Source organism: Ochotona curzoniae, unplaced genomic scaffold, assembly GCF_017591425.1.
Source record: "Ochotona curzoniae isolate NIBS_2020 unplaced genomic scaffold, NIBS_Ocur_1.0 contig_1014, whole genome shotgun sequence".
In the NCBI taxonomy this organism is placed as follows: domain Eukaryota; kingdom Metazoa; phylum Chordata; class Mammalia; order Lagomorpha; family Ochotonidae; genus Ochotona; species Ochotona curzoniae.
Window position 1 is genome coordinate 4937766 of NW_024464920.1, and position 67713 is coordinate 5005478.

The window sequence follows — 67713 nt, forward strand, 5'->3', positions numbered from 1 at the left end:
TTGAATTTAATCCGAACTTGACGGTGTGGATTGAGCCTAAGGGAATTTAAATCACTTTAAAAAGGGGGTGGGGGAGGCGCGTCGCAGGGGAGAGGGGACCACTGGAACCTGTCTATCCTCCCGGTGGCTGCTGGCTGGATGGAGGTGATGGAGCCAGAGTTGCCCCTCCCCCCTGGAGTAAGTGGGTGGGGTGGGGGAGCCTTCCTGGGCCTGGTGAACTCTGTTGGGGTTGGGAGAGGAACTCGCAAATCCAGCAGCCAGGCTGTGGCAGAGTTGAAGTTGGAGTGCCCCCCCTCCTAGCAGGGACTCCCAGCCACCTTAGTCCCTTGGGTTCCAACCCCCCATCCCCAGTCTTGCTAGGGAAAATAGGAGGGAGGGGGTGACAGGGAGACTGGAAATACAGCTGGAGAGCCATCAGCCTTAGTAATTGGGTTCCAGCAGAGGAGACCCTCTTTCTCAGTACCCCCCAACACGCGCGCACACACACACACACACACACACACGCCTGGATTGGGGAGAAACCGGAAAGCCTGCCTCATCGCACGGACCTGCCGTGCTGGCCTCCAGATGTACAGAATGGGGACTGCAATCCACATGCACTTGTGCTATCTATGGGAGGGAGGGACCACGGCCTAGTGGCCTCCCAGCCCTTCCAGGGCCTCCTCCCCTAGGCCACCTCTCAGCCGGTTCTAGGGAAACTGGGGCATTGGGCCCAGGCCTGCTTCTGGAACCACCTTAGTGCCTGTGCCAGAGAGGAGAGGGTTGGTCTGGAAGGTGACAGTATCCGTGTTGGCTGCAGGGGGTGGGGGTGAGGGTGGTGAGAGGGGGGTAAGAGATTGGATGGCAACAGGGATGCCGGTTGCCCGCCTGCCACAGCAAGGGCAGGCAGGGTGCAAAGGCAGGGAAAGCAGGCAGTGTTGGGGGAGGGTAGGAGAGAAGGGGGCAGCTCGGCAGCAAAGTCCTCACCCCCCCCCCCCAGCTAAGGAGCCTTAAGGACTCTCAGGTCTAGGAAAGCTAAGGGTGGGGCACACAGATCCTGCAGCTGGCGAAGTCGCAGAGGAGGAGCCCCGGAAGGGATCTATCTCTCCCCTTGTGTTTCTTCGCCCCTGGACTAGATCCCTGTGGCTCAGCCCCCCCAGCCGCCTGCGCCTCGGCTGCTGGGCCCAGCGTGGGGATTCTGGACCCCAAAGGCCTCCTGTGCCCACAGCAGACCGAGCAGGTCTCTCGGCAGGGGCAGGAGAGGAGGCCTCTTCCTCCTTTGTGTCCATACAGAAGTGGCCGCTCTGCTTGCCTGCTTGCCCGCCCGCCCGCCCGGAGGAGCTGGTTCCGCGGTAGAGGCCCGGCAAGCCAGCGGGCTGCACAATGCCACGGCTGCCGGGTCCTGCCTGTGGCTGGCTGGCCTTCCTCCGCCTCGCCTCGCTCTCTGTTCTCGCCTTCATCTTCCTGCTCTCCCATCTCGCCTGTCTTCTTTTCTTCCATTCTCCCACTTTGCTCTTTTCGTATCATTCCGTCTCATTCTTTCATTCCTTCCAGCCTGGCGCCGTGTTCGCTGCCTCTGTCTGGGGCTGTCTCAGGGTAGGCTCTTGTCCCCTGGTGTCCTCTTGGTCGCAGTCTGGCCCCAGGCCCCGCTGAAGGCTAAATGTCCTCGCTCCATCGCTGCCAGCAGCCGCTGAGTCCCCAGCCAGCCGGAGCTGGGGGAGGTGCTGGCCGCTGTACTGGGGGGGGTGGGGGAGTTGGAAAAAAAGGCTTGGCAGAGAGGTAGGAACCTCTTGTCTTTTCCTTGAACTAGTGAAGGAGATTTTTGATTGACAGTTCACCGGACTCCATCAAGGCCAAAGGGATATTCCGTTTCTTGCTACAATTTGCATTTTCCCACATCAGTCCGGGCCAAGGGAGGGAAGAACAGAGCCCTTGGATGAGGGGGATGGAGGCTGAGGTTCGGTATGGTCCCCCTCCCTTTGCCTCCCCCCCTCCAGCCAGACACTTCCCTTGCACCCCCACCCCTACCACGGATGCGCATCCAAATCCCAGCCCCGCTAGACCGAAAAGGGACGAAGCAGAGAGGGGGAGGAGCAGGAATTGGGGAGGGGGCCAGTGGCAGAGCTGGGATCCCCGCTTTAGGCAGCTACTGTACCCTCCCCTCAATTTACCAGCTTCCCCCTCCTCAACCTCTAGCCTAATTTCCAACCTAGAGGAGACAGCTCCACAAAGATGGGGGGGGGGGGTCGGAGAGGGTGGAGGGAGAAACAGCCCCTGGCCCAAGCCCTGGCGTTTGGTCCTCTCCAAGGGATTGGCAGAGGGATGGCAGGGCCCAGGGCTGGGACTGGGAAGCCTCCTTCCCGGCTTCCCCCCGAGGCTGCATCCCCACCCTAGTTCCTGTGTTTCCCTTAGTACCGTTTGACATTAGCCTTCTGACTCCAAAGCTGCACCACCACCACCCCCTTTCAAACTTCTGCCCTGTCTGGGTGCACCAGGTCTGTGGGGGAACAGCACCTGCCCCAGTCCTCTCCCCTTCCCCAGCCAACAACCCTGCACCCACACTGGACATTTCCTGCTTGCCTAAAGCCCATCCCTACCCCACTTCATGAAGCTACCATGGGACAGTGTTTTAGAAAGCAGAAGACTGGGCAAAGAACCCCAAATTCCAGGGGCAAGTGCAGCCACGTAACTTATGGGGGGCACCGGCCAAGTTGTCCGATACACCCCTTCAGTCACACTAGACCTCCAGAATTCTTGCCTGCAATACCCCCCTCCAAGAAAACCTGCTTCCTCCCCATGCCTCCACTGCTTTTTTCCCGTTCCAAAAACAGCCTACAATTTTATTTAATGAAAGACACATTTATGAACAATCAAATGATCCTCATAAAAATTTTATTGAAGGACGTAAAAATAAGCTACTTGCCCACGACCGAGGTCGCTCCCTCGCTCTGCCCGTTCTCACCCTGGCTGTCTGCGGGCAGAACCCCCGGGGAGTGACTTCTCTTTGGGGGGCTCTGAGGGGGTGGCAGAGTGTCTCCGCAGTGCTGGAACTGGGGGCAAAGGAGAGGGAGCAGCAGCAGGCCGGAGTGGGGATGCCCCCAGTGAAGTTCTGTCCATCACACTCTCTCCTCCACTTCTTCAAGCTGGCAAAGAAACATAAATAGATACAGACAATAAATTTAAAATAAAGGCGCTTGTGTTATCTTGTGCCAGAGCCAGGAGAAGACTCCCGAAGCGGATGGGAAGAGCCCGAAGTTCTACCCCTCCCACCGCTGGAGCACCTTTCGCCCCAGCAGCTTGCCCTAGCCCCAGACTTGGGGGGCTTGAGTTGGCCAGTGCCAGGAGGACGGTCCCCTGTCCCTCCTTCCCTCCCCTCCACCCCAGCTTTTCTCCAATCCCCTCCCACCCGCCCTCCCTCACCGCGGCCGCCTCCGCTCCTGGAAGAAATACATACATGCACACTATTTAAAAACGCATTTTTAAAAAGCCACGTTCCGAACTGACAATCGCCCGGCTCGGCTCGCGCAGAGGCTGCGGGCGCGTCCGGGCCGACAGAGACGGATTACGTCAAGAAATAGTTCCTCCACCTACCTCGGGCCGGCTCCCCGCCCCTGCGGGGGGCTCCCCCGCGCCCCGGCCTGGGTCCCCGGGGCTGAGCTGGGGGTGCTGTGCAACCCCGGCCTCCTCCTGCTGCTCCTGCTCCTCCTCCTCGGGCACGGGATCATTTCACCCCATCTCTCCCCGCCCCCTCCCCAAATCCTCACGCTCTCAGGGCCGGGTGTGTGCGTCTTAGGGTGGGGGGGAGTGGGAGGCCATCTGCTTATGCGTGGACAGACGTGGGCAAGGGGGAATCCTGTTGGCGAGCTCGGAGCCGTCCTGCAAAGGGGTGGCCGGTGGCTGGGGTCCAGAGTCCGCGGACCCCCGGGCGGGGGGTGCTGGGGGGTGGGGTGAGAGACGCAGGTCGCGGGGATCAGGGGAGAGGAGGGGGCAGGATGGCGGGGGGGTGGGGGCAGAAAAAGCAAAGGGGAAAAAAAAGCCCCTGCGCATTGATCCGCGCCGTATTTTTGGGTAAATACGATCACGTGGGGGCCGGGGAGCCAATGAGCAGCGGGGAAAAGGCTGGAAAAATAATTACCTGCCTTGATTGTTCTGTGAGCAGATAAAAAGTACATATACAGTTCATACAATAATCTTATGTATGTAAAACCCCGTTACGATGTCGGCGACGGGGCCCATCAGTAACTATTACGTGGACTCGCTCATCTCGCACGACAATGAAGACCTCTTAGCGTCCAGGTTTCCGGCCACGGGGGCTCACCCCGCCGCCGCCAGACCCAGCGGGCTGGTGCCGGACTGTAGCGATTTTCCGTCCTGTAGCTTCGCGCCCAAGCCGGCCGTGTTCAGCACGTCGTGGGCGCCCGTGCCCTCGCAGTCGTCCGTGGTCTATCACCCCTACGGCCCCCAGCCCCACCTCGGCGCCGACACGCGCTACATGCGGACTTGGCTCGAGCCGCTGTCCGGCGCCGTCTCCTTCCCCAGCTTCCCGGCCGGGGGCCGCCACTACGCCCTCAAACCGGACGCCTACCCCGGGCGCCGCGCCGACTGCGGCCCGGGCGACGGCCGCAGCTACCCGGACTACATGTACGGCTCGCCCGGGGAGCTGCGCGACCGCGCCCCGCAGACGCTGCCCTCGCCCGAGGCGGACGCCCTCGGCGGCAGCAAGCACAAAGAAGAGAAGGCCGACCTGGACCCCAGTAAGTTGGGAGCAATTTTCCTTTACAACCCGCGCGGGAGGGGAGGGGAGGACGGGGCGGGCAGGGGTGTGTGTGTGGTGGGGGGAAGCCGGGATTACAGCCCCCCTGGCCGCGGCGGCGGCGGCAGGCGGTGGTGCTGGCGGTGCTGGCGGCGGCAGCCGGGCGCGCGGGGAGCGCGGGAGAGGGGCGAGGGCGAAGGGGGGCGGCGAGGACTCAATAAAAGCGAATTACCTTGGGGAGCTTGGGCAGGGGCAGGAAGGTCTGAGGAGGGGGGCCCCAGGGAGCCAGATTGTTGGGTGGGAGAGGACGGGGGGGGGGGACCTCTTTGCCAGGAACTGACTTGGAGGAGGGGGTCCCCCTGTTCTCCCACCCCACATTCCCCAGGCCAGGCGTTTGGGGCTCAATTCAGCACTTGCAAAGAAATCCAAGACATGCCTGGGGGACAGTAGGGAGGCCAGGGGATTTGGGGTGGGGAGGAAGCAGGAGCAGGCTTTGAGATGGGATGGGGGTGCCAAGGGTGTATGAGCAGAGAGGCAGCACCCCAGGGAGGAAAGCCACCCCCCTACCTGCCTGTCAACGTGGAGGGAGAGTCCCAGAATAGGAAACCACTGTGGGGAGCTTGGGACATTTCCCACGCTGGGAACTTGGGAGAGCGCAGGACTTGGAGAGAAGAGTGGGGTGGTCCTAGCCTGCTTCAACTGGAGAACCCTCTCCTGAGGGTCTCCAGGGTGTGTGTGAGAGGGTCAGGGGTGAGGAGTTTAGGGATGCAAGTCCCAGACTTGGGAAGCAGCACTCAACTCCAGCCAGGGACAGTGGGACTCCTAGAGGGGGGCTTGGATGGGGACTGTGGGAGGCAGGTGGGAACTGCAGGGTCAGAGAAAGACGGAAGGAGGAACAGCAGGGGAGGGTGCAGCCCCTAGGGTGTGAGGAAGTGTCTGGGGCAAGGGGGGGTTCCAGAAACAGGCTTCCTCCAGCCCCTAAAGGGGCCAGGGCCTAATTCTACACCTCCTAGGGCCCCTTGCTTCCCTACTCTCAGCTGCTTCCGTCAACCTGAAATCGGAAGCTTGACTCCAACAGAGCCTGGCCTGGGGTTGGCAGAAAAGGGGCCCCTGGAGGTCAACGGGAGAGCTGAGATCTGGGGGTGCCTGTCCCCATTCCTCTCCCCTCCCCCCGTCCGGGGCCAGCCAGCAGCTCTCTGGGGAAGTGGAGAAAAAGCCTGGGCTGTGGCAAGATCTTCGTGAGAATTCGCCTCAGCAGGGTTGCACACACAGGGAGCTGAGAGCGGAGCTGGAGCTGGTGCAGGAGAGGGGACTGGGGGCTCTCAGGGTCAGGGAGCACAAGTGCTGAAATTTCAGGACTGTGGGCTGTGAGGAGGGGAGGGGGCAGGGGAGGAGGGAGGTGGGGAGGAGGGAGACCTCGCTATAAAAATAAAAAACAAGAGAGAGAAGCGTTTATGGGCCTATGAAATGGTTGGGAATTTGGACTTTTTATGAGGATATTCTCGAATTACTACTCTGGAAGCGGAGGACCAGACTGGAGTAGGGGCTTTGATAGCTTTGGATTTCCTACAGCTTTAGGTGCTGGAAAATGCAGGGGGGCGGGGAGGAAGAGTAGTGGGGTGGTTTGCAGAAAGCAGGAGGACTTGGGGGGGGGCGGTGGATGCCTACAGCAAAACGTGTTCCAAATTCAGGTTCAATTCTTGGGTTTAGGAAGCCTGGCTAAAAGCCGGGGGTGGCGTGGTCGGTCGGGGTGGTGGGTTGCTGAGGGGCTCTGTTGACCCCTGTTGTGTGTGTGTGTTTGGCCCCTTCAGGCAACCCCGTGGCCAACTGGATCCACGCCCGCTCCACGAGAAAGAAGCGCTGCCCCTACACCAAGTATCAGACGCTGGAACTGGAGAAAGAATTTCTCTTCAATATGTATTTAACCAGGGACCGTAGGTACGAGGTGGCCCGAGTTCTCAATCTCACCGAGCGGCAGGTCAAAATCTGGTTTCAGAACCGGAGGATGAAGATGAAAAAGATGAATAAAGAGAAAACCGACAAGGAGCAATCCTAAAACCCTGTCCCCCAGCCTGCTGCCTGGGCACAGCCAAGGAAAAACAAAACAAAACAAACAACAATAACAACAACAACAAAAAAAAGCCAACACAAAAAATTATACCCCAGTCCCGATGGGAGAAAGCACGAGAAAAAGCAAAGAGCAAGCTAGAGAAAAAAAGCAAATCAGCTTAAAAAGGGGAAAAAAAAAAAAAGATGAAGGGGAAAAGGAGCTACTTTGGCGATTGGGGAGGGTTCAGTGTTGAGAAAGTGTTTTAGAGTTAGTTCTGCGCAGTCAGGAGGAGGTGGGGAGAGACCCTTCTTCCCCCCCAGCGCAAGTGAAATAAACAACACACACAAATGTGATTTTTTTTCTCCTTTCTTCAGAAGAAGCCAGTACTTGAATCAGTCTATTTCTATTTTGGCCCCCTGTATTGTATGTGGTCCGGGCCATCCCTTCCCTGGCCTTGGACGCGCTGCGGTGCAGATTTTGTACAAAAAGACAACCCCCCCCCCTCAACACACAGACACACCGACACAGACACACGCTTCGCGGCAGGCCCAGGAGCTGCGGGGCGAGCGGGCGGGCGAGCGAGCGAGCGAGCGAGGAGGAGGGCCCGGGTCGGGCGGCGGCAGTGGTGGCGGCGGCGGTGGCGCGCAGGCCGGCGCCTCGGGCGTGTACATAGCAGCTTCCTCTCCCCGCCAGCGTCCGTCCGTCCCTCCCCAGCGTCCATCCTGTAATGTGCTTCTGTTTGTTATGGTCAGATCGGCTCTGTGTTAATATATCGAAGTCACGTTAAAAAAAAAAAAAAAACAGAAACCCAACCGCATCCAGTTCTCCTTATTTCTCCTCCCTGTGGGCGCTCAGGCCGCTGCTATCATGGAGGAGCGAGGGCTTGGGTCCGCCAGGGGAGGCTTGGAGCTGGAGGAGGACGCGCCCCGGAACCCGTGTTTCTTGGCAGGCAGGGTGCCCGGGGAGGGGATGGCCGGTGGAGGGGAGGGCAAGGGGGCATCGAGGGCTTGCACTTGCAGTGGTCGGGTGTGCCTACTGGTTTCCTGATGGCTGGATGCAGGGGGAGGGGGGAGAGGCTTGGCATGAGTGGCTTTGGTTGGCTGTAATGAATTGCAATAATTTATGAGTACAAGAGATCGGAGGGGAGAGATAGGTGAAGATGCGAGTTGGGTGCTTGGGTGAAGGCCCGGGCAGGAATCTAGCCTGGTTGCTTGAGGTGTAATGCTAACTGCTGCTGCCAGGCGTGACTTGGGGGTGGGGGTCGTTGGTCAGGAGGATGGTCTCCCTGACAGGCCTCAGGGAACAGGCAGTGCTGAGGGCTAAAGGAGAAAAATAGAGAGGAGAAAGGGAAGGAAGAAGGAGCAAAAGCAAGGCAGTTTTAGCTCGACTTGTGAGTGCAGCGTGCATCCGCAGTTCTCCTTTCCTGGCTGTCCTCCCTGTCTTTGGCACTGGTGTTTGAGTGTTGCTCCTTGGGGGACTGGGGAGCTTTGCCTATCAGCTGGCAAGGCCAGAGACTTCAACGCTGAGCTAGGTGCTCCCTGGCACTGTAGGTCCCAGAGAGTAGGTTCCGGGACATGAGTGTGTGTGTGTGTGTGTGTGTAGGGGTGGGGGACAGCTCCACTGAGGCCACTGTGCCCCACCCCTGGACTGCACCCCGGACCCGTTCCTTGGAACCAACAGTTTTCATCTGTTAATCAGAAGCAGACTCGTGCTGATGGGTATGCCTCGGCCGGGCGCCCCCTTTCTCGGAAATCCCCCAATCTGGAAACTATTAAAATCAGACTGCTTGAGATATAGCCCTTTAATATATCTCGGGCTGCCCATTCTGTTGAGGGTGCAGGGTGTCACCCGACAGACTTCGGGGAGCCTGCCCCAGCTTCCCTCCCAACCCTCAGAGCATCACCTTGCACGTTGACAGGGCACTTGTGGGGACAGCCCCTGTCAGTGGTGTGTGGACTTCCTATCCTCTCCTTCCAGAAAGGACTTCAGGCTGGGAGGCTGCAGGAAGATGTGCACAATCGGTCCCCCTTGATATTTGGGGAGGGGACAGCCCAGTCACAGCAAGCACGCAGCAGTGACTGCGGCATGCATGCCTGGGGACACTCAGGTCTTCCCTTCTGGCTTTTCAGAACCATTGTTTGCTTGGCCTGCTGTTTGTTCTTTGCTCACTTGCCCTATGGGCCTGGGGGATTCTGGACCCCTGACCACAGACCCTCCTCACCTCCTCTGGAGGCCGGGACGCTGCCCCCAACTCCCCATTCTCTCCCCCAGCCTTGTCCCTGGATCAGCCCTGTGTTTCCGGGCTTCCACTACATCCCTGCACCAAGGAGGCCCAGTCGCCTCTCCTCGGCAGGCGGCCTGCTTCCTGCAGCCGGCCTCAGCCAGCCTGACTGCGGGCAGGAAGGAGGTGCACGGGGTGCAGGGCCTGGGGCACGCTGGCTCAGAGAAGCCAGGAGCCGGGAAGGAGGTCCTCGGGGTGCAGGGCCTGGGGCACGCTTGCTCGGAGGAGCCAGGCGAGAGCGTGGGATCCCGAGCAGGCCCAAGTCCGCCGGCCGGGTCACCGGCTGCGTCCCAGCACAGCCTCCAAGCTGCCCTGCAGGTCAGGAACGGATTCGGTTTTTATTTTCCATCACTTACGGATGGAAACGGCAGTAACATCACCACTAGGACAGACACACATCTGGGAGAGAGAGATCTTGGAAGCTGGGGGTGGAAGTGGGGGGGGGGGGAGAGGAGCCAACAGATGCCCTCCTCCCCTTACCTTCCCCTCCCATCTCCCCTCTGTTCCTTTGTCAGAATCACAAAACCCTAAAGGTCGTTCCACTTGGGGAGGCAGCGGATAAGTACATTTCCGCAGCCCCGAAATGCCGCTTTTTATGACGCTGTTTGTCTCCCAGCTCCGGGTCCTGAATGGGGCCGAACAAAACATCAGCGCGGAGCTGGCTAGACGTCTGGGCTTAATTGTTTTATGGTTTAAAGAAGGTGGACACTCTCTCCTTTGAAATCGGATTATAGGAATGTTTTGTCTATGGTCCACGGAGAACAGGACCCCTCACTGGCTGGGAGGAGAGGGTGGGGAGAGCGCGCACGAGAGAGGGACGGGCTGCAAACCAGGGGTCCACACCGCTGGGAGCAGCCACTCCCACCCCAAAAGTCCGGTGGGCAGGCGGCAGCGGGATAGGCGGTACGGGGCCGGTGGCGGAGGCGGCGGCAGCGTCAGGGTAAGAGGAGCGAGAGCAGGCTAGGGAGCGGACGCCGGTGGTCGTGGGAGCGCCGCCCGCGCCCGTGCCGCGCTGGGGTGGGGTGGGGCGGTGTTCCTGACAATGAAACGCACCTGTTTGCGAGGGGGAGGGGTGCGTGTGACAAGGAGGGAGGCGCGGGAGATTGCGGCAAGTCCTTTCTGCACTGTGCGTTTATATGCAAGAGCTGGGGATAGAGTAAGTGCAAACATAGAGAGAAAACAGCGTGGGACTTTCACAAGATTTATTTCGAGAACCTGGGAAGCCAGGGAACAGCGGTCTCTCGTGGGGGGGCGGGGAGTGGGGCAGCTCCCTGGTGATGCATCCCGCGTCTTTGCACCGACCCACAGGCTGCGGCGTCCTGCCTTCTCACCTTTGGGCCAGGCCTGGGGACCTCTGCTGGTTTTGTGCGTGTTTTTATTTTCCCCCCTTTCCCGGGCCGAACTGCATGGGGGCGAGTGGACGCGAGGTGGCGCTGTTGCTCAATGTTAGAGGCGGCGGCGGTCCCAGGGCCGGCCAGGCCCCGCTGACATTCGAGGCCGGGACGACCACGACCAGGCCCCGCGCGCGCCTCCGCCCGGCCCCGGCCCCGGCCCCAGCCTCGGTCCCAGCCCCGGCCCCGGCCCGGCGGCGCTGAGCAAATCAATCGTCTCACCTGCGAGATGTAAATAATTCTCGAGTGGCAAGTGGGTGGATGGGCTCTCGCTCTGCTGGAGGGCAAGCGTGGAAAGTCACCCGCTTTGCCGAGGAGATAAGTGCGGCGCGTATTGAACACACAAAAAGGCGGGATGACCCGGACAATCGAGCATAAATCCGCGGTACCTAGGCGGCCGACACAGGCCCTGGCGAGGATGTCTGCTTAGGGTGCCTTGAATTCCAGGCTCGGGGAGCAAAATCAGAGACGTGTAAAAAGACAGAAAACAAAACGAGAGAGAGGCGAGGAGATACTGTCCCCTCCCCCTTACTTGGAGGGGAAACCAAGGAGGGCCAGGGTCTGCGGGGTCTTCCTTGGCAGGCAGGCTGGCAGGCGGGCGGTGGCGGCGATGGCCCGCACACTCCGGACAGTCACATTCCAAGACACAAAGACCCGGAAGAATCCGCTCTGCGGCCGGGTTTTCGGGTTTTCGTTGGACCATAAAATGTCCAGATAGTCACCCTCCCACCACCCTCCCGCCCCCCAAAAAAAAGATAGGCACAAGCCCAGAGCGACTCTAGCCCTCTGGCCCTCTTCTTGCCAGGTGGAGAGGAGAAAGTATTTGTGACAATCCCCGCGGCGACCCAGATGCTGGGAGTAGGCAGTCCACCCTACAGGGACTGGCAGGGGGTGGGGAGGGGGGAGGCAGGACTGGAGGCACCGAGGGGATAACACGCACTGGGGAGAGAGTGCCACCCCCATCACCCGCCCTAGAAAGCCTGCAACCTTGACATTGCATGGGCTTTCCCCCTCCCCACTGCCTAAGAACCCAAAGTCCTGGGAGCAGCCGCCAATTCTCCCTGCAGGTGGTTCTGACCCCCCCACCCCCCATACACACACCTCACACACACACCTCCTCAAGCCAGTGGAGCCTCGAAGGGGTCTTGGTGCAGCACCAGTGGTGGGGGGATCGCCCTTGGGAATGTGGCCTGGAATGGTCATCTCCCCGCCCAGTAATGGCTTAGATAACAGAGGGACACAGGGTGTGCAGGGCAGGGACTGGGCCCTAGCTGGCCACTGCCCCCAGTCCCAGAGCTGGGCTCCAGCCAGGGCAGAGAAAAGATTTGGCTTTCTAACCACCTCCTCCTTCCTCCACTCCTGAAGCCCCAGAAGGTGGAAGGAATGCAGGGAGGGGAGATTTTGTCCTGATGCTAAGACCTAAGGAGGCATCTGTGGTGTTGGTCAGGCGGGGTAGTTGTGTGCATGCGTGCCTGTGTGTATATACGGGTGTGTGTGTGTGTGCACAGTATCTGCCCTTGAAGGCATGCATGTGCCGGTTTGCAGTTGAGTGTGCACTTGGTGTATCTCGGGGTGAGGACTACAGTGTGTACAGTGTGTGTGTGTGTGTGTGTGTGTGTGTGTTTGTGCCCTGTTTGTGGGCACAGCCCAGTCTGCTGAGAGAGAGGACAGGAAAAAATCTTCCTATTCATCTTCATTTATATGCATACAGCGCACATGTGCCCTACAGCCTGCTTGCTCCTGTGCTGCCTTTCGCTCCCCATGCCGGGCACGCTGAGAAGCCGAGGGTCTTTCATCTTTCGCCAGGACGCCAGTGTGCCCAGTGTGCCCAGTGTTTGGGGCTGCAGGGAGCCCTCCCTCCCGCCCACCTACCCCAGAAAGTGTGGGTCAATATTTAAAGAGTGTCTGTTGGCAGTGCCCATCCACATCCTGGCCTGGGCAACCTGCCTGGGGAAGGAGGGGCAGGCTCGGGGGTGGGGATGGGCGGCTGCCCCCCCCTTCAGGCTGAGCTGGCTATGCTTGTGGGATGGCAGGATTTGAGGGGCAAGTTAGAGGTCTGCTCCAGTTCCCCGCAACCCAGACAGAAAGGCTCTCCTACGAGGCCACCTCTGCATCCCAGCCAGGCAAAAGCCGAGGACACACACACAGCTGCCCAGCCCTTCTTACCCTCACAGGCAGCTTCGTTGGCATACCTCATCACCACCACCAAGTTGGCAGCCTTTGCCTGGGTCTCCTGCTCCAGGAGGGGGCTGGTGTCTGAAGGGACAGGGTGTGTGGGATGGTGGGACGTCCGTGCTTTGGCCTCTGGGCCTCCTCTGTACCCCCAGGGTGAGCAGGCAGGCGGCAGCAAATTTAGCATCTAAATGGGACAGGGCCCTGGGGAGGGGTGAGGACACAGGCACTTGGAGGATGAGGGATGTGGTCAGTTTGCTTCTGTTCCCCAACACCACCCCCCCCAGTCACCAGACTTAACTCATCCCTCTTGGGAACTCGCCTTTTGGGTCAGGAGCCTTGCTCTGGCTTGCCCCGGGGTAACCTCTTTCTAGGGTCCTGTACCTGTTGAGGTAACCTGATTTGACCTGCTGGCTCAGGTGTGTCTGGAGAGAGAGAGAGAGGGAGAGAGAGAGAGAGAGAGAGAGAGAGAGAGAGAGAGAGGGAGAGGCAGGCTGGGGGAGAGGCACCTTCCAATCTGAATGCATACCTTGGAAAAGCTGGCCCGGCCATTAGCCAGGGCTGGCTCGCCAACCCCCCACACACGCACACCACACCCCCATCCCTCCCCCTCTCCTCCCTCCCCTTCCTCCAGGTCCCCCCAACTCTGAACCCCTCAACCCCCGCCATCTCTCTCCCTCTCTGTCTCTCTTCTCTCTCTCTCTCTCTCTCTCTCTCTCTCTCTCTCTCTCTCTCTCCTCTCGCCTGTCTTCATGTCGTGGATTGATGAACGCGAATCGCGTGTAAGCGCCGCCACCGCCGGGAGTCTGAGGAATTCGCCTGGGCTGTTAAAGGAAAGAGCTAAGTGAGCCAGCGCGAGCTCTACCTACCCACAGTGAAGACAGCCGCCGCCGCCGCCGCGCCGCCCGCCCGCCCCAGCCCGCAGCTCCGCCGCGCCGCCGGCCGCGCTCGCTCGCTCGCCCCGAGCCGCCCCCACCTGCCCAGCCTCCCCACCCCACCCCCAAAGCCCAGCAGCCCAGTCCCGGGGAGCCGGCCGGCCCGGGGGTTCGGTCCCGGGGGGAGGGGAGTTTCGGGGGTACTACCGGGGCGGGGGAAGAGAGAGTCGCGGCGAGCCAGAGGGGAGGGGTGCGCGGGGTTTTCATGCACCCAGCATGAGTTCCTACTTCGTCAACCCCCTGTTCTCCAAATACAAAGGCGGCGAGACCCTGGAACCGGCCTATTACGACTGCCGGTTCCCGCAGAGCGTGGGCCGGAGCCATGCGCTGGTGTACGGGCCCGGCGGCTCGGCGCCCGGCTTCCAGCACGCCTCGCACCACGTCCAGGAATTCTTCCACCACGGCACCTCCGGCATCTCCAACTCGGGCTACCAGCAGAACCCGTGCTCGCTCAGCTGCCACGGAGACGCCTCCAAATTCTATGGCTACGAAGCGCTCCCCAGACAGTCCCTTTATGGGGCTCAGCAAGAGGCGAGCGTGGTGCAATATCCCGACTGTAAATCCTCCGCCAACACTAACAGTAGCGAAGGACAAGGCCACTTAAATCAAAACTCGTCTCCCAGCCTCATGTTTCCATGGATGAGACCCCACGGTGAGAAGAAGCCTTTTCTCTTTCCCCCTCGCTCTCCCGCGCGCTCCGGGGTCTCCCCACCCCCTTCCTGCCTCCCTCGCCTCCTTTTTGTCTGCCTTCCCAATTTCCCTCCTGGCTTTGGGGGGCTCGCTGCCGCCCCACCCCCGGGGGTGCCTGGGTGGGTTGCTGGAGGCTGGGGAGGCTAGGCTGGGGGTGGGACAGGGGGCGCCTGGGATGTTTTGGGGGGTTGGGTGAGGGTGAGGAGAGGTGGAACGGCATCCGTGGGAGCAGAGGGTTCAAGCTGGCTGCTTCCCTGTCCGCCTGGCGTTCCCAATCCGAGGCCAGCCGAAGTCAAAGTTGGGGAGGGGATTAGGAAGAGCACCCTATGCATAGCAGCCGTGAGAGCTGCTAACTAGTGTCTGGGGTCCAGGACAGTGGCCAGCCAGGCTGTCTTGGAGTGAAGGGGAGACCCCTGTTCCTCTCCTCTAGCCAGAGAGTGTTGCAAACCCCCCCCCAACAAGGACAGGCACTGGCTTCACAGGCTACCCACTGCCCCCTCCCAGAGCACCAGAACATCATCATTGTGCCCCCCAACTTTTCTGTACTTCCCCCTAGACGGTGGAGGAAAAGAGAGGCATGAAGCCCTAGATGGAGGGAAACCGCTGCCAAGGAGAGGGGCCAACAGATTGGGGGATCCCTTAGGTCCTCAGGGGCCCTGGCCAGGCTGTCCCCATCTCCATGGAGCCCTGCTGAGTCCTGCTGCGACCTGCTGAGCAGCTCAGGTCACGAGCCCCTCCAAGGGTGGCCCCTCAAGGCCCAATTTCGAAGTACAGGGGGAAGCGACAAAGCATCGGGACAAGTTCCGGCAGGGATAGCTGGTGATTTATTTGCTGGTCTCCAGTTAGCAATCAGGCGGAGCGGTGAGACATGCCAGCAGATCAATGATTTGGCTGATTGGGAAAACGGCCAGCAGAGAGAGACAAGCAGGGGCCAGTGGTCAGAGCCCCTCTCCCTTTGCCCCCAGCCCCTTTTCCTTTCCTTTACAAACACACTGGCAGCACTGTGCACTTGTAAACAAAGCTGCACTGAGCCTGCGTCCTGGGATTGCAAGGCCTGGGGGCATAGGGCTGGGGTTGAGGAGTGGGCTCTGCAGGGGCTCCTTGGGTCGCTGCAAGTCCCCAGTTTCCAAAGAGACCCCAATTCCTGCCCCAACCCCCCACCTCCCGAGGTGAAACCAAACCAAAACAATCCCCCCCCCAAACTTTCTGGTCTTCTGCTCAGCCCCTTCTACAACTAAGGAGGGGGAAAACTGGGGAGTGGGAGGGGGCTCAGCCAGCCAGGGTCGAGGGGGGGGGCCCTCTTGGCATGGAGGGAGGAAGAGTGGCAGGGACAAGCAGGACAACCCACCCACCCAAACATAACCAAACTGGGGTTCTGTTCTGTCCAGCTCCGGGGCGGCGCAGCGGAAGGCAGACTTACAGCCGATATCAGACCTTGGAACTAGAAAAGGAATTTCTCTTTAATCCTTATTTGACACGGAAGCGCCGGATCGAAGTCTCTCATGCCCTGGGACTGACAGAGAGACAAGTGAAAATCTGGTTCCAGAACCGAAGGATGAAGTGGAAAAAGGAGAACAACAAAGATAAGCTGCCTGGAGCCCGAGATGAGGAGAAGGTGGAAGAAGAAGGAAACGAGGAAGAGGAGAAAGAAGAGGAGGAAAAGGAAGAGAACAAGGACTGAGCAAGAGAGAGAGACGACCCCCCCACACCCCCCTTAGCAACTCCCTTGAAGTTTCGATTTATGGTAGCAGATAAATTGAGAAGTTTACGACTGTCATTTGCTTTTATAGAGAATAGAATGACACTCACAACTCTAACTACCTGTCAGATACTAGCAGCTCTGGTTTTATTACCTTTGGACTCCCCCCCCAACCACCACCAACCCTGCTCTTTATGTGTCTGGGGCTACAGTGGGGGGAAGACCCAGACACAGCAGGGTGGGGGAAAAAAAGTTGGGACTCTCTCGGGTCCACTCCTAGCCCTGGAAGACACACTTGCCCCCCTCTCCCCCACCCCGTCCCCCAAACCCTTTTGGGTCCTTCCTGGATTTCCTCCCTCTTGGCCTTCTCTCTCTGCCCCCTGGTGCCACACTGCCCGCCTCCCTCCACCACCCCCAATTCAGTTTACTAGGGAGCCCCCTTCCAAGAAGAAGATGAGGACTCGTGGCTTTGTTTCAATGCCAGGACGTAGTGGAGTGGGTTGACTTGCTTTAAAAAAAAAAAAAGAAAGAAAGAAAGAAAGAAAAGAAAAATGGGAGGGGGGAAATAGATGAGGAAAGAAATGGAAAACAGCTTTTTGAGAAATAAGGAAAGGATAGCAAAGAATACTCCCTTCCTCCCGGGGCTCCCTGTTTAGAAAAAAAGAAAAAAAAAAGAAAAGAAAAAGAAAAAAAAAAAACAAACAAAACCCCTTGACTTTCTCTAGGCACCTAATGGAATCCTGTGAAGGAGATGTAAGTCTCACCTCACTGCCCCCATTGCGTGGGGGTACCCAGGAGCCTGCAAGAGTCTACCTAGCTCATCCCATGATCACTTGGGCCCATGCCTCAGTCCTCGCCTGCCTTTGCTCTTTCATTTCTGTTCTGCTGGGCCCGACTCTCTCTGAGCTGCATCACTTGAAGCGCTCAGAAATCGCCACAATCATGAAAATGAATACTAATACTCATAATAATACTGATAATAAATCTTTAACATACTACCTAAAGGGAACCTGCAATAATCTTGAAAAAAAAAAAAAAGCAAAAAACCCTTACTCTAAGAGGAGGAAAAAAAAAAAAGAAAAAACAAAAATAAAAAAAAAAAAGAGGAAGAAACCTCCAATGTATTTTATCACTACCTATAGAAAGAAATCCTGCTTTGAGAGTATTCGTACCGCGGTTTTGTTGTCGTTCGTTGCTGCTGCTTCACTAAGGGATCCCAACAACTGAGACTGCCTAGCCCGCCGGTCCCGTGCGCTTTCATTGTGCTTCTAACCCCAGTAGAGTAGAACTAAATTGCACTGAGTGTATAGTTAACTTTGTCTTGAATCCTCTGTTTATGCAACGTGCTCGAAAGGAAAAAAAATGTTAAAATATATCTATAATAATAATTTTGGTCATTTGTCTTTATGTCCAGCTATGAATGTAGATTTTGTGTCCTGACAGCCCTGTCCCTGGTCTAAGTACTTTGTATTGTATACGTGAGTCATAATAAAAAAAAAGGAGCAAAAAATAGTGGAAGATGACATTGACTGGCTTTTTTTCTGCAACTCTGTCACAACTTCTACCCCCTCTCTCCTCCCGCGCCCCCCCATTTTGCCTGCCAAAAGATCTTGCTCCCCAGATCTGACGGGATGGGGTGGGATGGAGAGCAGCAGCCTGAAGTGGTAGGGGCAAGGCTGGCCTGGGAGGGCAGGTGAAAGAGGCTGTGGGGGCAGAGGGAAGCTGAGTGGAGGAAGAGGAACCACCCACTAGCAGGGGGAGTCCTGACTCCAAACCCAGTGGGTCCCTAAATGTTAGGATCCCAATGGGCAGAGGATCTCCTTCCCTGGATCATCCTCTTCCTCCTCAGCTCTGTCTGGGCCCAGACAAAGAATCTGCCCTATTCCCCCTCTCCTGGAGCATGCCTTCTTCCAGGATTGGGGCTGTGGGTGAGGACATGGACTTCCCTATAGAACAGGCCCCTGCTGGTGGCTCACCCTTGGCACCCAGCACCCAGGGTGAGAGCAATGCCTAAGATGTATGGAGTTCATGTGAGGCTCCAGGCTGCTGTCTGGAGGGCTTGGTTAGGAGATGCCTACTGGTGGGGAATGCTGTGTGTGTGTGTGTGTGTGTGTGTGTGTTGGGGGTGTTGAGGAAGCTTGGGTCTGGGGGAGAGGCGAGGCCAAGGGAAGGATGAGTGAGCTGGAAGACCAGCTAGCCTGCAGTCCAGAGCCTGAAATTCAAATCCAGTTGGTTGGGGGCTGGGTCAGCAGCACTGTCTGCCAAGTCCCCTTGTGTCCCCTCTTTCCTGGCTGTTTGCAGCCCACTCCAAGCTTTACCTTGGCAAATGGGCAGCCCACTTGCTCCCACAGAGCAGGCCGTAAGCCTAGGGGATGGGAAGCTGGGCCGGCTGAATGGACAGCACCCCCCACACTTAGGAAACAGAAGGGTAAGGGGAGTCTTCATTCCAATTTTCATTCCCCGAAATATAGTTGAGGGTTCTTGGATTATGGGGTAAAGGGGTTTCGCTTTTCTCACTCCTTGACAGAGCTATCTGTTTATGCCAATAAGATGCTGATCCAATCATCCCAAATTCCAGAGATATAAATCCTCTGACTCAGCCAGGAGAGGGGGAGTGGGGGAAGGGATCTTCTGGTCTTTAAAAACCAGACCCCCAAAGACTGAAATATTTTTGAAGCCAGATCTCTGTGTCTCCCTCTCTATCCTGGTCAATGATTTTCCCAGACCTAAGCCCAGGCCAACAACTCTTGTTTTGTGTTATTTCTTGGGGGATCCAGAACCCGGGCTCTGGCTGCCGCGGGGTCCTGAGCACAGCACAGGGTCAGTTGGCGTTCATAAGGGGGCTGTGCAGCCCCAGGGAAGCCGCGGGTTAGACGCAGAGACCGTGGGCCGCCGCCGCCGAGGACAGCCCTGAGCAAGCGCCCCCCAGGACAAAATGTCCCTGAAACGAAAAACTGGGGTACCTGCTGGGAGCAGAGGCTGCAGCCAGGTAACCCTAGTCTGCTGTCGGAGACCCCCGCAGGGAGAACGCTTGGATCCCACGCCCGCCGGGTGTCCCCCTCCTTGCGCCGCGCCGAGGGATGGCCTAGGGCCGTTTCGTTTTTGAACGTGATATTATGGTGTCTATTCATAAAAATATCTGGCCCTGCTGCCGAGTAGTGGTGGGGCGAACCCTGCAGTAAGAGGTTGGGAGAGGCCTCGCCGCTTTCTCCCCTCACCCTGGACACCAAATGCCCCATCTATCCCCTGCCCTGCTCAGCCGTGCCCGTGGCCCCACAGCCTCGGCGCGTCGGAGGGCGGGGTGCGTCTGGCGCCCGGCTTGGCTGGGGATGTCCGGCACCCGGCGGGCGGGAAGCAGCGAACCCCGGCCGCCCCTTCACGCAGCGCCCGCTCCCCCAGCCCCCCTGCCCACGGCCTCCGCTTTCTCGTTAGTAAAGAAAAGGAGGTAAAAAACCCGTTTTATGGGGGGAACGTAATTGCAAGCGGGATGCGCTCTCTTTAGAAGCGCGTCCTCCCCAAAGCTCCCGCCGCCGTCCCATTACCGGAATGGGGACCATTGGGCTGCAACAGATACGAGTCTCTCCCATTCTCTGCTTTTTTATTAGCCAATCAAAGTGGCTTCCGAAAGCTATTTGCGATTTGTGAAAAATAGTATCTTTCAAAATGCTGAGTCGAAGCATCTCGCTCATTTCACTTTGAATTTATTATTCTAATCTCAACAGCAGAGACAAGATAATGTGGTTGTTAACTTGGGGGGCAAATTCGTTCCTTCGAATTTTTTTTATTATTTTTATTATTTGCATTTCCTCGCCCTTCCACAATCCCTTACGGTGGAGTCCAGAACAACTATGGCCCTGCATGAGAATATGGGCAAAGGCTCCTGGGGGGGGGAGCCTTTCAGGAGTGGCTAACTACCCCCTCCCTCATCTTCCCTAAATGAGATGCCCCCCCCCCCAAGGGCTGCCTGTCCGGCTGGGAAAGTCCACCCTCCTCTCAATGCTCCCATCCCCTGTCCCAATTAGAAAACTGCGGACAGGTTGTGCCACAGTCTATAAGTAAAATTTCCGGTGAGCTGCTTGCAGTGCTGCCCCATTCTCCCCGCTACCCATTGTGAAGAGCTGGGCCAGCGCTTCCTCATCGTAATTTTTAACTACCTGTTATAAAATTTATGGGTGGGTCTGTAAAAGAAACGAGGTCCCTGCATCTGGCTGAGGAAAACTTTGCTTTGCCTGCTGAGGTGGAGGAAGTTTGGGGAGGGAGAGGTGAGCAAGCCGACGCAGCAGCTGTCTGCTATGGTGGTGCCGCCGCAGCAGCCGGGCAAACGAGTCTCCCTTGTGCCAGTTCCAGGTGGGAACAGGGGCAGAGCCACCAGCCCTCAGAGAGCTCAGAGAGGCTCTCCTAAAGCTACCCCCCTCCCCCGTCTGTTGCGAGGATTTATTCTGAGTGCCACTGCACTGTCCAAATTAGGGATCTGTAGAAACAGGTTCTCTAAACTGTCCGGCAGAAGGGGGCGGTTTGGGCAGTAATAAATGGTTCTTTCAAAACCACATATTATTATTGTTATTATTTATCTCCAGATGTCCAGATATTGAGCCAGAGCTATTTTTCTGGAGAAGGGCAGGTGGGCGTGGGTCACCTGGCAAGATGGGAAAGGCTGTACCCAGCTTGCACCCCAACTCAGATTACCCATCTATGCATTACTTTTTTATTTCTGAATGAATTACAAGATGCCATGGGAACATAAACTTGGTGCTAGGCATGGTTGGAGGAGAGAGAGAGAGAAAGAGAGAAAGAGACAGAGAGAGAGAGTCATTGTCCCTAAGTAAGAGATCTGAGGTTGAGGTTCACTCTCAGGGCCCTGGAGGCTGTCCCAAATTCTCAAGCCTCCCGCCCCTGCACGACAGCCCCGGGCAGTCCAGTCTCAGTGCCTTAGACTTACGGCCAGGTTGGCTTCATTGGGAGGTGACCAGCGGCCGGCCTGTTACTGGGTTCCTAGCCTAGAGTGCAGTGGGGGGGGGGGGGTTCACAGTCACACCAGTAGCAGCAGGAATGTTGCTTTTTCTTTGGAGAAGAAAAAAAAAACTATGGGGGTAGGGAGGGCACCCCTTCATCCACCAGCCGACCCTGGCCCAAGGCCACAAATCTTGGCGAAGCCCCCAAGATCCAAGTCCATTTACTAAGGAGAGTATTTAAAATTCGGCACAGCAAGCAGAGGCAGCCCACCCCTCAGCTCTCCAGACTGTCCTGCTTTCCTGTCTGCGCGTGCCCCTCTGGGTTCAGGCTTCTCTCTCTCTCTCTCTCTCACTCACTCTCACTCTCTCACTCTCTCACTCTCCTCCACGCTGCCCTGGAGCAGCCAGCCCCGTGGGGAGCAGAGCAGCGGGTGGGGGTTGGGTGGGGGTCCTGGGGGGGCAATGCTCCCTCTCCGAGAGAATTGGGTAAACATGGCGACCGCGGCGCCCATTTGCACACGCTACACAAATGCATCGCATTCCCGGTTGTTTGCAGAAAATTTACAGCTGAGTAATAAAAGTTTACGATCGACTCACAAGTTGGATTGGCCACAAGAAGTCATGTGGATTCCATCCATGAACGTGAACTTTTTATTGTGGTTTGTCCGTTCGGAGCGCTCCGCAGAACAGTCCTCCCTGGAAGAGCCTAACCATTGCCAGGGAAACCGGCGCGGGGCGCTCCCTTCGTGACTAGTATTTTTTTTTAATTATTATTAATCTGATAAATAATTATTTCCCTCCCCCCTATTTAATTTTTCCCCTCCCAGGTGGAGTTGCTGAAGGAAGCTGGGGGCACCTGGGGAGGCTGGGGTGGGGAGTGGAGAAGCAGGAGTGGAGGGGGCGTCTCTCCCTTCCCGACCCTCGGGCCCCCAAGGGGCAGCAGGAATGCGGGAGCGGCAGAGAGGCCTCGCCCCTCGCCTCCCGCGCTCTCCCTTCTGCCCCCCTCCGCAACAACTCTCTTGGATTTTTTTTTTTGATGAGTAGGACTTTTTTTATTTTTAATTTTTGCATTTCTATAAAGTATATGTATATGTGTGTGTGGAGCTGACACGAGCCCGGCAGCGGCAAAGAATGAGTGTGGGAAAGAGAGGCAGAGAGAGAGAGAGGGAGAGAGGGAGAGTGACAGCAGCGCCCGGTAAGTGTTTCCTTATTGGTTCAACTATGTAACTAATGGTCCGTAGCTGGGTGGCGGTTGCGAGATAAGGACAGCAGCGGCTTGCCTGGTTAGAGAGGAGAGGGGGCTGGCGAGGGAGTGGGCGCGTGGGTAATTATGGGGAGGAAGAATGGTGTGGGGGGGAGGGTTCAACGAGAACCTTGGTAATGGGGTGAGTGTGCTGTCCTGCAGACGCAGGGTGCTGACATGGGGATGGGGGGTCGCGGGGCAGGGCGGCTGAGCTGGCGCTCTGCTGGATGCCCACCGCGGCGATGGTACCTGTTTATTATTATGGAGCTGCGGCCTTAGGCCAAGGGCACTGCGACGCAGTGGTGACTGGAGGCTCCAACTCCAGGGCCACAGGGGGAACCTGTAAGCTGTGCTCGTGACCCCCCTCCCCGAGCAACGTCAGCTCGCAAGCCACCCCCACCCCAGCGCCGCAACTCCACACACCCCCCCCAACAAACTTTCGGGCGCCCCTCCCTGCCCCGCAGCCCCCTCCCGGCGAGCGCGGCTGGCAGAGCTCACACATGCGCAGTGCGCGCCCAGGGCCGAGCCTCCGGAGCAGGAAGCGGGCGCAGCGAGGCGGGCGGCGGGGCCTGTTAATTGGCAATTAAGGGGGAGGCTGGTGGCTGGTGCGCGTCAGCCGCGGGAGAGCGTCTGCCCACCCCCTGCTCCCGCCCCCGCTCGGGCGGACGGAAGGGTGGGAGGTGCCCTGCGCGGCGGGTGGGGGTGGGGGTGCGGGCTGCAGCCCTCCTAAAGCCATGTTGTGTACGCGCAGAAAAGAGGCCTGTTTGCGCCCCTCTTCCTGCCTGGGATCGGTGTCCGCCACCCCCACCACGGCCACCCCGCCTGGGGTGACCCCTGGACGGCGTCACGCGCCGCGCTGGGCCGCTCTAGGCTAGGACCTGCCCGGCCTAGAGCGGAGGTGGGGATGGGGGGCAGCTCCCCAACCAGGCCGAGATGGGGGGTGGGGAAGGTGGATAAGCCGAGGTCTCTCACCCTCAGGGTCTCGTGGGTGAGGGGCGAGGCCCTGAGCACTATAGGGGGTGACTGGCTCTTGGGTGCAGGCGTCAGAATAAGGTGCCCGGGAGGGCCCAAGGCGTCCGGAATCTTCCTCCGTAATTGGTGCTAATGGCGTGTTGTATAGCTTTAACCCGACACATATGGCTTCATAACACAGTGGCTTAATTTCTTCCAAATGTACGTGGCCCCGAGTGTGTTGCAGTTTGATGTACGATCGCGCCCTGCTCCGGGGCCTGGGTCCGTCCGAGGCGGCACCTACCCGTGCGAAAGTGGGAGTCGCTGTTTGCAGAGGGCGCCGCACACGCAAATGCCTTGCACACCCAAGCTGACACTCCCAGAGCGGGGAGGGGGAGGTCTGACTATGGGGGGTTAGCCTCACCTTCCGTGGGAACCAGGACACCCCCTCCCCAGGCGATGGGGATTCCGCTCAGAGCCCAGTGGGAGAGGGGAACGCTCCTGGATTTCCTGTTTAAACCCTGACCCAGTGTCTGACGTGGGGGTGGCGGGCAGGAGGGGGCCAGAAAATCTATTTTGACCAATTTCTGAAAAACATAGTTCGACTGCACTTGGAATGAAACCCCCGTGGGTCGGAGTTAACGGTGAATCTTTCTCCCCTCCCCCCACGACCCCCTTTCGATCCCTTACTGCCCCCCCAAAATCCCCCGCTTTCTCAGCTGACATAAAGGCCTCGGAGGTATTCTCCCAGGGGAAGAAATGACATTTTCTCTTCCCCTTCTCTACCCGCCCCCCCATAGAGACCGTATAGGCATAAGCGTCTGCCGAGGGGCTAATTTCGCGTTCCTTGTTTACGATCGAGAAAAGCGCTCGGCTCTCCCCAAATGGGCCCAGCCCGCTGCCTGCGCCGGCTGCTGCGCGCCTTCCCTGCCGCTCGGGCGCGCGGCCCGGAGGGGAAACCGGGCCTTGGCCGGCGGGGACCTGAGGTGGGCGAGTGGCCTACGGTGGGACGCTGGAGGCCCGCCCCCAGGCCCGAAAAGGGGAGCCTTTCTCCATGAATAAAGTGGGAGCCGCAGACCGGTGAGGCCTCTATTTCTCTTTCGCCTGTATTTGGTCCTTTTCCCATCCTTGCAGATGGATGTTAAAGGGGCACGAGGGATGGATGGGTGTGTGTGTGTGTGTACAAGTCCCCTTTGTTCCTCCCCGGAAAGAAAACCATTGCCAGAGAAGGCTATTCAGGCCGGTGGGGCAGTCACCTGGGACGTTAAAGGGGAGGGGGTGGCTCGGGTATCTCCCTGGGACCACAGGGCATGCCATTGTGTTTTAACGGTGGGATATTCCGGGTGCTAGTGTGCTAGGGTTCCAGGTGGGTGAAGTCACAGTTGTGTCCTGAGGACCCTTCATGGAATATTTTTCTTGCTTTTCTGCTCCTTCCTAGCTGGGGTGCTGTAGGCCCCCCACTTTGCCCAATGGCCTTCACCCCTAAAGCTAGCTGCATCCTGCTTAGCCAGAGAGGGATGCCGACAAAACCCAGTGCTAGTGATCCACTGGCCTTGGTTTTTCCGGTTTTCCAGCTTGGCCAGAAGATAGGCGGATCTCCAAGACCAGCCCTCCCTTTCCAGTTACTTTCACTTTTCTTTTCCTCCTCTTTTTCTCTCTGCCTCTCTCTGTGGTGCTCAAACCGAAAGCACTATGGGGTGGGGGGGCACTGGCGGGACCCCTCTGCCTGCAGGCAGGCCTGATTCCCTGTAGACAAGGTCCCCATGGCTGCCAGGACAGCTCTTGTGTGATTAGCTAATAATAGCCAGGGTAGCTGAGAATAGAATCTGGCTCAAGGACGCTGCACACCCAAGGCTGAGGCTGCTCAGGCACTGGCTTTCTGGCTGCCGCCCTGGCAGCACTCCCTGGAGCCTCCTCCTCCTCCAAGCTCACCCTGACCACCCTCTGGCCTGTCCCTGCCCTGAGAGGGCTCTGTCCCTGTATGGTTTGTCCTGGTTCTCAGCTGGAAGAGGAGAAATGCAGTGTAGATTCTGTCTGCCCCCTCACTCCCCAGTTGTGATCCCCACAATCCCCACGGAGATTGGAGATTGCGACCTTGTTCACAGGAGGCGACCTTGTTGGGTTTGCTGCAGAGTTAGGAAGTTAGGCCCTGGAAGCTTTTATGCATTTATCATCAACAGGCTCAAATATACAGCCTCAGGCCCGCGCGTGAATATATGCGGACTCAGGTTTCCTGGGTGGCTAATTGTGTATTAACCATGCCTGTACTCGCTCCAACACCATGTTATGTGCATGCGAAATCTTGTTAGCCCTTGCTAGAGGAGGGTGACCTCGCCCAGGCTCAGGGTGCAGCCCTGCTGGGGTGAGAGAACTGTGTGCCTGCGCTCAGGAATCGGAGTAACCGGGTTCCGGGAACCAACGGTGCCACAATGGTTCTCTCAGGCCTCACTGCTCTCACTGAGGGAGGGAAATAGTACATCCCTCCTGTGTTCTCTTTAAATTTCCTCTGCCCATGCCCCCTCCACCCCCATATGCAGACTGCTTTACAAGGAGATTCTAGTTGTCTTGAAAGTGAATTCTGGAGGGCCTTATTGTGAGTGGCGATGCTGCGTGGTGTTGTCAGGAGACGCCCTGCTGGTGTGCTGCTGAAGGGATGTGGTGGTCCAAAAGGTGTCCCCAGGAAGCGGTCTGGGGGGTCTGCTAGCCAGGGTGCTTGGAAAGAGACTGGTGGAGAAGAGAGTCGGCCAGGTAGGGATGCAATGGACATTTGTTCCTAACTTCGCTCGCCCTGGCCGCTGCGCCAGGACCCATCCTAGGTGACTTGCTTGCGTTTGTGGGAACAGATTAGCTCTCTGAGGTCCCCTCAGGTCCAGATCGTGTGGCTGGGGACTGGGTTAAATGCCTTGTGCAGCCGGCCGGTATGCCTGGAGAATCCAGCGCAGCCTGGGCCCTGCTGTGAGCTGGAGTCTTCCGGCCTCTCCTCGGCCTTTCTCCCATCCCAGGCTACCAAAAGACAGAGCCAAAGGGAAATATAAAGATCGTAAAACACACACACACACACTCTCTCTCTCTCTCACACACACACACACACACACACACACACACACTCCTAAAAGGACAGGAGCAGGGCCGGGGCGGGGGGGCCTTCCCGCCTCCGCTGCTGCTGCTGCTTCTGCTGCTGCTGCAGCTACTGGCCGATCAGGTTCCTCGGAAGACTCGTGTCCAGACACGCCGCCCGCCGCGGGGCCGGAGCGCGCAGCCGGCCCTGCGCCGTCACCAGGGGCGGCCTCAGGCTTCGGGGCCTCGGCCACCTGGGGCGAAGGGGTGACATTCCCCCCCACAGGCCCACGGCCTCTGCCACGGCGGCGCCGCAGCTGCCCCTGTTTATTGTGTCTGTGTGTTGTTTACTTGTTTTGTCTGCTGCCACCCTGCGTCAGAAACCCGCCAAACCAGCAAACTCGCCCGGGAGAACAAAGTGCGGCGCTCTCCCCAACTCCCTCCCCTCCCCAGTACCCCCTCCCGCGCCGTCTCCTCGCCGCCTGCTTCTCGCTCGGGGAAGGGAGGAAACAGAAATGATCCTAAAACCCGGCAGCTGTTTATAGGGTCGGGGGAATTATGGGGACACCATAAACCTCCAGGTGTCCCGGCGGGTATTGCTGGTGGGAGAAACTTGCCTTCGATTTTGCTTTCTTCTTCCTCCCCTTAGTAGCGGCTTGGTTAAGAAGGGGGGTCACAGTCATTGAGAAAGCCGAGCCCCCCTCCTGTTTGTAGGAGTTTCCCCCAGACACAGATTGTTGGGTTTTAAATCAGGTTAGTGTTGGTGGATTCATAAAGCTTCATAGAAAGCTGTATAAAGCGAATCGCTGTGCCCCCCCTTCCTCTGCCTCAGCCCCTCCCAAAATAGCAGTGAATTTAAGCAAATCCCACAAAATTAAATTGCCCCGTTCGCTAAAGATCCTATAAATCTCCAACTCTGCTAGGTGCAGAGTCGGTGAGGCCGCCGTTTGCCTTTAATTTGGCTCCTGGCTATCAAATCTAAGAGTATCATGGAAGTAAGTAATATTCTCGTTTCTGAAATTAATTTCCCCCTCCCTAGCTCGCTCCCCCTTTTCGTCAGCCTAGATGAAATGGTTCTTTCAGATCTGCAAACAATAAAGGATAAAATTACTTATAGGGAAATGAGGACGATGCTTCATTGTTGGCTTATTGTTGCAGAACATAAGAACATTTTATTTGCAGGCAGAAGGAAGTTAGCCTAGGGGAAGAGGAAAAGACGAAAGAGAGTGAGAGGAGGCCCAGTACCCCCGCGCAACACAACTTCCACCACGGTTAACTTTTATGACATGCACCCAATTTCCGTACAGCAACTCACTGTGACATCATAAACGCCAAGTTCTTGAATTTTACAGTTCTCTTGTAAACCTTCAAAAAGGGTTCAGTCAAGGAGGGGCATAAGACGCAGGTTTCAGTAAATTGGCATCTTTGAGCCAGAGCAGTATGCTCCCCTCATCCCTTCTTTCTTATCTGGGAACTGAAAATATGTTGAATATGCCGAATTTTAATTTCTCCTCCAGGGGCCAAACCGAGTCCCTGGCTCTGCCCCGCTTGGAACATCTAGGCACTTGTGCTCCCTCCCCTGTTTACAGTCTCAGTCCCGCAGGTTCCCCCTGTAGAGCTGCTAGCCAGCTGCCTGGAATTAAAGGTGAGAGGCTAGAGAGCCAGGCCCCAAGGAGCAGAACTGATTTTTGTTCCCAGCTCAAGCCGGAAGGGGGCTCAGGCCTGAGTGTTGCTTGGGAACTGTTTTACTTCTAACCTGCAGGCCAACCAAGAAGCAAATAGAGAAGCCAGACAGCTGTGTGAGGGTTTGTGTCCACCAAGGGTGGCAGTAGTAAGTGAGGTGCCAGGGGGGAATGGCAGGCGGAAACCTGCAGGAAACCTGCAGAGAGAGAGTTAGATGGAGGGCAGGGGAGGGAACAGGACCTGCTGAGTGAGCTGGGCCCCTTCTGGTACCCCCCTCTAATTGCAGGGAGCCTCTCAACCTTTTCTTTGCTCCAAAGAGGAGTGGCCAGGGCAAGCCTCCGAGGTGTTTGGGGCACTTCCCAGGAGCTCAGCATTCTCCATCTGGCCTCTTCTCTCCCTCCTCCCTTCCTGTGGACCCCTCAGCTGGCCCCAGGAGAACTGTGTCCCAGAGTATCTTGCACCCCCTAAATGGGATCCATTTCTAGGATTGGGTATGTCAAATTTTATTTCCCCTCTCTCTCAAGAATGTCAGAAATCTGAAAGCAGGGTGTTCCTTTATGGAATGCAGCAGGCTTCTGGACAGGGAAGGCAGGGGAGGTGTGCACAGACAGCGGTCCCCCCCCCCCACCACACACATACCCCAGATCAGTGAAAGGAGCCCTTGGGCCCAGCCCATGCGTTGGTCCCCAAGCTGACCCGGGTCCCCTTCTTTCACCTTCTCTGGCAGATCACAGGCGCTTAGCAATGCCTTGAGATCAAAGGAACTTCTGCGCCAAACCCCAGGCATGGAGGGTACAATTTATTTTTTAAATTTTCAATAAAAAATTCTAATCTTAAGTCCGTGGGGCCCACAGAGCAGTAGCTGCAGAACAGCAAAGCCTTAACCAAATAATGCGATTGTGAGCGGGACAGCGATTGAAACCCCCAGCTTTCTCTGTAAGAGGGATTTTAGTGGCACAAAAGGAGTGGCTGGGGCGGGGGGGGGGGCGGCAGGCAGCTCTGCTTGGCTCCCAGTCTGTAGGCAGAGTAGGGGTGGGGGGGCCAAGGTTGGACATCTGCGACCGCCTCCCCACGGCAGCTGAGCACCCAGGGTCGAGTTGTTGGGGTCCCTGAGCAGTTGAGACACTGGCGGCCAGGACTGTAGTGTGTACATCTATCTGTGTGTGTGTGTGTGTGTGTGTGTGTGTGTGTGTGTGTACAAGCGTGGATGAGTCACACACACACACACACACACACTTTGCAGAGTTGGAAGTATCCGGGGAACATGAGAAAGGGTGACCTATGGAAAGAAAGTCACCTTCCTTTTTAAATAAAAACTAATTAAAAAAATTATAATCCCAGACTTCATCCCCCCCCCCCCCAACCTCCCGAAAAATCACTATTTTCCAGAACAGAGTGAAAAGCAAAGAGAGGCAAGGTGAGTCCTGTCCAGGACCCCAGCCCCACCTACGGTCTCCCCAGGTCAGACCTGTGGAGGCTGGGGGTGGGAGTGCTTAATTCACCCTGGGAACCCCTCAAAAGGCTGGTCTTGTCTCCAACTTGTAGCCTCGGGGACTCCAGGCCATTGACTGCACCCCACTCAGGCCCTAGGCACAGGCTGTAAATTCTTCTCCTATAATTAGTACTCATGAAAAACATGTGCTTGGGGTCGGAGGGGGGGAAATCTGGAACAGCGAATGGCAATTGTCCCCTTTTACTCCTTCCCCTTGTTTTGCCGAATTTTTGTTTTATATCCACTAATTACAGCTTCTCAAATGGGGGGGGGGGGAGATGTGCTGCGGATGCCCAGTTCCCCCAGAGTGCCCAGTTCCTAGGACCAAGGGTCTGAATCCCGTTGCCGCTATGCAGACGTGCGGGCCTGCCGGGCCCTGCCTGCCGGGAGGTGTTCTGTGGCTTGTCGGAGAGAAACAAAGAACAAGTTCGCTCTCCTCCTTCCTAGACCGGGTGCATAGTTACCGAGCCCAACTGCAGTTTTAATAAAACATCTGTTCTTGCTTCTGCTGATGAGTTTCCATAATTGTTTTCAGACAGATTTAACAGGAGAATATAAATATAGTTAGAAAAAAAATTCAAGTTCTATCTCTCCCCTACACACACTCACACAAACACGTACATGCACACACAGAGCCATCCTTTTCACCAATAATAACAATAATAAAATTAACATGAAACAACTGGGAAAGGAAAATATAGACCAATGGAGGGACAATCGGGTTCATCTGACCTGCTCTTTCCCCCCTTGGAGCGAATCCTTCCAGCAAATTCCAGCTGCATAATTAAAGATCAGTCTGAATGGAGGAAGCTTCTTGCCGCAGGAACGGAAGGTGATGGGGGGAGGAGATCAGCTTTGCTGACAGTCTGTGGCCGTGGGGAAGTGTATTTGTATTTCTGCCCGCCTGTCTGTCCCCCGTCCAGCATTTCTGCCCCCCCCCCCCCCCCAGCAGCTGGTTTCTGTTCAATATGAATCCGCAAGACCCTTCAGTCCCTGCCCTCTGTTTAGGGGACGTCATAAAACACTTAACTTTCCGGGCCTGAGACTTACACTCCGCTCTTCAGGTCGGCCTCCGCCCCCCTCCCACCATCCCACTGCCTTTAGACCCCAAAAGAGAATCTCCCCAATTTGGGGACCACTGCATGTCCAAACTGAATTGAGGGGAGGCCCCAAGAAAACCTCGATATTCTTGTTGGGGGCCTATAGCTTATGCCTCCTCAGGACCCTTTTCTTCCTCTCTTTCAGGTCCCCTCCTCCTCCCTACCCATAAAAGTGATTTTAAAATACATAGAAAATCAACACCCATTGAAAGCAAAACCTCATTAAGAATCCTATCTTCCATCATTCAATTTGTTGTACATTGCAACAATTTAATACCTTGAAGGAAATATCACTGACATGATTTATCCCTCCAGCAATTGCTGTCTCTCTCTCTCTCTCTGAAATGGGGGGGTGGTGGAGGAGGTGTATTCTCCCAGCTTCTTCTCCTTGTTACATAGCTACCCTCAGGGCAAGAAAAGAGGTTGGGTACTCTGGGAGAGGCTACTTGTGGCTAGGGGTGCAACCACTTGCTTTCTAGCCTAGCCTCTAGGGTACTTCTCCCTACCCCACACACACTTGTTCCTTCTCCCCCCCCCCCCCAAATCCCCTGCCCTCCAGGGGCCTGTAGCCCCAGCCAGCTGTTAGCTGTTGCAAACCTCTGCCCAGGCACGCTGTGAATTTGAAGACAGCTGGATGTGGATCAGAGAGCCAAAAGCAGTTCTCCGCGTATAGTGTCTCCTGCTTGCCTACCTGCCTTGTCACCCCAAGATGAGGTCCCTCGTTTATAAAGTTCTCTCTCCCATTTTCAAGACCCAATCTCTCATCCCTTTTCACCTCGGTTTCCTTGGAACTGGGAGAAAGTGTGGTCCCAGAAGGAGAATCTCCCTAGTGGGAGGGGTCTTCTTTCTCTTACCTTTCTAAAGACCAGCCAGCTTCCCTCTTTTCTGAAGGGCTGGGCTGTATTTCTCTCAAAGACAGCATGCACTGACTGGCAAGAAGACCCCACAGCCCTCTCACAAGGTATTAACTAGCACTGTGTCCCCACCAACCCCTACACACTGTTTGCTTCTGGGTCCCAAACTTTATTTCCACATAGCCCCCCCACTCACACACAACCCCCGCCCCAGAGACGCTCCAGGGATACAGAAGATGAATAAACTGAGTTTTTTTCCCCCCTTCCCAGCGTAGTCCCGTTTATGGCTTTATTGCGACCCATTGATTACTCCGCTTTGTTACACAGAAGGAAAAGATCATAAAATCCTGCGACATCCGGGTTCTTGTGATAGCCAGTGCCTCCCACCCCCCCCCCAAAATGATGAGGAGGGAAAATAGGAGGTTTTCATCCGCTGTGCGCGCACCTCATGTCCCCTCTTTGTCACCTCAGCGCGTTTTCTGTCGCGACATCAGATTCAGTTTGAGTTGCGCAGGAAGGAAGGAGGAAGCCCCCCGTGAGCGCACCTTCGGCAGTGGGCTGGCCCACAGCCGCACCAGCTGCGGCTTCTCAAGTGCTCTTCCTCCTCAGCTCCAAGTCGGGGAGCGGGGAGAGTAGAGAATGGGGGGCAAAGGCAGCTGAGAGTTCCAGCGCCAGCAAGAAGGGCTGGCACTTGGGCTTGAGCTCCCCAGGAGCCTTTGCTAGAGTGTTAGAGCCTCAGAACACCCCCAAGGGGGTGGGGGCAGGGGGCTTCTGACCTGGACAGGGGCTTGAGCTGACTGTCCATCAGAGCCCCCCCCCCCAGCCTTCTCTCTCTGGCTGGAACCTCCGTGCAGTACCCCCACCGGCTCTCGCTGGCTCCAAATCATAAATTCTCACCAACATAAACAGCAGTTGATGTCTCCAGAAAGACCCAGAGTTTCTTTCTTCTGCCTTTCGCACCCTCTCCCACCTTTCACTTCATTTTCTTCCTGTTCTATTGTATGTTTGTACATTTTCCCTTTTAGGAAAAAAAATAATAATAAAGACATGCTGCAAGAGTTTCCCAAAAAGAGAGGGAACAGGGAGATCAGAGGCGTGGGTAGCCCCTGGGCCCCCACCAGCTCTGCCACTATACCCTAAAGTCTCACCCTTGCCCCTCGCCCACCCTTCGAGAACTTACTCACCCCCTCCTATGTCTCCCTGCATCCAAGACTCTTGGTCACACCCTCCTTCCTCCTGGTACTGTGTTTCATGAAATTTCTATTTCTGTTTTTTTTTTTTTAATTGTGGGTTTTTTTTTTTTTTTTAGAGGGGCAGAATATATGACTCTGTGATGGAAGCTCACTCCACTGAGGGTCAAAAACCAGGATTTCTTGTAGGGATTCTGGGGGAACCTCCTGAGCTGAGTGGGAGTGCTTCCCACCCAGTCATCAGGATGTAATTTTAGAAGGAGGTCGATGTAAAATCAGATTGTAAGGACAGGGGTTGCTTGGGCCCTGGCTCTGCTCACAGCACAACCACAGCTGGCTAGGGCTAAGCCATTTCCCTCTTCACAGCTGTCCTGGGGAGAGGGGTGAGCAGGAGCCTCTGGGGGACAGGCACCCCTCCTTCACCCCCAAACCCGCGCCCTCCCCTATGCATTTTAAAGAGAAAGCCAAGTCTCACTTTCAAAGCCCACACTTAGTCTCAACTAGGGAATCAACAGAAGCAGAAGCGATTTTTTTCCCCCTTCTTGACATCTGGCTCGCGATTGGCTGGAAGGGGGTCAGCTGACTTTGTCATTTTGTCTGTCCTGGATTGGAGCCGTCCCTATAACCATCTAGTTCCGAGTACAAACTGGAGACAGAAATAAATATTAAAGAAATCATAGCCCGACCAGGTAAAGGCAAAGGGATGAATTCCTACTTCACTAACCCTTCCTTATCCTGCCACCTCGCCGGGGGCCAGGACGTGCTCCCCAACGTCGCCCTCAATTCCTCTGCCTATGATCCAGTGAGGCATTTCTCGACCTATGGAGCGGCCGTTGCCCAGAACCGGATCTACTCGACTCCCTTTTATTCGCCACAGGAGAATGTCGTGTTCAGTTCCAGCCGGGGGCCGTATGACTATGGATCTAATTCCTTTTACCAGGAGAAAGACATGCTCTCAAACTGCAGACAAAACACCTTAGGACACAACACACAGACCTCAATCGCTCAGGATTTTAGTTCTGAGCAAGGCAGGACTGCACCCCAGGACCAGAAAGCCAGTATCCAGATTTACCCCTGGATGCAGCGAATGAATTCGCACAGTGGTGAGTTTTACAGCTCCGAGATATAAATTAAATAAACTGAACTGGCTTTATGACCGGCTTCCCTAGAAGAACGGGCGGAGAGAGTTTTTTATGACCCCATAAAAACAATCACGCTCGTCTCCTCGCCGACGCCGAGACAGGGCCCCCTCTTCTGCCCCCTCTGCTCGCCTGCTTGCTCGCTCACGGGAGCCTGGCCCCCTCGGCCCCTGACAGATTGGAGGGGCTCCAGGGCGAGCTGAGGGGGCAGGAACAGGGCAGCGGGGCTGAGGGGAGGGGGATCCCCCAAAGTCAGGTTGAGAGAGAGCGAGAGAGAGCGGGAGAAAAGAGGGCAGAGAAGTGGGGGAGAAGTTTCTAGGAAGCTAGGGTACTGAGGGAGATGGGGAAACCTAGTCCTTGAAAATTGGGGACCCCATCCCCCGCTCGCTGGGATTTTATATATTTTTTAAAAATTATCTTTTAGACTGGTAGCTTTCTTCTGCCTTTTTTTTTTTTTTTTTTGCTCCACCTCTCCCACCCACGTTTTTCTGGGGACTCACCCCACCCCCAGGGGAGCACCGAATGAGGCTGGGGTCCCCCCACCCGGGTTGTACCCCGTTGTGGGGGTGGGGCAGGGAAAAAGGGAGAAGGCTCCGGCCCGGCGGCGGCAGGGGGCCCCTGGGCTGCCCGGCCAAGTTGGGAGGGTCAGGGAGTTGGTGAGGCGGCGGAAGGGGCTGCGGGGGACGCCTCGCTGATTGTTTTTAGTGTGTTTTGTGCCCGGATCTCCAGGGGTTGGCTACGGAGCGGACCGGAGGCGCGGCCGCCAGATCTACTCGCGGTACCAGACCCTGGAACTGGAGAAAGAATTCCACTTCAACCGCTACCTAACGCGGCGCCGGCGCATCGAGATCGCCAACGCGCTCTGCCTGACCGAGCGGCAGATCAAGATCTGGTTCCAGAACCGCCGCATGAAGTGGAAAAAAGAATCCAACCTCACGTCCACGCTCTCGGGGGGCGGCGGAGGGGCGGCCGCTGACAGCCTGGGCGGCAAAGAAGAGAAGCGAGAAGACACAGAAGAGGAAAAGCAAAAAGAGTGACCAGGACTATGGTCTCTGCCACCCGGCTCTCCTCCTCCCTCGCTAACCTCTCCCCCGGCGCGCACACACACACACACACCACCACCACCACCACAGCCGCCGCCACGGCCACCACCATCCCAGGCGCCCCTAAACCACACACTCTGTATTTATCGCTGGCACAATTGATGCGTTTTGGACGCCCAACGTGGACCTGAAAGTCAGCTCTGCCGTCCCCCAGCCCCCACCACCACTTCACCGCACAACTCTGACCACGCACCTCTCCCCGCCACCCGCCCCCCACCCCTTGCTTCCTGACTAGCTCCTTCTAGACTCCTCTGCAAGCCCCTTTCCCCCGGCCCAGGCCTTGGGGGCTCGGGGCCCCCCTCAACCTAGCTTCAGATTGCCCTGCAAATGAGGACTTGACTTTCCTCCACACACACCACAACCAACCACCACTCCCTGGGCGCCCCCCACTCCTGCCCCCCGTGCAGAAGGCCGGGTTCCCGGGCCGGGGCCTTCGATTTGGGGCCTTGGGCCGGGCCTGGTAGCCGGGACCCGGCAGGAGGCCCGAGGAGGAGGAGGTCGAGCCTCGGCCCCACAGCTACCCCCAGGGCCTCGCCCTGCAACCCCCCCCCCGCTCTCAACCCTTGTGGCCCCCACCCCACAAACCTCCCAGCAACTGCCCAGCCCAGGCAAATTGTATTTAAAGAATCCTGGGGGGAGTCATCATGGCATATTACAAACTGTGACCGTTTCTGTGTGAATATTTTTAGCTGTATTTGTGGTCTCTGTATTTATATTTATGTTTAGCACCGTCCGTGTTCCAATCCCATTTTAAAAGAAGGAAGGGAATTAAGAAAAAAAAGGGGGGGGGGGGAAATGACACAAAAAAAGGTGAATGACGTTTGTTTAGCCAGTAGGAGAAAATAAATAAGTAAATAAAGCCCCCCTCCCCTCGTGTAACCCTCTTGTATAAAATCGACCTCTGGATCCGTTCTCGAATATTTAATAAAACTGATATTATTTTTAAAAGTTGATAGCTGATGGCTTGTGTTCCTTGCTCGCCCGCCGGCTCGGAGCCAGGCCCCAAAGCGTTGCCGTATCTACCGTCCGCTGCCTGCAGTTCCCCCCCGCGCCGCCCCAGCCCCCTGCAAGCGCCTTTTCCCGGGCCCGGGGCGCGCTGGGACCCCCGTTCTCCTGTGCTCGCGCCGCCGTGGGGGCTGGGACTGGGAGGCCTCTGCGGGCTCCCCAAGCGGGGTAACACACACCCCACAAAAAGAAAATAAAACAACTAGAGAGGCCACCTTAGGATTTCGTTGGGGGCGGGGGAGGAAGCCCTGGGGGTTCCAGCCTCACCCAGGCCTTGCTTCTCGCCTGTGGGAGGGAGCCTGGGATTCCTGAACCCCCGAGTCTCTCCATCCTCCGAGTGGCAGGAGGGATGAGGGGACTCCCGAGCCCCCTCGGGAGAATCGGGGGTCCCGGGGCAGCTCGAGCGCCAGGCCGGCAGTTGCGAAACGTGACACGGAGGCGGAGAGCCAGGGGCAGGAAGGAGAAGCCAGCGGGACTTCGGCAGGGACTGCGCGATTCAAGGACATCTCGAAAGAAAAAGCTTGGAAACTAAGCGTGCCCAAGGCCTCCCGGACCCAAAATTCCTTCTTTCGCCCGGGCCCGGGGCACGTCTGCCGGCTCACTTCTTTCTGCTCAGGCCCCAGCGGGTGAGGGGAGCAGCCGGACACCCCCACCCGGCGCCAGCCAGCTTTGTCGTCCCCAAGCCCAGCCAAAGAAACCTGAGTGGGCGGCCTAGGGGAAGAGGTGGCGAACGAAAACGGGGGCTCCCAGGAGAGAAGGAGGGAGGGAGCTAACTAGCAAAAAAAAAAAAAAAAAAGCCACCAGAGTTTCCCAGACTCCACAGCTCCCCGCCAGCGCCCCCCGCCAGCGCCCCCGCCAGCGGGGAGGGGGCCTTCTCCTGGCAAAGGGCGGAGATTTCCTGGGGAGAGAAGCTAGCAGGGAAGAATAAAACCTGGGGCAAGGGGAGGAGGAGAAGGGGGCCCCTCGGAATGGCTGTCTCAGCCCCCAGCCGGCCTCAGCGTGCGCTGTTGCTACCCCCCTTCAGCTGGGTCTCCCCCAGGGGTCCCCTCCTCGCCCCTCCATTAGCCCACAGGAGTCTGTCCAGGTTCCTTTGGCACTCTGGCCCCAGGAAAGCCTTTGCCCTCACCACAGGGCACACAAGAGGCCCCGTGCCTCTGCCTGGCTCTCCTGCTTGGCTCTGTCTCTCCATGCCTTCCAGTCACATGGACTTGCTATCCCCAAGTAGCTGGCAAAGCCCCCCCCCCCCAGGTCACAGCTCATTAGCCCTGCAACCCATTGTGCATCCTTCTGCCCACCTACTCTAAAACTGCCCTGTGCCCACTCTGGGGTGCCTGGCATAGGCCCACTCTGCCTGGCTCCTGCCCTCCGGGCTCACCCGGGAGGGCCCCCTTCCTCCACAGACTGCCTCAGGGGGCCCTCCAGGTGGACATCTTGTCCATCTCTCTGGAGGGTGTGGTCTGTCTCCCACCTCAGCAGTAAAGAAGCAAGGAGGGCCATTGGCCTTTGGCTTGGGGAACCAGAGGCAACCCCCTCCGCCCAACTTTGCTTTGCAGCCTGGGCAGGGACCACCCTACCTAATTACCCTCTCTGCAGGTATTTTTGAAGTTAGGAAGACCCCAGAAGTAAGGACAACGAGACTATTCTTTGAAAACCAAAATAGCCCCTCTGTGCATCCTAAGCAGGGCCTCCTCCTCTTTCCGATGTAAATAGAATTTAAAAGTATGGCTCAACATCAGCCATCAGCTTCTTGGCCCGGTGGAGAGCGCAGCCGGCGCGGCAGGATGCAATTCCTACAAATAGGCACCAGGTGTCGCTGTGGACTCGTTGTGTTGGCTACCCCCCATCCCAAGAACCATTTTTTTTCCCTCCCCCTTCCCCCTCTCCCTTTCTCTCCTCTCTCTCCCTCTCCCCCTTGGTTGGGCTTTGCCAACATATCAAGATGCGTTTCGCCGGCTTCCATCACTAACCTCCCGGAGGTCATCAAGCCAAATTTATGAGTGGCCGCTGGAGTCACGTGACTCTATTTAAGGCTCCCTTATTTGGGAAGAGCGCATAGGATAAAGAAAGAGATATCTCCACCTATAAATTGTGCACTTTGGAGAACAAAAAAGCCCCTCAACTTCAAAGAGTCACAAATCACCCTTAATCAAAAAGGGTGCAGAAATTTTTTTTGGGCCCTCCCCGCCATGAGCTCCTACGTAGCCAATTCATTCTATAAGCAGAGCCCCAATATCCCTTCCTATAACATGCAAACTTGTGGGAACTATGGATCGGCCTCAGAGGTGCAGGCATCCAGGTACTGCTACGGTGGATTGGACTTAAGCATCACTTTCCCACCGCCTGCGCCTTCCAACTCTCTCCACGGGGTAGACATGGCTGCCAGCCCCCGGGCTCACCCCGAACGCCCCGCCTGCAGCGCCACGGCCGCTCCGGGACGCGCTCTGGGCAGAGACGAAGCGGCTTCTCTGAACCCCGGGATGTACAGCCAGAAGGCGGCCCGCCCGGCGCTGGAAGAGCGAGCTGCGAGCGCTGGGCAGATCAAAGAGGAGCAGGCGCAGCCTGGGCAGCCCGCAGCGCGGAGCCAGCCGCCGGCCCCGCCACAGATTTACCCGTGGATGACCAAACTGCACATGAGCCACGGTAAAAAACTTTAGGACTTCATTTTGCGCGCTCGGGTCCGCCTGGGTTTTATAGGCCATGCGGGGCAAATAAAGAAAAAAAAACCTGCGGCCATAAATTTTACGATCCAGGCATCAATGGCTCGTAAAACTGTCCACTAAAAGGCTTAGAGGCTGTGTGCGCCCAAATTTACGACGACATAATTGGATCATAGGAACAAAACGTGTATAAAAGGCAATATTCAATTTTGGGGGGAGAGGGAGGGAGTTAAAAAAATAGAGGGATCTGAAGGGTGAGCGGCGCGGGGGTCTCCGGCGCGGGGATCCCCCCGCGGCTCACCCCGCTCGCTCGTGCGCTCCCCTCCCGCCCTCCCCTGCGGACCGAGCCCGCTCGGCCCCGGCGCGCTCGCCGCCCCGGAGGCTCCCAGCGCCACTCGACTCGGGAGGGGCGGGAGGGGGGTCCCCGGTGCCCGGACCTTGAGGGTGCTGGCCGTTCGGTCCGAGCCTGGGTCTCCCTCTTCCGCCCACCCCCTCCCCCTCCGCCCCTCCGGGCCGGCCGCCGAGTGAAGGCTGCGGTGCAAAGTTTCCTTCCCGGGGCGGGCGGGCGTGCGTGTGGGCGGGCGGTGGAGGCGCCTTGGCCCCGGGGCTCCGGGCCCGCGCTGGGCCTGCCCGGCCGCGCTCCCCTCTCTCCCTCTCCGGTCGTTCGCGTCGGGGGGGAAAAGGGGGCACCCCCGGGGCTGGGCTTTGCGGGGGTGCGTGGCACGCTGTTCATTCCTGCCTGGGGTTTTTTGGGGGGGTTGGGGGTGCGGTTTCTGTTACAGAGACGGACGGCAAGCGGTCGCGAACCAGTTACACGCGCTACCAGACCCTGGAACTCGAGAAAGAATTCCACTTTAACCGCTACCTCACTCGCCGCAGGCGCATCGAGATCGCCAACAACTTGTGTCTCAACGAGAGACAAATCAAGATTTGGTTCCAAAACCGAAGGATGAAGTGGAAGAAAGATTCCAAGATGAAAAGCAAAGAGGCGCTTTAGAGGCAGCGGGACGATCCCCCGCAAGCCGGCGGTGCTCCCCGCGTCTCTCCTGACTTCCCTTCTCCGTTTTCTTCTCTTTCTGTATTTTGGGGCCAGGGGAGGGGTGGGGGGCTCTCAGACAAAAAAAAAAAAATGCTCTTTCCTTCGGCATCCGCATTCCCACCGACCTATCTACCCCGGAGTTTCCGTGGGGGACTGCCCTGTCTCCCCTCATCTGGGTTTAACCAGCACCAGAGGCCTGAAACAGGCTGGCACGGAGCGAATCCGGCTGGGCTTGGGCGGACTCTCATTTGCTCCCAGGTCTTTGGGGCCCACCCCGAAGTGGCTGTGGGCCGGTCTGGTGCCATGGGCCCCTGGCTCAGACCCTGCAAGCTTTGCTCTCTCCCCTTTGTTCCTGGTGAGGCGGGCCAAAGCTGCTGCAAGGATGGCGGGCTGGAGAGTGAGAGAGTGCCTGAGCCGATGGGAAGTGGGTCTCCAGTCTTGGGGTGCTTCCTCCTAGAGATTTAACTGTATCTTCATTTAGTGGTGATCTATATGCGAAAAGGGGAAGTAGTCATTGACTACCCAGGGGTCCCCTCAGTTGCCCTGCACCGGCTTTTGGAAACACCGTTCTGAAACCTTGGGAGAAGCCTCGGGGACTCCCCTCCTCAGCCCAGCCCGCTGCATGCTCTCGGGCCTCAGCCCCAGATTGCTAGTTAGTGCAAATGTTGGGGTGTCCTGCCACGGAACCCAGCAAGCGTTCCTAGAGACCCCTTTGCTGGTCCACAGTCCCTGCCACTCTGTGCCCTCCTGCTCCATCGCTGATGTCCAACTATTTATTGACTGCGGGTCTTTCCTGAAACTATATTTTGTCATATATCAAATAAAAATGAAGAGAGAACGGGGCTCAAAGTGCAGTGGCTCCCGTCTGTTTGGGCCATGTGTTTGGGGTGAAAGTGTCTAAACGGGGTGGTAAGATGTAGGAAGAGGCCTACAGTCTTTAAGACTTTCTTAAAAAAAAAAAAAAAGCTTTAGAAACTTCTAGGAACAAGGAGAAAACAGAGATGAACGTGGCCTTCTTGCTGATTTCTCGCAAAGGCGAGCAGCCAGAGGGATAAGGGGAGGGTTTGCTGCCTCAGCCTTGGCTAGGTGTTCAGGTGGCTGTACCCCATCCTACTCTGACTGCGGGTAACTGAGACCCCTAGCCCAGTATCAGCTTACCCCTGTGCACCAGAGCTCCTTAGTAGGGACAGTAGGGACCCGTGGCTCCGCCGTGTTAGATTCGGTCCTTCCGGGCCTGACAGAGGGATGCAAGCGGGCGGGGTGGGTGAGGTGCACTTCAGCTGTTCCGGGCAAGGAACCTGCTTGGCAAGGAAATCTTCTGACAGTCTTCAGACAGTCATGTCTGTTAGCCATCATTTATCTCCATCTCTGGGATTTTGTGTATGTGGAGTTGGGGTGGGGGCACAGTGCTGAATGGCAGCTAATTCAGGTGGTACCCGAGGCGGGCCTGGACCTGGGCTGTTACTCGGCTGGGATGAGCTGGGGAAGGAAGCTCTTTACAGGAGCAACAAATGTGGGGAGGGTCCATAAAACTTTTACTGCATTTCCTCTCCCACCTCCCACAACGGGGTGATTTCCTGGAGCCAACCTAGGCCCCCCACACTGCTGGGGTGGGGACCCTCTGCGGTGGGTGTGGGTGGCGAGTGGGAATTGCTACAATTATTAATGCTGAGGTGCCTTGAATTATTATTTTTTTTTTGTAAGGACTGACTTCACCACATCCCACTGCCTTCACCACTGGATTATCATAGGGAAAAAAAAGGCACCCCCTCCTCGCCACACCATGCCACCATCGTTCCCCCACCACCAGCCAGGCCAGGGCACTGCCCAATGTTTTTGTTTCTTCTCAACTTGCACGTAGCAGTCAGCCCAGCCCAGCTCTCTCCTCCTCTCTCTCTCTCTCTCTCTCTCTCTCTCTCTCAAATAAAATGTGTAATTTTCTTCAGGGAGTTATTTTAATTTTTTCTCCATGCTGAGTAAAACTATTGGGTGAGCAGTGAAGTGTGGAGAAACGCTGGCTTCTCCGAAGGGTAACAGTTAACTAAGAACGAGACGCTAGCGCCCCTCACGCACCCGCGCACGCCTCCCTGGCTGCCCAGGCGCCGCTTCCTCCCCAGGGGGACAGATGGGGGACTTTTTGCCTGCGTCAATGAGGGCAATGTACATCCCAGCCTCTAGGCCAGGCAAAGGGGCACCTGCCAGGGATGCCTCCTCCCTTCCAGCAAGCAGGCTGGCAGGCTGTGGGCATCTCCTCCTTATACAAGCTGAAGGACTCGGGGTGGTCAGGCTGGGGTGATTGCTGCCAGCCCAGTCGCCTGCCTACTTCTCCCCCCCCCCCCCCCCCCCCCGTTCCTGTCACAGCCTAGCAGGACCCAGACTGGGCTTCAACAGTGGTGTCCTTCAGCAGCAGTGACCAAGCCAGAAGCCTGGGACCTTCACCCCAGTGCAGGGGGATGGGTAAGGCCCTGGCTGGCTTTCTTCTTTGAGGAGCAGCCTATGCTTGCAGGCTCTTGGCAATTCCCTGGCCAGCCAGCCACCCCGCTTGGAAAAGTCCAGGGTTTGGCTCTAAGCTTGGAAGCATGGCGTGGTGGGAAATGAGTAGAAGGGCTGCTGGGTCCCAAACAGGGACCGAAGATGCCTGCCTCTCCCTTCTGCCCTGGCACCCACCCCCTCTGACAGCGGGAAAGAATGGGGGAAAAAGCGTGACTTACCTTCCCCGGGGGAGTGGGAAGAGAGGGGACACGGCCCACTCTGAGCAATTAGAGGAGAGGAGGAAAAAAGTAGGAGGAAAAAAAATATCAACATGACCTGGAAGGCGACAGGTCTTTATGGAAATAAGTAAGTGAATAAATAAATAAATGAGGGCCCACCCTCTCCCCCCTCCCCACCCTGCAAGAGGGGAGGGGAGGCAGAGGGAAGGAGCAGCAAGCAGGCTTTTGAGTGTAACTAAGCATTGGAGAAATAGGCACAGCTTCCACGTGAATTTGGGAGTTTGAAACTTTTGGAGGTTATTTATGTGAATGGCCTGAAGGCAAGCCCGTGAGTGGCTCTTGGGGGACCACGTGATGTCATTAAACCAAGTTTTATGGTGTAGGGAGAGCTGACAAACCCACAATATATTTACATCATATATAATCTTAACTGTCCAGCCACGCAGCTGCTGGTGAGGTTTAATGCTAGGACACAGGGCCTGGCAGTTAGAGGGGATTACGGCGCTGGGATGGTGGTGAGAGAGGTTACATCTTCGCAAATGAATCCCAGGGAACACTGTAAGTTAATTCTCTCCCTTGCTAAGATCTTTTCTCCCATTTACCTAACTCCTCTCCCCTTGATGGAAGCAATTTCTACTCATGGGAGGGGGGCGGCGAGAGGAAGGAGGGCAGTCCAGGCCTCCCTAGGCTGGGCTGGGAAGTCAGAAAATGGGCACAGGGCTAGGGGCTAGCTTGTCTCCTCCGACCTCCCCTCCCCTCCCAGACCATCCAAATAGGCTGGGTTCTACAATCTCTGCCCGCCCCCGCCTCCACCAAGTTCTCTTGGAGCTTCTCTCAGTTGGAAAGTCAGCCGCTGAGCCCGTGTGCAAACTAGACACACAAGCGCAAGTGCCTTGGAGGGGGCTTGTGCGGGGGATGGGGGTGTGTTCAGCCCTCAGGCGGCGGCCCAGAATCTAAGCAGGGTGGGAATTTGGGAACAAGGGCCTGGCCAGAGGGCTTGGTGGCTTTTGAGCCCACAGGCTCTGCTGCCTGGGCTGACAGGAGAACCCCGGCGGTGTGGGGGGGGGGCACGGGATGCCCTACTCCCCCCCCCCCACGACCCGGCCTGCAAGGGTGGCCCTCCTAGCCTCAGTCGCCTAAGGTCTCTGTTGTCCCAGGCTAATATAGCTTCATGCTTCCCTCTCCCTCAGCTTTCTGAGGTCTTCCCAGCATCCCTAGCCTTTGCCTCAGGAAAAGCCAGGTCCCCAAGGCTTAAAAACTTCCTCTGGCGAGTGTCCGGTTTGGGCAGGGTGGGTAGTGGAGTGGACATGATATGCTGGCTAGCCTGTGATATTTCCCCAGCCCTGGGGAGCAGAGAGGGAACCAGCAGGGATCCAGGCATCAGATTTCTAGAAAGGAGCAGCTCAGGCTTTGGATGTGGGAGGCACATGTCCACCACACCTGCCAGTGTGTGCTATACCCCCTCCCCGTGTGTCACCAGGAGTTAAGCCAGGATCTGACAACCTGTGAGCTCATGCTCCTCTGTTTGCTGTGTACAGGGTTCCAAGCAGGGCTGGGAGGTTTGGGAAGTCCAGCAGCCGGCCAGGCAGAGCAAGGGGGAATCAGCTAAGGCCAAATCGGTACCGTCCTCCAAAGGGTGTGTGTGTGGGTGGTGGTGGTGGTGGTGGGGAGGTCTGCTCCTACTTTGTGCAGGATATCAGAGATGCAGCAGGGACCACTGCCCAGGCAGATTCCAAGAGCGTGAAGGGACACAGAGATACAAAGACCCTGAGGCATGAGACCAACTCCTCCTTTCCCAGCCAACACAGGCTTTGCCCACCCCGCCCCACACCATCTTTTGTGTGTTGTTGCTGTTTTCAGGATCCCAGATCTCCTTTGAAAAGTGAAGTCTGGGGGTCCCCCCACCCCTCCACTCCAGGCTGGAATTCTATGGAGTTCTGGAAGCCGAGGACCCCACCAGCAGCAGGGAGCCGGAGGGGAGGGGGCCTGGGTCTGTAACTTGCACCGCCCTCCACCCCTCTCTCTTCCCCCGAGCGCACCAGGGACCCTGGCCGAGGTCTTTAGCCCGGAACTCAACGCCCAGGCCGCGCTTGTTTACACAGCAATGACTTCCCGGCTAGCTTTTTCTGTTCTTTAGGCCCAAAAGGTCCACTTGAATACCACTCTCCTCCTCCTCTGCGACACTCCATCATCTTCCCCATAAAGTCATCAACCTCCCTCAGGTCAGGATTTTCCCCCTCTTTAATATACTGCTTTGTCAGTTCCACCTGGACACGGGACACTGAGTCTTGGGGTGTGTCCACGCCCGAACTGGGGACAGGGGCAGGGGAGGGCAGGCGACGAGGTGGCCAAGGTGCCCCCAGCCAACCCGGAAAGCTTTTCATTTTGTTCCTAGGTCTTTCACTCCCAGGAAAGGTCAAGCAACCAATCAGAAATGCGCTAAGCAGGGTCACATGGCCGCCACCACCCAATCAGCAAAGAAGTGTTGGGGTCTGTGGCTCGCCCTTCTCCCTCCACTCCGGTCTCCCTATTGCTTCGGTCCGCTTAGCTGTCCTGGGCCCTTTGTCCGATTTGGAGGGGCGGTGTGGCCCTGGGAGCATTTTGGCTCCCTCAGTCTGTGATTTGTTGTCCTCTGGTGTCTAACAAAGTCATAACTTGGATTCAGCCTGGGTTGTACAGGACTGGTGTGGAGTTGGGAGGTAGGGGTGATGGCCCTAGGGTGTGGCCTTGTGGTCTAGGGTGGCTCCCCCAGTTCAGTGAGCTGCGTGGATGGGAACTTGATATTGGGCTGCAGTGTAAATGTGCAAAGCAGGTTAAGCTCTGAGCTCAAATTCTACACCGGTCACACCTGTGGCCACCTCATCCCTTACAAGTTTTCATTCTCATCTGAGCCTAGGGTGAGATGGGGGACAGCAGATGGGGCCTAGTGGAGAAACCCCTTCTGCTTCTCTTTGTGGAAATGGCTGAGAGTGGGAAGCCTTAGATTTATCCAGCTGCCTTAGGTGTGGTTGGGGGAGGGGAGCAGAAGTGGAGCTTTTGTTTTGTTTTTCGAGAACTGTGTTTGGCACCTGTCCTGTGTCAAGTAACTAGGAGCCAGTGGAGAGAAGGTTCTGGAAAAAAGTGGTCACAGAGAACCAGGAGTTCCTCTCCCTGCCACGTTGAACAGCTGGTGGAGTTGTGGCAGCCCTTCTCTCCTCCATGCTTTGAACACCATAGACTAACAGACTCAATGGGGATCTGGTGCCCTGCCTGTACCTACAGAGGGATGTGGGTTTCTGTGTCTGGACTTGCTCGGGTCACAGCAGGCCGTTTCCGAGCAAGGGCATCTGCAGCCCCGAGTGAGTGTTGTGCCTGACAGAAATGCTTGTGTTTCCTGAACACTTACGCTGGGCACTCAGCCAATCCACTGGTAGGTCCAGACCCAAGCCTGTTCCCTGCCCCCATCTGCAGGGCTTTGTTCCAGGCTTAATTTTCTGGTTGGGTTCCCCTTGCCTCCCTTTCTGCTCCTGCTCTCCTGCCCTCCTGGAGCTAGGGGGCAGGAGTTACAGTGGGCTGCGCCACCAGGGCCGGGGTGGGGGAACAGGGGAGGGGGCTGATGAAGGGTACAGGAGTGGCAGGAATGGCCTAGTCTAAGCTGGCCTTCATGGACACCCTTGTACTTATTTGTCTTCTGGGTGGGGCTGGTTTGGGGACAATGCCACGAGCCAGGTGGGAAGGATTAGGATAAGAAGCAAGCAAGAGTGCAGCTTTTCCCAGAAATCACTGTGCCTCCACTTCCTAAGTCACCTTCAGCCACCCGGCTGTACTTGCCTCTTCTATGAGTTGGAACTGGAGCGCGCAGGCGCACGCGCACACACGTTTCCCTTAGTGAATGCTGTGTGAGAGCAAATGGAAGCTTCAGTGGGAATTTCTCTCATCGGGATTGCCAGCCCCCCTCCCTCTGCAAAATTTAAGAAAGAGGGAGAAGTGGGGTTCACAGGCACTGGGAAGAGAGATATTTTTCCCCCAGAGTTGTTCCAGCCCTTCCCCTCCTCTCCCTCCATCCCCTCATTCAGGTAGAAGTCCTTTGACTTCCACATGGCTCCACTCTGGGACTGCCTGGGCTGGGAATTGCTGACAGGTCCTCATTCTGTGACTCCTTCAAGACTTGAAGCCACCCTTTTGGTGGCAAGAGAGGCCTTAAAGCCCTGGGAGGTAGAGATTACCAAAACATCCCTGCCCATTTTGCCCCATTCTCACTGGGTCCTGGGAACCTGCAGGAGTGTAGATGGGAGCCCAGGAAATCAAGGCCTCAATCACCAGGCAAGGATCTGGGTTAGAGAGCTAAGAGGCTTGTGTCCTATAAGACGCTGGGCTTTGTCTTTCTGTCTCCTTCTGAAGGCTCACTGTGGGGCAGAGGGCTATAGGTATATGTGTGTGTGTGTGTGTGTGTGTGTGTGTGTGTGCATGCATAGGCAAGATGGAACTTGGAGAAGGGGGACTGAGAATTCCAGAATCTGAGGTTCATGTCTTCCACAATAAGAGGTTGACTAGGAGACTCAGGGCCTGAGGAGCTAATGTGAGGAGGTGGCTGCTTCCTTCTATCCACAACAGGTGTTCAGAGTGGATTCTGTGTTCTGCAAAAGCTACAGGGGCTGGGTGAGATGCATGAGCTCAGTTACCTGGGATCCTTCTGGAACTGCATCCTGGTTCCTCTCAGAGTAGAGGAGGCTGTGGTCTGCTTCTCTGGATCTTTGGTTCTCCCAGCCCCTGCCCCGGAACATACTGGATACACACATGTGCCCAAGTGTGGCATGACAGAGGCCAGCAGGCTGGGCTGGACACAGCCAACTGGTCTCCAACCCACTTCCTTTGGCTTCCCTCCCACCCTCTTCTTCCCCTCAGCCCAGCCTGGAAGCCATCTGTCTTCCTCACCCCACCCCCACCCCTCAAACCTTGGGTCATTGTGGAATTCCCTTCTTTCTGTCCCCCCCCCTCCAAAAATCTCGATCTTGGAACAGCCTCCATGAATGGTAGCAGCCATACTATTGGGCGACTTTCAGTGTCCTGTTAGCCCAGATTGAGTTGTGGGGTGTTGGAGGGCCAAGATGGGACCAGGGGGCCAAGCTCTTATCTGATGGCATCTGCTTTCACAGGCTCCACCTCCAAACCCCTCTAGATTGATTTTGTTGTTGTTGTTGTTGTTGTTCAGATATTGGAGGAAAAAAACTTGTCTAGCAAAGTGTGTGTGTGTGTGTGTGTGTGTGTGTGTGTGTGTGTGTGTGAAGGGTAGAAGGGGTAAGGGTCAGGTCCCTCATTTGGGATGTGTCTCCCCCTCCCTGAAGTGGAGGATGGGGGCGTGGGCCCAGCTTTTATGGAGGGTGCTCCTTCCTGTTAGGAGTAGAGACAGGGTCATAAATGCTTCCAGGAGACTGTTTTGATCTGGTGCCTTCTGGTGTACGTCTCAGGAAGAAGCATCTGAGGTTTTGCTTTGTAAATCACTCCCCCTCCGGTCCCCAGGCCAGCCAGCTAGATTGCCCCAGCCCACCTGAGTGAGCTTCCTCCCTTCCCTCCCCTAGTGAACTAAAGGGGAAAAATCCAAAGCGCCCCTAAAACCTCTGGCCTCCAGGAAGAAAGGGCTTGGTGATTGCGTTTTGCCCTCCTCTGGTTCCAGATTTAAAAATCATACCATCTTCCCCTCTCACGCCCCTTGCTCATACAAACCCTTACCACCCAACCCGCAGTACAAAGGCGCTAACATTGGAGGTCAGCAGCTTCTAAGCCTGCCTGTGTCTTCTCTCTTCTGGGGCTGCAGTCTGGTGGTGAGCCCTTTTCCAAGCCCGCTTCTTGACAAGCTGAGAGTTCAGGTGAAGCAGGAGAGGACTCCTGGCAGCCAGGACCTAAATAAAGGAAAGTATGATCCCTGCCCGGTCGTGCAGGGAGTGTTGTGAAAAAAGCCCAAAGAGTTCTTCCATCTCTCTTTACTGAGCTGTCTCCAAGTGAAGTGAGATTTTACTTCAGTGGTTCCATTTTGTAATGATAATGAGTTTTCCATCCCTAAAGATGCCCCAACCCCCTACAGCACCCACTTCCCCCTTCCGAGCCTTGAGTTAGAGAGATAAAAGAAGTTGAAAGTCATCTACCTTCATCTGAGTTTGGGCTGTATCGGTTTAGGACGCTTTGGGGCCCAGGCGTTGGGGCTTCAGTCTGTCCATCGCCAGTGCAACCCTCCTCTCAGGAGAGAAATGAGGCCATCAATTACAGGAGTGCCTGAGCTCTCTAGGTTCGCTCAGAAACTCCAGTTTGCTTTCATCCATTTTCCCAAAAAATCTGGACTGGGACACCACAAACCCCCCAAGCACTAGAAAATCCTCTTTTTCCCCAGGACTCCAAGCGCTCCCATAGCTGTATCCGTGAAAATGTATTTATGGATCATTTTCTGTGTCTACCTCGGGAAATAATGCTTTACGCCTCTCTCTGCTCCACATCTGGATGCAGATTTATAGATCTGTAGACGGATAGAGTCATGGTGAACCCAACAGCCCTTGGCTGAATTCCTGGGTGCACACACCCATCTCTCCGTGATGCTCAGATGGATATGCTGTAGTGCACGGTGCCGCTCTTGCTAAATGGTGAAATGAGCGCGTGGCTTAAGTTTCTTCCTGGATTGGAAAGTGCTGAGTTGCCCCACCTCTGTTCCAAGGGTCGTAAGCCCTAAAAGAGCTACAGAAACGAGCATCTGTATGGTCTTTTCAGTTTTGCTACACACTTAAATATTGGAGCACTTGTTTAGGAGAGAGTTCCCTAATTCATACATTTTCTTCCAGAAGAGTTTAAAATGTGTTAACTCTCCCATCGGAGTTAGCCGACCTCTGAAATCCCATCGGAGGGGTCAGGCCTGCCATGGGGCTGTTTCTTACCTGCGTACGCTGCCCACTCCCTGACCTGCCTTCCTTCCCAAGTCAGCCTCTGAGGAGCAGAGGGACAAGAAGTGAGGAGGAAGCTGTCCTCCTCATCCAGCTCCTCCTGGTTCCCATTGGGGCTTTGGAAATTTGGGGCAGAGGGAATGCATTCAAATCCCTAGCTATTTTTGTAGTGTGCCCAACAATGCTAGAGTCGCTGCACAGTTCATGGGTGCCCCCTCCGGTTGTTCTTGCTGCCCAGGGCCCAATTAAGCAGGCCGCCTGGCTCCCAGCGGCAAGCTCTTATCGGCCGGGATTGATGCCTCAGCGACTCCTGTGTATCATTTTCCAAGATTTTTTCTGTCCAACTCCTCGGCTCCTTTGGCTTCCACTGCTTTGACTAATGATTGCTACAGTTGCCAACGTCTTCAGAATCCTAATAGCCAGGCAGGGGGAACTCGGATTTAGCCGGCAACATTGCTGCGGGTGAGGGGACAGGGGCTTGGGGGTAGGGGACAGGCATTGGGGTATTGGAGGTCAAGGGACCCCCGAGCAGGTTGTGGCCAGCACCAAGTTCCACTTCAGCTTTCCCAGTGACCAACAGCCGCCCGCTCCCACCTCTCCCCAGAGGAGGAAAGAGAGAAAAATGACAAAATCCCGTTCCCATCAAGCCATTGCTCCTTGTTAGAGAAAGAACCAAAGAATGAACGGGACGTGGTCAAGAATGCGCAGACACGTGTTTATTAGTTGTACATAAATGAGAGATGAAACAGAAAACCAAGGATTTGGGGACGAGAGAGAGGGAAGGAGGCCAGCCGCAGCGGAAAACGGGGGGCTCCTTCTCCGCCTTCCTCTTCCTCTCCATCCTCTCCCCCTCTCCACCCGGCCGGCCTCCACCTCACCTCGGATTTCCGCACTGTACCAGGCTGCGCAGCAAGTTCCCGGGGCGTGCATCGGAGCCTACAGCCGCCCTGGGAGGGACTGGGGGCAGTGGAGCGACCCTCGGATCCAACCGCCTTCTGCGGAGCTGGGGCTCGGCGGCCCGCACCAGCAGCCAGCAGGGCGGCCGCAATCGTGCGCTCAGCGGCCTCAAGTTGCGGCCGATTTGGCTTCTGCTTGCGCACTAGGCGCTGGGAGTCCGCCCGCTCGGGGCCCAGGTGTCTGGGAGAAATGGGGCTGGAGTCAGGCGGGCGGGCGTCCGCGGATCTCTTGCGGATTGTCCCCTAGGCGCCTCCCCCGGGGACGACCAGCTCGCAGAGGTCAGGCTCCGGGGGACAACTGAAATGGGGAGGATAGAAGCAGCCCCCAAGTCACTGAGTAAGGCCCAGGGGCAGGACCCTACGAGCAGAGCTCTGCGTCGTTCGGGAGGACCACTGAGAGGGAGGGCAGGGCGATGCCGCCGCCCGGGATCCCGACCCCAGGCTGCACGAAGCGTGCCGGCCGATCGGCCAGAGCCTTGGTGACAGCCGGTGGGGAGGGCTCAAAATCCAAAAAGAAAAAGGAAGGGGGGAGTGGGGAAGCCGAAATATTTAATCAGTCTGAGACACAGGCTTCCGAGATGGCCCAAGTGAAAAAAATCAATCACGAAATTAAAACAGGGAGGGGGCCAGGGCCGAGGCTAGAGGGGGTCCCGGTTCAGAGCGAGCTGGACGACCCAGGTGCGGGCCACCGTACACGGTACATTGTGATGATGTGTTTGGCTGCCGCTACCCGAGCGCGCTGAGTCTGTGGGGGAAGTTTGGGAATGGATCGCGGTGGATCCCTGCTCAGCCCGCCAGAGCCAAGCGTGTCTGCTCTCCCAGTCCGAATCCTGAACTCCTCGGGCTAAGCCCCCTTTTCTGGGGTTCAGAAGTGCTGTAATAAGTGAAGACTGCTCTCCAGAACTCAGTGGGTTGCCGATTTGCCCAAGGCAAGTTTGTTCTAGCGACCAGGTGGCCCCAAGAGGCAGCTTCTGGGTTTGAGGGAGAAGAGAAGGGTGGCACCCCGATTTCGCGGGGCACTTGATTTCTGTAACCCCAAGTTCAGGACATGCCTCTTGGGGGTGATTGAGATCTGAGAGTTGGATGGGAGCAGTTGAGGGACAGTTGCACACTTTTTGGAGATGAGCTAGCTTTGGACTAGCAAGATGAAACAGAAGAGTAAAGAAGTGCACGTGGAGTTGTGTTTCCAGCCGGGAAGATGTTCTTACTGAGGTCAGGAATGGCCCCGGACTGCTGTGGCTGAGGCTTCCCAGGAGGAGCCCAGGGTTCCCCAACTTGACTGGGAACAAGAAAGACCTTCCTCATCCTTCTCTGCCTTTTTTCTCTAACTCCTTGAGAACTGCAATTAAAAAAAAAATAATAATAAGGAGAACCTTAAAAATTTGCACCCTTCTGCACTTTCTGCTGTTCTCTCCAGTTCCCTCTAAGGAGTCCTCTTAGGTCACTGAGCTGTCCCTCCCATCCTCACCCTGACACTCCACAGCATCCCTCTGCTGAAGTGGCAGAGTTTGGCAAGCAGTTGTCCAGCCAAATACGCATGACTTCTGACGGTGAAGGAGATCAGGATTCCAGCACAGAGGCCAAGAAGCTCAGGGCACCTGGAAATGCCCTCATCGGCACCTTCCCCACCCCCTCAAAGGGTTTCTAAGCTTCCTACCACTTCCTTCATTCTGGGAGCGCCAGGCCAGGAAGCAGTGCATTTACCACCCTAATCTAAAGTCAGCCCAACTTCTAGATTCTTTTCAAGCTAGGTTTAGGCTCTTTTAAAAGTCAAAGTCCCCCACCCAGCCACATCCCACCCAGGAAGTTCAGGTTACAAACCTCCAGCATAGCAAGCTTCCAGAATCCACAAGTCAGAATTTTGCAACCATAATTATATTGCTAATGAAACCAAATTAAAGTTTACCTCAAGGAGAGGAAGGGAACACCCTAGCCCCAAGTTTTAAAGGGGGTTATAAACCAGCAGTCTTGGAGTGGGGAATGGGGTAAGGGCAGCGGCAGGATGAACCAGTAAGGGGGTGGGGCACCCAACCTCTAACTAACAATTTCTCCAGCATAAAAATGAAACATCAAATTCGTTAGCCCAGGGCCTTCATTTTTCCCCTTCCACATTATAACTAGTTATTGAACTCAGTGGAAGATCTAAAGGCCATTTGCGAAGAGACAAATTTCAATGGAGTTTCCCCATCAATAACCCCATGGCAGTGACCTATTGGAACAAGTCAAACACCCGAGGTGAAATGCAGGTCACTCCGTCTAACCAATATTAAAATGCGGCCACTTTTTAAAAAGCCACTTTAAACGAGATTTGAGGAAAATTGAATTCCAAGCAAGGCCAGGCGGGGGAAATCCACGAGAGGACCTGCCTATGGTCTCAGAACAAACAAGAGAAATTCATCTTTAATATTTTAAAGGGGTGCAAATTAACATTCCATGATTGCTTTTTTTTTTAAAGACTATAAGCGATTCGGGGCGGGGTGGGGGGGAAGGGTTGAGTATTTTCTGGTGACACGTCCGGGTTATTAAAATCATTTTAGACCAATTCATTACTTTTACTGACAAGAGATTTAAGAAAAAATCAATTAAGCATTTGCATATTCTTTTGCATATATTAGCCCTGCCTGCTGGCATCAGAAAGGGACAAAAACACACATATATCCACATACACACAGACACAAAAGAGGGGAAAAAATGTTTTTTAAAAGCCTTGTTTTAGTCTGAGGTTTTCAAGTTGCCTGGAGAAAAAAAAATCAAAATGAAATGAATTGCCTAATTGCATACCATCTAAAAAGTCCATTTGTTTGAAGGAAAGGAAAAGAGACATGTTGCAATTTTTAATCCCTAGAACAACAACAAAACACACACAGAAGGCAAAAGACAAACCCGTCCCCCAAGCCCCTGCACTTCGGGGCGTAGGGGAAGGAGTGACCCTCGTTTTCTTTCCCCTTTGCCCTCCAAATCCTGAATTGATTCTTTCATTTATTTCTCTTCCTCAGAAAATGCAGGGAGTGTGAGAGGTGAGATTTTAATGCAGCCAGGAAATCTGTGGAGCCGCTGAGGGCTCTTAGCGGCAGCTTGTTACTGGGGAGGGGAGGAATATGGGTTATCCAACGGTCAGTATGGTAATCCGGGCACAATAAGGCCTCACACACAATGGACACATATTTTTCTTCAGCGGTGTCAGAAGGGAAGCGCTTTGTACTGAAACATGTTTCCGAAAGAGAAACCAGATCGAGATTTAGAAAGGAGATGGGGTGGGGGCAGCGAGTAGAGTGCGTTTGGATGCTGAGCAAAAGCTGGTTGGGGTGGGGGGGGAAATAAACCAAATCATAATAAAACGGGGGCAGAGTGAGATGGAGGGCAGAGCAAGGTGGAGGTCCGGGAGCTGGCAGGAGGGCCAGCCACAAAAGGCCAGAGGACCAGACAGGAGGATTCGGCAGAGGCACCCTGGTACCCCGTGCCCATCCCAGTTAAGCCATTGCTAAGTGCAGGAGCCCTCCAAAAGGATTTTCTTTCTGTGTTTGTAGTAAACCCCAGGTAAAATGTTTGTATGTATGTGTATGTGGCGAGACATTGTGCCCATGTGATAGGCGACTTTCTTGTTAGTGAACTAGGAGCCAAGGGAAGGTGGGCTTTTGTGTTTGGTTTGCATATATGTATATATATACACATATATTGTATATATACATATATATTGTATATATATATATAATAACATAGATGAAGGGTGGGCACATTTGGGAGAAATCTAGATTTTTCATTCTGGATCTGCATGCTGAGTTAGCTATGCAAGCCTGGAAGCCGTGTATTCTTTTAACAAATATTAGCAGTACGTTTGCATATGTGTGATAGCCATGATAACCAAAGACAGACTGGTGGAGCCATCTGACCCCTACATGTCCATTCACCATGCTGACCTGAAGAGGGGCTCCCTGACCCACCCGCAGAAACCTGGGATTAGGAAGCTAGAAGATGACGATAGGCACTGCCTTAGGAAGGACTCCCTAACAACCCCGGGGAGGGGGCAGAAATTGAAGCTAGAAGGGCTCTGGTGGGGGCTGGACAAGGGAGTGGGCAGGCTGGCAGGTCCTCTTTTCAGGTGGGGAAAAGAAGCAGCCCAGCCAGGAACAGGTGAGGTGCTGCAGCCAGGTATGGGCCTAGAAGGAAGATTAGGGTGAGGGTGGGACCAGGAGGGAGGTGTCTCTTTTCATTAACACCCCCCCCCCAACCTGAGAGACCTGGGATTTTCGGCTCTCCCCAGGGGGCAGTCTGGGCTGCAGTTCAGACCAGTGTAGTTAAGGATACAGTATGGGTTTGCTACGCCCTTTCGCAGCAACTGATAATAACTCCTGCCACCCCCTCCACTAATAATTACAGAAAAGGAAATCAGCATACAACTGCAAAATACTACCATCTAATCAGCAACCGCTTCACCCAACTCTTCATCCCTCAGTCTCAAGTGCCTTTCCCAACCACAGCAGCTCACGTCCTCTCACGGACAGAGGGTCTGGTCTGGGACCTGGCAAAGGGTCTCAGACGACTGGGAATTTGGAATCTCTGCTGGAGATGCTAGACTTCCAAGAAATTCCATTTCCTTCAACTAGCTGGGGGCAGTGGGAGTGGGGTACTGCCTCTTTGGGGAGAAGGTACGGTGGGGGACTCCCACATACAAGCTCCTGCTCCTGCCATGCTAAACACTGGCCCTGGTGGGCTTGGCTTTGGGTTGGGTTGGAGGAAAGAAGGCAGGAAATCCAGCCCCTCTGGGCATTGCCTCTGGCCCAGGGCCCCATTTCACCCCAGCCCTCCCTCTGGGTGAGCCCTGCTTTGAAAGCAGACACCCCTTTCCTGGTCCCAGGGAAGAAGAGGAAAGGGTTGGAAATCTTCTGCCTTCCCTCTCCTTCTCACAAGGGCTTTATTATTTTTTTTTTCCCTTTCCCCTCCTCATTCCCTTAATTGCAGATGTTCTAATTAAACCCTCAAATAGTTGTTATGCCGTTTTAAAAGGTACTTATTCAAGTGTCAACCAGGCTGGGCTGGGAGGAGGCAGCGTTAGGGCGGCGAATTAAAGGTAGATTGACTAATCACGGCGGCGATCATAATAATAAAATCAGAGGGAAAAAAATCACATTACGACTTTTCGTGGTAAGGAGGGAGCAGGCAGCCAGCGGCCGCCAGCCCTGCGCCGCTGCAGCCGCCGACACAAAGAGTGCGGGCGATTCTGTGAGACTGATTTATGACGTTTTACAGCCCTATAAAAGCTGTAGCGACGAGGCAAGCGCTCCTACCACCGCTGGCAGATTTAGTCTAATAAATAAAACATAAACAGTTAACTTTATGTGTCACTTTTATTGTTATCAAGTAAAATATAGCCAAGTCCCGGCAAGCTATGATTTTAAACTATAATTGTTATCAAGTACAACAAGGGGACCCGGCTCCCTCCCTGGGCTCTCCCTTCTGCTACCCCCCAACTCCTAGTTATGAAAGATCAGTTAATTGGAATTGGTGGCATGACGTGGCCACCCCTACGGGGGGGAGGGGTAAAAAGCAGCCCTTCGTAACTGCCCCCGCCCCCAACTCGGTGGTCTTGCTAGCCCTCGCTGCACCCACCAGGGTGTTACTGTCCGCCTGACTGGTAGACAGAAGGAGGGGGTGGACACCTCCACAGCCCTCCCTACGTCCTCCCCCCAGCACGGTGAGCTCTCAGCTTTTGGAAGACAGCCGGGAGCTGGCCTAAGGAATGCGTGTTTACATGTAAACACACGTGTTACATAGATACAGTGAGGGCCGGAAGCACAGTCTCTATCCCCTCAGGCCTCCCCCTCCTAGCTAGGTCGGTTGGCCCTCTAAGGGATGGAGGCTTTCAGCCAAAGCTTGGGGCCTTGGCTTGCTCTCCATCAACCAGGACACTGACTCCTCCTGCCCCTATTTCCCCCAGGCTCCAACCTGGGAGGAAGTGGCTGGAAAGGAGCAAGCCAGTGGCTGCAGGCATGCAGAGTGGCCACTGGACACAGCAGTAGAAGCCAGCCTCTGCTCTGGGGCTGGGAGTGGACTGGGGCTGGGAGGGACAGTGGGCAGTCTGGGAGGGTACCGCTTCTGGTCTGCTTTTGCCAACCACTTCCTGTCTCTCTTCAGCCCGGGGGCACAACCCCCAGACCTCCAGATATGAGCAGAATCATTTGCACCCAGCTGCCTCTACCTGCCTGGTCCAGCTGGGAGCCTGCCTCGCCGGCCCAGCCCCATGGCCAGAGGGTTGGGTGAGTGTATTCCTGGGAGTGGGGCTGGATTCTGGGGTGTCCTTGGATGGAGGGGACATCCAAGCCTCTGTCCAGCCACCTGGCTGGGCCTGGGCCCCTCCCCATCCAACCTCCACTCCAGTCTTCCTTCAACTTCCTCTTCCTGCGAAAGAGGGGCGCTGCCCAGAGACCTACACAGACTGAGAAACCGTGGAAATGAATGAATGGAGACCGCTGGAAAAACCCACTGGAGACTGGAGAGAAGATCCCAAGCTTGGAGGGGGGGGGCTGAATCCCAGCCTCCCGGGGGCTCCCCCCTTCCGCTTGCTTCCCCAATGCCCAGGCTGTGCAGCTAGGAGCCTCCCACCTCGTTTTTTGCAAGACGAGGTTGTCAGTCTGGCAGCAGGGTGTGTGCTGGGGTGGGGGGGCACCCCAGCCCCTGCCAGCCAACCCCACATCACCGCCCCCCCCCACCCTTCAAGCAGCAGCACCACCACCACACACACAAAAAATTGGATACATTTTGAATAAAGCGATTCGGTTCCTTATCCGGGGACTGGGTTGCTCCGTGTGATTGGCCGGCGGAGTCACATGGTGAAAGTAACTTTACAGGGTCGCTAGCTAGTAGGAGGGCTTTATGGAGCAGAAAAACGACAAAGCGAGAAAAATTATTTTCCACTCCAGAAATTAATGATCATGAGCTCGTATTTGATGGACTCTAACTACATCGATCCGAAATTTCCTCCATGCGAAGAATATTCGCAAAATAGCTACATCCCTGAACACAGTCCGGAATATTACGGCCGGACCAGGGAATCGGGATACCAGCATCACCACCAGGAGCTGTACCCACCACCGCCTCCGCGCCCCAGCTACCCCGAGCGCCAGTATAGCTGCACCAGTCTCCAGGGGCCGGGCAATTCGCGAGGCCACGGGCCGGCCCAGGCGGGCCACCACCACCCCGAGAAATCGCAGCCACTCTGTGAGCCGGCGCCTCTCTCGGGCGCCTCCGCCTCCCCGTCCCCAGCCCCGCCAGCCTGCAGCCAACCAGCCCCCGACCATCCCTCCAGCGCCGCCAGCAAGCAACCCATAGTCTACCCCTGGATGAAGAAAATCCACGTGAGCACGGGTAGGCAACTTTGCGTTCTGCTCCCATCCCCACCCCCCCTCTTCCCTGGCGCTCCCCACCCTCCCTGGGCCCCCTCTGGCCCCGTCCTCCTTTCTCTCCTTCCCCCTCTCTCTCCAGGAGCGACTCTGGGTTAGCACAATTGAACTGGATTTACGAGCGAGAATGGGTAATTACATCCCCCATAAATTTTATGGCTTAGCTACTCTGGGCAGTCCGAGCCATGTGCTACGATCTGTTATGTATGTGTGAAAACTATGCTCGCTTTCTAAGGGCGCATAAATAATTCAGTGTCGTTACAATGAGGATTCCCCTCTTATTACACTACAAAGTCGCCAGCTTCCTTCAACTTCTTTATAACCCATTTAGCCGGATGACTTTATTTCCACCACTCCCGCCTCCTTGTGCCTCTGAGCTGAGGATGGGGTGAGGGGGTGGGGGCTGGGGAGCCTGCTGCCTCTGAACCCCACTCTCTGCTTCTCCCTCTCCCTTCCCCCCAACCCAGTGAACCCCAATTATAACGGAGGGGAACCCAAGCGCTCGAGGACCGCCTACACGCGGCAGCAAGTCCTGGAATTAGAGAAAGAGTTTCATTACAACCGCTACCTGACCCGGAGGAGAAGGATCGAGATCGCCCACTCGCTGTGCCTCTCCGAGAGGCAGATCAAAATCTGGTTCCAAAACCGCCGCATGAAATGGAAGAAGGATCATCGCCTCCCCAACACCAAAGTCAGGTCAGCGCCCCCGGCCGGCGCCGCGCCCAGCACCCTGTCGGCAGCTACCCCGGGCACTTCTGAAGACCACTCCCAGAGCGCCACACCGCCGGAGCAGCAGCGGGCAGAGGACATTACCAGGTTATAAAACACCGCTCACACCCCTGCCCCCACCCCAGGCCCCCGCCGCCTCCCCTCACACACAGATTGACTCTTATTTATAGAATTTAATATATATATATATTTTGGTTCTTTTCTCGCTTCCTCCCACCTGGTCCCCTCGTCAATTCCAAACAGACAAAACAGATAAACAAACAAGCTCCGGGCCCTGCTTCCTTCCACTGTAAAGCACCCTTTTAAGCATGTGATGTTGTCTTAGCATGGTACCTGCTGGGTTGATTTTTTTTCTTTTTAAATGCCATGGATTGGGGGTGGGGGGGTATTTATTTTTTAAGAAAAAGCGAAAGATGCAAAAATTATATATTGCAAGTGCGACGGTCTGGTTTGGGTGCATTTCAGGGGAAATGAGGAAAAGAAAAAAAAGGAAAGAGATTTTTTTAAAGCCAATTTTTGACCTCCTTCCCCCCTCTCCTTTAGGCCTTTTGCATTGGAAATGCACGAGGGAGGTTAGTGAGGGGGAAGTCATTTTAAGGAGAACAAAGCTATGAAGTTCTTTTGTATTATGGGGGGGTGGGTGGGAGGAGAGTGGGGAGCCGGCAGACAAAGCTGAAATGTGGCTGAGGAGCGTCTCTGAGCTGTTCATTTCCAGGAACCAAAAGAAAATCAGAATGAACTTTAAGTTGGGAAGAGGCAGTCTGTAGGTAGCGTTGCCCCCACCCTGGTCATGGTGATTGTGTTTTCGGACTGAATTTACTCGATTATTGTAACACTTGCAATAAAGAATTTTAGTGTCCATGTGAAGTGCCCCGTGATCAATAATAAACCAGTGGATGTGAATTAGTTTTACGTCAGTGTCTGTCTGATGGTTTCTTTTTGTGTCCCCCCTTCTCCGCCTCCTGGCCTGGTACTGTGCCACCTCTTCCAGAGTTACTTAAACTTTTTTTTTTTTTTCCTTTCAGAGCCAGGGGAAGGTTTTTCTCCTGTTCCCCTGTCTCAGTGCCCAGAGCGGCTGGACTCCCCGCTAACTGCAGCCCCAGAGTTAATGATAGTGGAATTTGGGGGCGGGGGAGGTCTTGACTTTTCAATAGTTAGCCACAGTCCCTTCTTTTTTTGTCTGTTTTTTACTCTCTTTCCCTTCTCTCTGCAGAGTGGGCCCTGTGTGGTTTGCAGAAGGTACATTTAAGGTGGTGGGACCGAGAGGAGTTTTCGGCCCCCAGAGCTCTTTGGAGTGAAGGATGGAGGTGGTAGTTGGCCCCTCCATGACACTTCCAGTCTCTACAAAGCAACCAGGTTTTGAGCTGGGGATTCTGGAACTGCAAAGGGCTCTATCAGAGAGGCTTGGCTGTTTGTTTAGACTTGGGGGAAAAGGGTGAAGTGGAGGCCAGAGGCCTGGGGGGCCTCCTAGCATGGGCAGGCCTCAAAGGCTGATGGCTGGAGATAATGAAGGACTTTCATGTTTTCCTCTAACTTTTATCAGGGATCTGCCAGGTGTCCAGAAGAGCAGAAAGGGACAAAGACCACCCTTCTTCCCACAACCTCCCAGAACCTACCAGCACGAGTAGCCTGTACAAGGCACACGCTCGCTTGCTCTCTCTCTCTCTCTTTGGCTGCGAAATAAATTAATTAAATAAAATTGTTTCCTTGGGGCTAAGGGGGGGGGGGGGAAACTGGCCTAAATTACATGAATAATTAATTCAAGCCAAAAATTCCAAATAATTCTGGTCCTGAACATCAGGCCCCAGGCAAGGCCTGTTCAATTTTTCACTTGTTTGTTGGGGGAAGGTGGGGGGAGGGCAGTTGATGAGTTGTCTTTGAAGCAGTGGATCCAAACTGCAGGCAGAGCAGAGAGGGAGAAGGGCTCTGGGGGCAAATTGGGAGAGCAGGGGAGCCAGGGACACTTCTTTGCTTCTGTGCCCAAGTTCTGGGACCAAGTTGGGTTGATTTGCTCCCAGCCCACTTGCTGGCTGGATGCTCGGAGAAGTGTGTGTGTGTGTGTGTGTATACCTCCATGTTGGGGGACTCCTTGGTCCTTTGGGGGTGCTGCTTGCTCCTCCCTGAATTGTCCCCAGGGGACAGCAAAAACATGTTGCCTACAGTGTGGGAAAGCAGTAGCAGCTCGGATCTGGGATCTGGAATCTGGAGTGATTTTGTGGAATCAGGTTGAATGAAGGGCCAGATCTCAGGGTATAACCCGAGTCATCCTGAGCCAGTGGCTTTGGTGTGGGTAAGGGAGCAGACGGAGCTGAGCTTGGGAGAAGGGAAGGACAGTAATCTGATGGGTGTCTTTTCAAGCCTGAACAGGCTGAAGTTTAAAAAGCATGGGGCTGGTTGCAAGGGCTGAGGGTAAGGAGGAGATGGCTCTATTTCATTGCTGGGGTTTCCCCCTGGAACTTGCTGCAGGGACACTGTAAAGCGGCCTGCAAGCGGCCTGCAGGGATCAGGACATTGAGTTTCTCTCCACTTCTTGCTGGGTGCCTGTCCCATTGCACCTCTCTCTCACACACAAGCCTTCTCTGGGTGTCTCAGTCCTTCCTTAGAGAGGAACAATGTTGTAAATCTAATTTTTGACCAATGAATCAAGAAGCTTTCCAGTTAGTTTGGGGGAGGCGGGGGAGGGATTTTGGCCCCAAGTCTTTCTGCCCTAGAGCTCCATTTTCTCTCCCCACCTCCCTAGGACCTGACCACCTAAAATGAGCAGACTTTACTCCTCCCTCCCCTAAGCCGAGTTCCCACAGCCTTGTGCTCTGCTGCCTGGGCCCCTGATGTTGCTTACAGCAAGGCTGGGAAAGCCCAGGGCCCCAGGGTTTTATTGAAGTTGGGTTGAGCAGCAGGGAATGGCTGCTGGGTTCACGGGGAGGACAAGGCATTTTCTCTCCCATTGCCTTTCTATTCGGGAGTGCCTCTGACCTCTCCCCCACCCCCATCGCCAACCCTCCCAAGCCAGCCCATGCTCAGCACCCCCACCCGGGTCTCCCAGATTAGGATGCCACACCGCTTTGTAGGGTTGTGGATTTTTTTTGCCCAGAGTCTTGGGAGAGGCCAGCGCACATACAGACACATAGGCATGCATGCACGCCCTGCTGGCGCCTTGTAGCACTCACTTGTTACAGTGGCTGAGGAAGAGGAAGATGGGGGTGCAAGACCACCTGACCTTGCCCGGCTCCTTCTCTACAGATGTCACCACCGGAGAGCACCCCCCCCCCATATCCCTGTCATGTAAGTAGTTAGCACTCCGTCTACTCTGGGGAAATTGAGGAACAGGAAACTTTTACATTCTTTCTCGTGTGTTCCGCGGGTTTTGTTTTCCGGGTCCAGTCTCCTGAAGGAAGGGAGGGAAGGCGGGAAAGTTGCCTACAAAGCAGTCCTATTTCTGGACGAAGGAGTTTCTGGGCCAGATCTGGGTACCTGGGCAGTGAAGAATTTTGGCTTTGAAAATGTGTGTGTGTGTGTGTGTGTGTGTGTGTGAGAGAGAGAGAGAGAGAGAGAGCGAGAAGCATGCACCAGAGAACAAGTGAGATTGGGCACTAGGAGTCTCTGGAGGCGTTTCCCGTTGTTGGCTGCCGTTGGTGAAGTTTTGCTACAAACTTTTCTCAACAACCTGTGCATTAGCTGCCTTCCTAAGGGGAGTGGGCAGATTCAAGTCCAGAGAGATCTTGCTGCTGCTGCTGCTGTGTGTGTGTGTGTGTGTGCACGCGCAACAGTGAAGGTTAGTGCTCTATTAAGCACCCACTTTGCCAGCTTTTCTAGGACTAGAAGAGACGGACTCCCCCATGAGATGGAGGGTGTAGTGCTGGGGTACAGGGAGGGGATGCTGTTGGATAGGCCAGTGCCATCATGTCTCTCTTTGGTTTTGGTCCACCCAGGGGAAAATGCAGTAGCAGCACAAGTAATCTGCTTGTCAAGGTGCTTCTGGCTGGGGAGCTGATGCCAAGCCAGACGCTGCTCTTCAGGGCATCCCTCCCCAGCTGGGAAAGGGAGTCCGCATGAGGAGGATGCTCCATCTCTAAACGGCCACCAAAGCACAGGGAATATTTATTACCTCTCAGGGTGTCATTACCCAAGAATACAATTTTATGAACTTCCTCATCTGTTCCTTTGATTTATCTGGATGGGCAAGGGCCCAAAAGAAACATTTGGGGGGGAAAGCATTTCTCTCCCGCCACTCTCTCCGGTGGAACTCCGCAGCTGCCCCCTTGGTCTTTCTGCACCCCGCATCTGCATAGCTCTAGCCCCATTTCTGTTTCCCTCCTTTCCTCCAGTGTAGCCGAACCCAAAACAGTGGGTGCCTCATCTCACTGGCGGATTCTCTCAGAAACCTTGTATCCAGTGCAGTTCAGGAAGCTCTGAGCTTTGCTTATTTCCTTTTTTCTTTAAACCCGAGAAGCAGAGCTAGCCGAGGCGAGGTTCGCTCCGCCGGCCCTGTGTGGCTTTCCCGCCATTCGGTCGCGTCCTCCCAGCCGCAGGGAGGACGGGGGGCCTTGTCCGCTTCGTCATCCCCGCTCGCCTTAGCAGACCCGCGGAGCGGGCTCCGCAGCAACGTCAAGGGGATTGGAGTGATTGGGGTCGTCGAGGGGTTTGGGGTGACAAAGGCTAGACGGGAAGTTAGATCCTCAAGGCCCGAATCCCTCATCCCAGGGTCTTGGGAGCCTGCTCCACCTTGGCTCGCTCGTGCCTGACCCCTCTGTGCCCCGCAGCAGGGACTGCAAGGGGAGCGCCTCCTAGAATTCCCGAGATGGTGCCCCCCCAAAATGCACCCCCAAAATGGAGTGTACGTCTGCGGAGACCCGGCCAAACAGCCAACTCTCCGGGGCTCTCCTTCGCTACCGGCCGGAGAGCACAGGGCGAAGCGCCGCGGTCTCCCAAGCTGGGTCGGGGCCGGGATGGCGGCGATTCGGCAGGCGGCAGGTCCGGTTCCCTGCCCAGGGCGAGGCTCAGGACGCCGGGCCGGCTCCTCCTTGGGGTCCAGGAGGCCGGTCCGCTCCGGCCGGGGTGTCGCCCAGGGCTGGGTCACGACCCCAGGCTGGGGCGGGGGACAATAGGGCCCGGGGCGGAGGCCGCGGGCTGCGTGGCCGGCGAGGCGGGTTCACAGCGCGGTGAACTCGGTTCGGTCTCGGGGGTCTCGCCCTCTGGTCTCAACCTTACTCCTTAGCTTTCCCCTCGTCCGCTTCTGGCTTTTCTTTCCTCGTGGAAAATTGAGCGAACACCTGATTGCGCTTGACCAATACCCTGTCTTTACTACCGCCAAATAAGGAGGTTTCTTCAGATACATAAATATATAATAAGAAAGAGTTTTCTCTAGGTTCCAGAGCAGGACCCTGGGCACATCTTTGAGGGGATGGAGAAGAGAGAGGCAATTCTTCGGTTTCGGGACTGGAACATTTCCTGAAGTATTCCCAGCCCCCAAACCCACACTACCCCCATCAAAGGAATTCCAGGCAGGAATGCCCCCCTCCTGCCCCATCTTGGAAAGAATTCCCTTCTCCCTTTCCTGGCCTTTGTCTCTGGGTGCCAGGTTAGGATTCGGGCCTTCATAAGAAGAAAAATGAGATCTCAAATCCCAAGGGCTGGGCTGGGGCTGGGCTGCTGATAGGGGTGTGTAGGAGGGGAAAGAGAGGGGAGTCACTCCCGTGAAGGGCCCCAAAATGGTTTGTTCCTGTTGGAGAGTTCTCCCTCTTTACCGCAGCAAAGGCTTGGCTTTCTTTTTCCGCTCTCTTTTAAGTGTTTATTTTCATCTACTTGAAAGGCAGAGTGACAGAGTTCTTCCACCCCCCTGATTCACACCCTATGTGTCCTCAAAAGCCAGAGCTGGGCCAGGTTAAAGCCAGGAGCCTGGAAAAATCCCTCTGGGTCTTACACGCGTGCGGCAGAGGTCAACTACCTTGTATGTTAAGGCTGCGTAGCAGAAAACTACATACTGTATGGGAGGGAGAGTAGCCAGGAATTGAACCAAACTCTGATACGGGATGCCTGTGTCATCAAGCAGCAACTTCACCCACTGTTCCTCAACTCCAGAGGCCCAGTCCTGGTGCCCCTGCCCACTTAGGCAGTCGCCCTGAGCTTGCTCTTCACATTCAGCTGGAACCGATTTTCAAAGAAACAGTTACCGAGTGGGGATGTGGGGCTTGTGTGCTTGCTGCAAGAGCAGAAAAGCAGTCAGTTTAGGGAGAGGAGAGACTGCGTCCAGCCACCCCGTGGGCTGTTTACATATTTCTGCCTCCTACACACACCCGCCCCTTTAGTTTCTGGGTCCCCTGGGACCTGGCGCAGGTGTAAAGAGGAACAGAGATGCAGACCCCAGCCATGCCACTTTGGGGTGTGCTGCCCCCAGCTCTTTTCTTTCCTGGGATTAAGCATTCGTTTGGGCTTCCTGGGCTGGGGGGTATGAACAGACTACCCTCATATCCCAGTTCCTCTGCCCTTTTCTGCCAGCAGTAACCCTTGGGGACAATTACCAGCTCCGGGACACCCACAACTCCCTGACCTCCCCCCAACCAACTCCCAACAACAGTAAAGGCAGAGGAAGAAGAGTCAGAAGGTGGGGGGTGGGGCCGCCTGGGAGGGACCAGTGAGGTAGGAAGGTTCCTGGCTGGTCCTTTGGGCCCCCAGCCACCTGGGGGGGCGGGGCGCTGGGGCGAGGGTGGGGGCTGAGCTGACCACTGCGGCGTGGCCTCTGGTTCAGCAGCAAATAGAGCAAGGTTTTATAGCCCGGGGCAGATGGTGGTCTCTGGGTTCCCCCTTTCCAATTCCCCCTATCGGAGAGGCTCCCACCTCCCTTGTACCTTTGTTCTCCTTCCTCCCCTCCCTCCCCCTCCTCTTCCTCTGTTTGATCCTGCCCCCCCCCCCATTGTTTCTTTAGATCTGGGAGCATCTGTTCCGGTCTGCCCCTCCTCCTGGTCCTCCAGCCTTTCCTTTTCTTCCTCCTTCCTTCCACCTCGAGCAATCAAGAAAGCCCCCCAGATGGAAGGCCTCGGGCTTCTGGAGTCTTCTGATGTGCCACAGTCTGGGCCCCTGAGTTGGGACACCCCTCCTTGGCTTCCGGTTGGTCACTTCCACAGCATTCTCTCAGCTGAAAAGGTGTCTTGGAATTACACAATCGGGTGTGTTTCTTGCCTCCCCTGGGCACAATTATCTATTCAATCCAGGGGTCCCGCTTTTGGTGCTGAGTAATTTGCTCCAGCTCTCTGCTGGGTTTGGGGGGCTCTATAGTTGGCCCTGAGAAAGAAATGACCTCTTTTTTTTTTTTTTCTTGCTACCTATTCCTTTTATCACCCCCTACTGCTCCTTCCCAAAGTCATTTTGTAAGTAATAAAAAGGACCTACCATCCCTTCCCAGATTCCCCCATGGAGACTAAGCAGTACAAGGTAGCAGCTGTATTATCCCCCATTGGAGGATCCTTCTCTGTATTCAAAAAAAACCTCCCCAAGGGCTTCATCCTTCCCTCTTTCCAGGCACCCACAAACCTCTCCTCCCCCACAAATTACAAGAGGGGAGGGGCTGGTTTTCTCTCTCAGGCAATTCTTCCAGGGCTCAAGGCTCTGGAACTCTGTGTGTTAGACATGGCTCTACCAAAACCCACTTCCTGGGCAGCAGCCTGGGCACCAGGCTGGAGTCCGACCCAGATCCTTGGGATTGAGAGTGGAGAAGAGTGAAGCTTCTTCATTCCCCTTCTCCCCACTTCCTCCACTGCACCCTGTGACCCAACCAGGTTTCCGCCTGGGATTCTGTCCTTTATCCTTGAAGAGCTGCAGTTGGCCAAGAAGCCCAGGTTCCTGCTACTGGTGGCCTTGCTACTCAGTTTCCATGGTGATGAGAGGCAATTGAATTACCTGCCACCCCCCTGCGCGCACGTGCACGCACACACACACACACACACACACACACACACACACACACACACACAGGTTGGGCAAACTCAGACCATCTGGGAGAACCTTGCTTAAGAAAGACACAGGAGTTAGAAGCTTCTACGGCATTTTCTTTTCCTTTTTTTTTCTTTTTTTTTTTTGTGACAGCATCTTTGCTAATTAGGGTGGCAGAAGGGAGCTGATGGGTTTCTTGCAGTCTGCAGTTTTCACTTGGTCCTTTCTACAAACACGTTTACCTGGAGGCGTAGCCTCAAATATACATGACACTTCAGGCAAGGGCCTAAACGCGCTCACTTCCTCTATTCTTATCTGCTTGGATGGGTGACGTTGCTGAATATGTGTGGGGAGGTGATGAATGAAACAGAACGCTTATTAAGGGTTTTCTTCTTCTTCTTTTTTTAAGATGATTTGTTTGAAAGACAGACTTATATATAGAGAAGACAGACACACAGAAAATAAAAAAGGGATCATCTACCCACAATTTCATTCCCCATATGGCCACAATGGCCTAGGCTGGGCCAGACCAAAGCCAGAAGCCCAGAGCTCCATCTTTGTCTCCCCCGGACCTCCCCAGTCCCAGTGACAGGGGCCCAGGTTCTTGGGCCATCTTTTGCTGCTTCCCAGATGCAGTAACAGGGAGCTGGATTGGAAGTAGGGCAACCAGGACTTGAACCAGTGCTCAGCTGGGATGGATCCCAGGCCTAACTTACTAATGCCACGATGCTGGTTCCATCAAGTGAGGTTTTCAACTTATCATGGCTGCTACTGGTCACAGAGGCATTTGCTGTCCCCCATTCCCCAGAAACTGTCCTTATAAAAGGTTTGCCTCTTGCTGAAAAGCAGGTGGCCTGAGGTTTCACCCTTGGTGTCACCCATGACTTGACTCCTTAGGCCAAAGAGAAAGGAGCCAGGAGTCAGAACTCTCTGGAAAATCATATTCCTCACTAATGCTCTCACTTGTAAATCAAAGTCTTGAGATTATGGAATGTTACACCTGACTCTACAGATAGGACCTAGGAGACAGCCACAGCTAGAAGGAGAGCAACACACATATGAGTCTCTGAGGATTTTCAACTGCCTTCTCTGGCCACTGGGGGAATAACTGGGTCAGTGTGTGCCAGCACTTGGAGGTTAATGCCTCACTAGACTAAGCCCTCCGTGACTTCTACTCGTTTTATTAGGAGCAGAAGCAGGTGCTTGCTGGGGATCAGATATTGCCCTTGGCTCAGCTTTTTCTAGCCTCACGGGAACACTGTTTGGAACAGACTGTGTTTCCCCATGGCATGAGGGGAAACTACATGCAGTTTCCAGGCTGGGGATGTGGGCCACTGGCAGGGCCAGATTCCAACGTCAGATGCACCTGAGCCCTGGGGTGTGACCCTGAACCATGCCAGCTCTTGGCTCAGGGAGGGCACAAGTACTGGCTCTTAGCATGGGACAGGTTTAAGCCAGGAGTCATGGCTTACAGCAGAGGAGGCTGTGCCCAGCCTTCCCCTGGCAGGTTCTTGCCTTCATCAGCACCGGGCTTTAACCCAGTACTTCCTCACGCATTTGGCTCTCAGGGCCCCCTGAGACTCATAAAAATTACTACAATTCCAAGGTGCTTTTTGTTTATCTCCATGCTTACCTTAGGAGAAATTAAAACTGAAACCTTTTAAAGGATCTTTA

General features: G+C 55.7%; 5 protein-coding genes across 6 annotated transcripts; all 5 read left to right on the forward strand.

The window, feature by feature from the left end:
- Positions 1-3933: 3933 nt before the first annotated feature.
- HOXC9 (homeobox C9) lies at positions 3934-6832 on the forward strand. Its single transcript, XM_040989282.1, has 2 exons — positions 3934-4733; positions 6544-6832. Exons 1-2 carry the CDS (start codon positions 4196-4198, stop codon positions 6786-6788), a joined length of 783 nt encoding a protein of 260 aa, XP_040845216.1. The 5' UTR covers positions 3934-4195; the 3' UTR covers positions 6789-6832.
- A 6758-nt stretch (positions 6833-13590) lies between these two features.
- On the forward strand, positions 13591-16301 carry HOXC8 (homeobox C8). The gene is made up of 2 exons (XM_040989292.1): positions 13591-14213; positions 15640-16301. Exons 1-2 carry the CDS (start codon positions 13778-13780, stop codon positions 15930-15932), a joined length of 729 nt encoding a protein of 242 aa, XP_040845226.1. The 5' UTR covers positions 13591-13777; the 3' UTR covers positions 15933-16301.
- A 5282-nt stretch (positions 16302-21583) lies between these two features.
- Positions 21584-34692, forward strand: HOXC6 (homeobox C6). 2 transcript variants are annotated; one of them, XM_040989314.1, is made up of 3 exons: positions 21584-22097; positions 33230-33575; positions 34341-34692. In XM_040989314.1, the coding sequence occupies exons 2-3, from the start codon at positions 33422-33424 to the stop codon at positions 34646-34648; spliced, it is 462 nt and encodes a 153-aa protein (XP_040845248.1). In that variant the 5' UTR covers positions 21584-22097; positions 33230-33421; the 3' UTR covers positions 34649-34692. The 2 variants fall into 2 exon arrangements, with proteins under 2 accessions (XP_040845248.1, XP_040845239.1); XM_040989305.1 differs by lacking the exon at positions 21584-22097 and having other exon boundaries at positions 33052-33575.
- Positions 34693-37837: 3145 nt separating this feature from the next.
- Positions 37838-39541, forward strand: HOXC5 (homeobox C5). The gene is made up of 2 exons (XM_040989328.1): positions 37838-38359; positions 39159-39541. The coding sequence occupies exons 1-2, from the start codon at positions 37906-37908 to the stop codon at positions 39371-39373; spliced, it is 669 nt and encodes a 222-aa protein (XP_040845262.1). The 5' UTR covers positions 37838-37905; the 3' UTR covers positions 39374-39541.
- A 17094-nt stretch (positions 39542-56635) lies between these two features.
- HOXC4 (homeobox C4) lies at positions 56636-59025 on the forward strand. The gene is made up of 2 exons (XM_040989340.1): positions 56636-57349; positions 57852-59025. Exons 1-2 carry the CDS (start codon positions 56911-56913, stop codon positions 58205-58207), a joined length of 795 nt encoding a protein of 264 aa, XP_040845274.1. The 5' UTR covers positions 56636-56910; the 3' UTR covers positions 58208-59025.
- Positions 59026-67713: the final 8688 nt, after the last annotated feature.

Bases quoted from the DNA above. Each gene is read 5' to 3' on its own strand.
- HOXC9 (XM_040989282.1), top strand. From the start codon at position 4,196: ATGTCGGCGACGGGGCCCATCAGTAACTATTACGTGGACTCGCTCATC. The intron at 4,734-6,543 runs GTAAGTTGGGAG...TGGCCCCTTCAG, and splicing joins GAAGGCCGACCTGGACCCCA to GCAACCCCGTGGCCAACTGG.
- HOXC8 (XM_040989292.1), top strand. From the start codon at position 13,778: ATGAGTTCCTACTTCGTCAACCCCCTGTTCTCCAAATACAAAGGCGGC. The intron at 14,214-15,639 runs GTGAGAAGAAGC...TGTTCTGTCCAG, and splicing joins TCCATGGATGAGACCCCACG to CTCCGGGGCGGCGCAGCGGA.
- HOXC6 (XM_040989305.1), top strand. From the start codon at position 33,176: ATGAATTCCTACTTCACTAACCCTTCCTTATCCTGCCACCTCGCCGGG. The intron at 33,576-34,340 runs GTGAGTTTTACA...CCGGATCTCCAG, and splicing joins GCGAATGAATTCGCACAGTG to GGGTTGGCTACGGAGCGGAC.
- HOXC5 (XM_040989328.1), top strand. From the start codon at position 37,906: ATGAGCTCCTACGTAGCCAATTCATTCTATAAGCAGAGCCCCAATATC. The intron at 38,360-39,158 runs GTAAAAAACTTT...TTTCTGTTACAG, and splicing joins CAAACTGCACATGAGCCACG to AGACGGACGGCAAGCGGTCG.
- HOXC4 (XM_040989340.1), top strand. From the start codon at position 56,911: ATGATCATGAGCTCGTATTTGATGGACTCTAACTACATCGATCCGAAA. The intron at 57,350-57,851 runs GTAGGCAACTTT...CCCCCAACCCAG, and splicing joins GAAAATCCACGTGAGCACGG to TGAACCCCAATTATAACGGA.